This window comes from Bubalus bubalis, chromosome 3 (assembly GCF_019923935.1).
Source record: "Bubalus bubalis isolate 160015118507 breed Murrah chromosome 3, NDDB_SH_1, whole genome shotgun sequence".
Lineage (NCBI taxonomy): Eukaryota > Metazoa > Chordata > Mammalia > Artiodactyla > Bovidae > Bubalus > Bubalus bubalis.
Genome location: NC_059159.1, coordinates 19,274,738 through 19,345,218, shown reverse-complemented (window position 1 = coordinate 19,345,218; position 70,481 = coordinate 19,274,738). Strand labels below are relative to the sequence as shown.

The following is a 70,481-nucleotide window of genomic DNA, read 5'->3' as shown; positions in this document are numbered from 1 at the left end:
ACCAACAGTGTGGGAGGCTTCCCTTTACTCCACATCCTCTCCAGCATTTGTTATTTGTAGACTTTTTAATGATGGCCATTCTGACTGTCCCCTTCATGGATCACAGCCTTGTAATGGCAAAGGGGCTTGAATAACTCAATGAAGATATGAGCTATGGCATGCAGAGCCACCCAAGACAGATGGGTCAAAGGAGAGATAAGAAAGCCTTCTTAAGTGAACAATGCAAAGAAATAAAGGAAAACACTAGAATAGAAAAGACCAGAAATCTCTTCAAAAAAAACTGGAGTCATCATGGAAACATTTCTTGCAAGGATGGGCACAATGAAGGACAGAAACGGTAAGGATCTAACAGAAGCAGAAGAGATTAAAAAGAGGTGGCTAGAATATACAGAAGAACTATACAAAAAGGTCTTAATGATCCAGACAACCATGATGGTGTAGTCACTCACCTAGAACCAGACATCCTGGAGTGTGAAGTCAAGTGGGCCTTAGGAAACACTACTACAAACAAGGCTATTGTAGGTGATGGAATTCTAGCTGAATTATTTAAAATCCTAAAAGATGATGCTGTTAAAGTGCTGCACTCAATATGTCAGCAAATTTTGAAAACTCGCCAGTGGCCACAGGACTGGAAAAGACCAGTTTCCATTTCAATCCCAAAGAAGGGGAATGTCAAAGAATGTTCTAATTACCATACAGTTGAGCTCATTTTGCATGCTAGCAAGATTATGCTCAAAATCCTTCAAGCTAGTCTTCTGCAGAACCTGAACTGGGACCTTCTATATATACAAATTGGGTTTAGAAAAGGCAGAGAAAGCAGACATAAAATTGCCAACATTCGTTGGATCATAGAAAAAGCAAGGGAATTCCAGAAAAACATTTACTTCTCCTTCATTGACTACACTAAAGCTTTTGACTGCGTGGATCACAACAAACTATGGAACATTTTTAAAGAGATGGGAATACTAGACCCTTACCTGTCTCCTGAGAAACCTGTATGCAGGTCAAGAAGCAACAGTTAGAACAGGACATGGAACAACAGACTGGTTCAAAATTGGGAAAGAAATACATCAAGGCTGTATACAGTCACCTTGCTTATTTAACTTATATGTAGAGTACATCATTTGAAATGCTGGGCTGGATGAATCACAAGCTGGAATCAAAACTACCAGCAGAAATATCAACAACCTTAGATATGCATAAACCATTCTAAGGGCAGGAAGTGAAGAGAAACTAAAGAGCCTCTTGATGCAAGTGAAAGAGGAGAGTGAAAAAACTGGCTTAAAACTCAACATTCAAAAAACAAAGATCATGGCATGTGGTCTCATCACTTCGTGGCAAGCAGAAGGGGAAAAGTGAAAACAGTGACAGATTTTCTTTCCTTGGGCTTCAAAGTCACTGCAGATGGTGACTGCAGCTATGAAACTAAAAAACGCTTGCTTCTTGGAAGGAAAGCTATGACAAACCTAGACAGCGTATTAAAAAGCAGTGACATCACTTTCTGACAAAGGTCATATAGTCAAAGCTACGATTTTTCCAGGAGTCATGTATGGATGTGAGAGTTGGACCATAAAGAAGGCTGGGTGCTGAAAAATTGATGCTTTCAAATTGTGGTGCTGAAGAAGACTCTTGAGAGTCCTTTGGACAGCAAGGAGATTAAACCAAATAATCCTAAAGGAAACCAACCCTGAATATTCATTGGAAGGACTGAAGCTGAAGCTTCAATACTTTGGCCACCTGACTGGGAAGAGCCAACTCATTGGAAAAGACCCTGATGCTGGGAAAGATTGAAGGCAAGAGAAGGGAGCAGCAGAGGATGAGATGGTTAGATAGCATCACCGACTCAATGGACACGAATTAAGCAAATTCCAGGAGATAGTGAAGGACAGATAAGCCTGGCGTGCTGCAGTCCATGGGGTTGCAAAGAGTTGGACACAACTTAGAGACTGAATAATAACAAATTCTGACTAGTGAGAGGTGGTAGCTCATTATTTTGATTTGCATTTCTCCAATAATTAGTGGGGATGTCCCCGGTGACTCGGCAGTAGAGAATCCGCCTGCCAATGCAAGAGATGTGAGTTAGATCCCTGGGTTGGGAAGATCCCCTGGAGAAGGAAATTGCCTAGGAATTCCCATGAACAAAGGAGCCTAGTGAGCTACAGTCTACGAGATCACAAAAGAGTTGGATAGGACTTAGTGACTAAAACTACAACAAGAACAATAATTTGTGATGTTGAGCATCTTTTCATGCGCCTACTGGCCATGTATGTCTTCTGTGGAGAAATGTCTGTTAAGGTCTTCTGCCCACTTTTTGATTAGGTTATTTGTTTTTTTCATCGTTGAGTTGTATGAGCTGTTTGCATATTTTGGAGATTAAGCCCTTGTTAGACCAGGACCATTTAAAATTCAAGTTCAAAGCTTGAAGTTTCCTAGGACACTCAAAAGACAGGAAGCTGAGTGAAGTCCATGGTGGCTTGGTTTATTTGCAATTCATCCTTCTCCCAAAGTGCAACTCTTCTTGAGTGATAAAAATACACACATAACAGATTCCTCACCTTTAGAGGGCCCTACACTCTTAGCTCACTTCTAGATCAGTAAATGCTCCCAGAGACAAAGGCACCTTGCCTGCATAGCTCATCTTTCTGGGTTTTCTACTTGCAGACCTCAGCTTGGTAATCCCTCATGCTCTTGTTAGCTCTTCGCTGCCTGCCTTTTTTTTTTTTTTTTAACAAATAAACTTTACACTGGGGAATGATTTTAGATTTCAAAAACTTTGCAAAGTTAGTACAGAAAATCCCTGAATACCAGTCACTCTGTTTCCCCTAATGTGTGTTTCCCTATCTTACATAACCATGTACATTGGTCACATCTAAGAAATTAACATTAATATATTACTATTAATTAACCTTCAGACTTTAATAGTATTTCACTAGCTTTTCTAATGTTTCCTTGGTAGCTCAGTGGTAAAGAATCCACCTGCCAATCCAAGAGACGCGGGTTCAATCCCTGGGTTGGGAAGATCCCCTGGAGAAGGAAATGGCAACCCACTCCAGTACTCTTGCCTGGGAAATCCCATGGACAGAGGAGCCTGGCAGGCTCCCAACCATGGGGTCTTAAAAGAGTTGGACACAACTCAGCAACTAAACAACATGCAACAAGCTTTTCTAATATTCTTTCTCTGTTCTGGGATCCAATCCAAGATACCACATTGTAGTTAGCCTTCAATGTTTTTGAGAATATTTAAAAATATGTCTGTTGCATCCAGCTTCTGAGAGAGGATGGTCCTAATTACTTCCATCTTACATTGCTGCTCTCCCCCATCATTTCACTGGCATTCCTAGAAATGAAAAAGAAAATCCTTTAAACAGTCAACATAAGCAGTTTTCAGATTTGTACAGTGGAGGAAGTTGAACAATTGAGTTTGCCACTGGCTGGGGACAAGGGAGTGGTAAGTGGAGTAGAGGATGAAATGTATGTGAGAAAACAAAAAAACTTTGTGTTGGCTTAAGCTACACCCCAAGGGCTTCCCTGGTGCCTCAGATGGTGAAGAATCTGCCTGCAATGCAGGAGACTAGGATCCAATCCCTGGGTTTGGGAAGAACCCCTAGAGAAGGGAATGGCTACTCACTCCAGTATTCTTGCCTGGAGAATTCAGCGGACATGGGAGTCTTTCGGGCTACAGTCCATGGGGTCACAAAGAGTTGGACACGACTGAGCCACTAACACTTTGACACTTCACACACTCCAGAAACAAAAACTACAACTTCTTTAACCATGTAACGTGTGGCTAAACACATTAAAGTCTATCTTTTGCTCACACCAAGCCTGCTGCTGGCTTGGAAGAGCATCAGCTCTCTTCCAAGTGGTGACTCAGGGATCCAGGCTCTCTCCAGCCTCTGGCTCAGTCATCTTTGTTGGGTATAACACCTTTGATCTCTCTCCACACCTTCACTTATTTGACTGATGAATTGGAAGGAGGAACAAGGCATGTGTCAGCCAGCCCTCTTTCCTTTACTTTTTCCTTAGAGCTGGCTTGCCTGCAGAGAGTGTGTTCTGGGCTGCCTGTGACTCCTGTTTAGTCCCTTAGTTGTGTCGAACTCTTGCAACCCTATAGACTGTAGGCCTGACAGGCTCTGTCCATGGGACTTCCCAAGCAAGAATACTGGAGTGGGTTGCCATTTCCATCTCCTTTCTTCTGCCTGTGACTACAGTCTTCCTAATTCTGAGGTTCAGGATTAGAAAGCTCACTCTCCTACATCTAAAACCTGCTTACTGCACCTGTGTAAACACACTTCAGCTCTTTTTTTTTTTTTCCAAAGATTCATGCATCATCTAAGACAGTGGTTCTCAACCCAGAGTAATTTTGCCTCCCAGAGAGACATTTGAGAATGTCTAGAGAGTTTTTGATTGCCTATACTTGGGGGACATGGAGGAGACTGACAGCATCTAGTGAGTAGTGGCCAGAGATGCTGCTACACACAGGTTATTGACCCCCCACAACAAAGAATTATCTGCCGCCAAGTGCCAATTGCGCTGATCCTGAAAGCCCTGATCCAAGGGGAACAAATGACCAACAGAAGTGACTCAGTCCAAAGAAAGTCCAAACCAGAGGGAATGGATGGAGGTGACAAAGTGGCACGTGTCAAGCCAGGCCCTTCCGGGGCCAGATTTTGCCTGCCCTGCCGACAGGCTTTTTCTAAATCCTGCCTGGCAACTGGGATTTCCATTTCAATCTGGGTTTTCTCAGATGACTCAGGGTAAATTTGGTCTCTTTATTGTTTTCTCTGCTCCTTCCTTCCCCTTGTGTGTGTGTGTGCTGAGTTGATTCAGTCACGTCAGACTCTTTGCAACACTAAGGACTGTAGCCCGCCAGGCTCCTCTGTCCATGGGATTCTTCAGACAAGAATACTGCAGTGTGTTGCCATGCCCTCCTCCAGGGGATCTTCCCAACCCAAGGATCAAACCCGTGTCTGTTACTCTCTACCACATTGGCCAGTGGATTCTTTACCACTAGTACCACCCGGGAAGGGACTCTAAACCTGGAGGTCTTTACTTACCATCAGGGCCTAGAGCACTAGAGGACAGCCTTCCTCACTGTCTGCCCAGTGCTAGCATCCACTGGGCTCCCCAGTTTCTGATGGGCTGCACTGTGGTTGTTTCCTCCTCCCCATGGCAGCTGCCCTATCCCCTCACCCCAGCTATGGCACCAGCAGGCATGGCCAAACCATCTTTGGGCTTATGGATGTCGTGAGGATGTACTGAGGCTGCCATAAGCCCATTGGTCCAGGAACCCTTTTGCCCCCTGCTCTCCTATCCTGGGACGGGAGGGCACCTCCAAGTGCTCCAGGAAGGAAAGCAGGACACAAGTATCCTCTCCTCTCAGATCTCCAAACCTATTGTGTATGGGGGGGTTTGTATCTGTTGTCCACCCCTCATACTCCATAGGGCAGGATCAGGCGTAGGACCCAGACCAGTGCCTCACTCCAGCATCTTCTCCCTAGGATCTTTTTCTTTTTTGAAAGTAATTTATTTCTTTATTTTTGGCTGCACTGGGTCTTCGTTGCTTCGTGCAGGCTTTCTCTAGTTACAGCAAGTGGGGACTACTCTCTAGTTGCCGTGCTCAGGCTTCTCATGGTGGTGGCTTCTCTTGTTGAAGAGCACGGGCTCTAGGGTGTACGGGCTTCAGTGGTTGCAGCAGGCAGGCTCAGTACTTACACCCTGCAGGCTCTAGATCCCGGGCTCAGTAGTTTTGGTACACGGGCTTAGTTGCTCCATGGCATGTGGAATCTCCCCAGACCATGGATCGAACCCACGTGCCCTGCATTGGCAGGCAGATTCTTAACCACTGGGCCACCAGGGAAGTCCTGCAGGATCTATTTCTAACGGAGTTGTCAGACCTCCCTCTCTCCTGGCTAAGTGTGGAGATGGTGGGGTGGAGGGGAAGGACATCATAATACACATGAAGGGAATAGGGGGCACACAGTAGACGCCATTCCCTCTCCATAAAATAAAAATTTTGCCACACTGCCTTTACTCTCCCAAAATATCATAAATAACATGCTTTTTCACACACCTAATTTTAAAAAAATGACAGTATAATGCCTGGGCTGTAGTAGAAGGGGAAAAAAAAAATCAAAGGAAAACAATTTGTAACCATGTAACACATATTTCAAAGTGCTGAGTTCTCTGGTGGCTCAGATGGTAAAGCGTCTGTCTATAATGCAGGAGACCCGGGTTCAATCCCTGGGTCAGGAAGATCTCCTGGAGAAGGAAATGGCAACCCACTCCAGTATTCTTGCCTGGAAAATCCCATGGACAGAGGACTTTGGTGGGCTACAGTCCACGGGGTCACAAAGAGATGGACATGAATGAGCGACTTCACTTCACCTTTTTCAAAGTATTGATGCTGAGGCCCCATGACACTGGAATAACACAATCAAGTGTCAGACGCTTGCCCCTGCTTATAACAAATAAGTTAGGATTTAAGGAAAACAAGATCAGAAATTATTCTGTATAAGGACCACCCCCAAAAAAGAGCTGATACACTATTAACCACTAGAATTAAAATTATTTTGATCTGTGTTTTTAAAACTGTGATTACCTTTCGTAGTCTGAGACCATAACAGAATTCTTACCCTTTTGAACTCCTGTCCCTGCCCATTAAATGCCAGCAGCTCCCCCTACAATGTTGTGAAATTAAAACATATCTCCTAATTGACACAACACTGTAATTCAACTATTTTGTTGTTGCTTAGTCAATAAGTTGTGGTCCAACTCTTTTGAGAGCCCATGGACTATAGCCCACCAGGTTCCTCTGTCCATAGGATTTCCCAGGCAAGGGTACTGGAATGAGTTGCCATTTCCTTTTTCAGGGGATCTTCCCAAACCCAAGAACCCATTGGCAGGCAGATTCTTTACCACTGAGCCACCAGGGAAGACCCCAAATCAACTATACTTCAATGAAAAATAAAAGAAAATAAAACATAACTCCCACATCACCAGAATCACACACACACACAATCTCCCTTCCCAGAACCACTGAGTTAATTGATGCTTCAAATATTAGCCCAGCAAGTGGGTAAAAGTTCCACCTGTACATATGGAAATACATATGCCAAAACATTAACAGTGGTTTTCTAAGAAAAGAGGGGAATAACAAACACTCCCATTGTTCTCTCTCTCTCTTTTTTTTTTTTTTTAACATTTCTGCATTATGTAAAATTTTGCTTACAACATGTATGACTTTGGAGTCAGAAAAAAACAACCGACAGAGCTATTTTGGGAAAACGATATGCCAGGACTCCCTCCAGCGTGCATGTTTGTTTTGTTCCCTTTCAAGGATTTGGTTCCACCGTGGGAAACCTCTAGCTCACTTATAAGGCCAAGAGAACTCAGTGCGCCTGGGGAGCCCAGCCTTTCTGCGTGGCCTGCAGGTGGCTCCAAGCACCCGGCTCGGCCCAGCCGGACAGCTTCCCTCACCTCCGTCTGCACCGCCGCCTAGTGGCCAAGGGCAATACTGCGCCCTTCGGGAAGCGATGGGGACAAGGGGCAAGTTGGCACTGCCTCTGAGCCCCCTACCCTGTGTACCATGGACCATTGTTGAAGCTTATGCACCACGTCTGAGAATAATGGTCTTTTAAACGTATAAAACAGAATATACGTTTAGAAGAAAACCAATAATATTGAAGGGGTTATTAAAATACTTATAATTATGTAATGCTATAATAAATGTGCTTTTTCATTAGCACTTTATATAACTTACTGTAGTGGCAGATCTAATAACTAAGTGGGGGGGTGCACACACAGTATTTCACGCTATCGGTGACAAGTTGAAGGGCTAGTGTCATGATTTTTAATTGGTGACAGTCACCGAATCCCCGTGGACAGAGGAGCCTGGCGGGCTAGAGTCCATGGGGTCACAAAGAGCTGGACACGACTGAGTGACTAAGCACAGCACAGCACGGCAAACACGACTCCTAAGGAAAAAATAAATGTTACTTCAAGGTTAGTGAAAGTAAAGATGCACCATTTTCCCACCCGGATTCACGGTCTCCCTGAATTCTACACCCAGGCCCTCTGGAGTTAAGATCTCCTGCGGGAGTTTGGGAGAAGCGCTCCGTGGGCTTTCAGGGGTGGGGTCGGCGCGTGCTGAGGGGCAGTAGAGGGAACAGCGGAGGCGCCTCCTGCGTCCCCAGGACCCGCACGGCTCCTCCCCTCCCTTCCTGGTCTCCATCTGCCTCTGGAGGAAGTTAAAGCCCCGTGTAGCCAAGAGAGGAGCTCCCAGTTGCCCAGCCGTGTGCGCTCCCGAGCGGCCCGGCGCTCACCATGCGGCCCCTCCTCATGCTATGGGGCTGCCTCGTGCTCCCAGGTGAGATGGGGGCGAGGGTGGAGGGATGCGGGGCTCATCCCCAAGCTCGCCCCCTGGGTCTGCTAGAGGGACCTCCTGAAGCTACCTTCGCTATGGCTGTGACGCAACCCCCGCCGCCTAATCCTTCCAGGCTTCGCCCCACCCTACTCCTCGTCCTCCACCCTCAGAGGGGCCACTTGCTGTTCCTGGAACAGAGAGCCAGGTCTTCCCCCAGACCTGAGGGTCCTGGACTCCTCATGGCTGAGTGGCTGTGAGTGTAGCTTTGCCTCTTTTGTCTTCATTTCCTGACTCGGTGCCAACCAGGGAGCTGAGAAGACACCCCTTATACTAAACTCAGCAAATATTTCTTGAACTTCTGCTGTAGCGCTCACAACAACCCTGAGAGATGAAGAATTATTCCATTTCATCAATTCACAAGCCTGCTTTTCTTTTTCTTTTTTTTTAATTTTTTAACATAAAATTTAGGATGTATCTTATAACTGATGTCAGTTCCATTGACTTTTTTTTAATGTTATATGAAATCTTGGTAGCTCTTACATATGAAAACATCTTAATTCAGTGACATAGGACATATTTTCTATAGGTGAGAAAACTTAGAGAGGTCAAGCAGTTTTCCCAGATCACACAGCTACTAAGCAGCTGTGCTGGGATTCAAACTCTCGGCTGTCTGAATCTAGAGTTTCCCCATCACCAGCCTTCAATACATCAGGTTTAGGGAAACAGTAACAGCCCTGCCCCAAGGTCCCTCAGTGGCAGAGTGGAGTACCAGCTCTTACCAAGTTTGCCCCAAGAAGGGAGTGACCGAGGAAAACCTTCTGGTCTTGACCTTGGGACTTAAATCAGGGAATTCCAGCCTTCACATGTGCTGTGGTTTCAGGTTACGGATCGGTGGTGGACCCGAAGGAGATCAGTGGCTTCGAAGGTGACACCGTGTCCCTGCAATGCACCTATGAGGAGCAGCTAAAGAAGAACCAGAAGTACTGGTGCCGCGAGGCTGGGCTCTTCATCTCCCGCTGCACTGGGACTGTCTTCTCTGGAGAATACGGCCAGGAAGGAAGGGTGTCGGTCCACGACAACCCGCAGGAGAACAGGTTCACGGTCATCCTGAGGAACCTCACCCTGAAGGACATGGGGAAGTACTGGTGTGGGGTCAAAAGACTGGGCTTCGATAAGACTATGTCAGTCTCTCTGCTTGTCTTTCCAGGTAACAGACATCCCTCCTTCCCTGGGAGGGATTCAGGGTCATGGAGGTGGGGGCAGGGGAATTGCACCTCCCCATGACAGAGGACAGACTGCAACACAAAAGTGGGGTGTTCCTGAGGTGTGACCTGCTTGTTCAATACAGTTCTTGTCTTTCTTTTTTTTTGGCTGTGCTGGGTCTTCAGTGACATGCCCAGGCTTTCTCTAGTTGCAGTGAGCAAAGGCTACATTTTGTTGCAGTGCACGGGCTTCTGACCACACTTATTGCGGTGGCTTCCCTTGCTGTGGAGCACACGCGTGTGGGCCCAGTCGTTGTGGCTCAAGGGCTTAGCTGCTCCGAGGCATGTGGGATCTTTCCGGACCAGGGATCGAACCATGTCCCCTGCACTGACAGGCAGATTCTTAACCACTGGACCACCAGGGAAGTCCTCAAAACAATTTCATTGAGACCTCTGTTTGGGGTGCCCTGTAGCTGGGGAGGTTCTGAGAAATTAGTCCTAGGGAGACTAGGGCTCAGGGGTCAAGGGTCAGAGGTCTGAGGATGCTGGGAATCAAGGATCAGGGAAGGTGCCAAGGCATTGCTTTTGGACTTGTACCTTCTCCTGGTCTCCTCCTGACAGTCACCACAGCCAAGCTGGGGAAGACAGAGGCTGAGGCCTCTCCGCTCACAGGGACCTCCCTGTCCAAGCACACAGCAGCCTCTCCGTACGCAGGGACCTCTCTTCACCCAGCAACCTCTCCATTTGCAAGGATCTCTCCTCACCCAGCAACCTCTCCGTATGCAGGGACCTCTCTCCACTCAGCAGCTTCTCCACTTGCAAGGATCTCTCCTCACCCAGCAACCTCTCCGTATGCAGGGACCTCTCTCCACTCAGCAACCTCTCCATTTGCAAGGATCTCTCCTCACCCAGCAACCTCTCCGTATGCAGGGACCTCTCTCCACCCAGCAGCTTCTCCATTTGCAAGGATCTCTCCTCACCCAGCAACCTCTCCGTACGCAGGGACCTCTCTTCACTCAGCAACCTCTCCTCCTGCAGGGATCTCCCAGCCAGCCACACAACTGGACTCCACCTCAACACAGGACACCAGTTTTGTCCCCAGCAGCAGCTCCAAGTCCAGGTGAGCCCTAGGTGACCAAAGCCAGCTTTCAGGTCAGCACTAAACTATAAGGTGCCTCTGATCCAATAAGAACCCAGTACTCCTTCCTCTGGGTTGCAGCTGCTCACGAAGGGCAGATTCTGCACCGTCCCACCCCCTACCCGGCACTACAGGGGCCAGCAGCCCTGTTGCCTTGGATATGCAGGCCCCCATAGCTGCCAGTCCCCACCTCACTCCCTGCCCAGTTTTAGAGAAAGCCACCCTAGTCCAGCAGCTTTTGCCTGAACACTTTGCACTGGGCCCTATGCCAAGCATGAAAACATGGAACCAAACAAAATGATTTTTTCTTACCTAACTGGATTCCCAGGTGGAAGGACTGGCTCTTGGGGGGTTATATACAAACTACGCTTCTCAGGTGGCGTTAGTGGTAAAGAACCTGCCTGCCAGTGCAGGAGACATAAGAGATGTGGGTTCAATCCCTGGGTCGGGAAGTTCCCCTGGAGGAGGGCATGGCAACCCACTCCAGTATTCTTGCCTGGAGAATCCCATGGACAGAGGATCCTCACAGGCTACAGTCCATGGGGTCACAGAGAGTTGGACACAACTGAGTGACTGATCATGCATGCATACTCCATTACTGGTAGCCAGGCAACTGCTCACGGGTTCAGACCCTGCTGAAAGTGTCTCCTGGGGTTGGCGATGGGGTCTGAAGCCCCTTCCATTGGGACTAACAGGATGTTCTAGTCCCTGGTGCTCTCTGATCTCCTTGGGAGAGATGAGGGATGTGACCAGAACTCAGAATAAGAATGCCCAGTGTTTCACTGACATCTGGTGACAGCCACCAGGCTCCTTCCCTCTCGCTCACAGGGTGTCCATCCCACTGATCCGGATCTTGGCCCCAGTCCTGGTGCTGCTAGCCCTTCTGCTGGCCACAGGCCTGGCCGCCCTCGGCAACTACATGTTTCAACGGAGAGAAAAAGGTGAGCCATGTGGACGGGAGGGGTGAAGGGCTCTCAGCCAGGGGTCTCCCTGAGACCCACAATGCCCCCATGACCCCAGAGAGACCTTGTGGGGCTCAGTGTGTGCATCTCAGACATGGGTATCAGGAGCCCTGCTCCTCTTTTCTGAGGGACCCACGGGGCAGTCCACAAGCAATTCAAATGGGGAAGCAAGACACTGGGGGGCTCTCATCTTGCTTTGATCTGTCTGGTCAAGCTCATCAGCCACGTCGCTCCCTGTTGATCCCATGAACCCATCCATGTCCAGTCTCTGCAGGTTCTGACCTCGTGTGAGGACTGACTACAGGGTGGAGTGCGGGCCGGAGCACTTGAACAGGATGTACCTTGAGGCCCTACACCTACTGCTGTGTCTCTAGAGATGCTCAGCCCCTTTCAAGGCTTGGCTTCAAATTCCCAGCTCTGCCGTTTTTTAGCTGTGTGGCCTTGGGCAAGTCACCTAACTTCCTTGAGCCTCAGCTTCCCCAGATATATGGCCTACAGAAATAGAATACAAGTCACATGTGTGGTTTAAAATTCCCTGACTGAGTAGCATGGAAACATATACACTGCCATATGTAAAATAGATAGCCAGTGGGAATTCGCTGTATGACTCGGGGAATTCAAACCAGGGCTCTGTGACAACCTAGAGGAGTGGGATGGAGTGGGAGGTGGGAGCAAGGTTCAAGAGGGAGGGGACATATGTGTACCTGATTCATGTTGATGTATGACAGAAACCAACACAATATTGTATAGCAATTATCCTACAATTAGAAATAAATAAATTTTTTAAGATTTCCCTAATAGTCACACACAATAAAGAAGAAACTAGTGATGTTAATTCTAATAATAAACTTTATTTAACATGATACATCCAAAACTTTATCATTTCAACATGGAATCAATATAAAATACTAATTATATATATTCCACATTCAGTTTTTCATATAAAGTCTTTGAAACCCAGTATAATTCAAAGTAATCACATTTCCAGTGCTCAGTGGCCATATGTAGCTCCTGAGGTGGATGGGACAGATAAAGAAGGTTTAACTAAAATAACAGTACTGGGAGACGCCTTGTGCCAGGCACTGTGGTGTGGCTTATGTTGTTTTTATCTCCTTTAATCTCAATACTGTGGAGTTCGGAACTACTTATTGCAAAACCTGGGCTTCCCTGGTGGCTCAGCGGTAAAGAATCCGCCTGCAATGCAGGAGCTGCAGAAGACAAGAGTTTGATCCCTGGGTCGAGAATATCGCCTAGAGGAGGGCTTGGCAACCCACTGTAATATTCTTGCCTGGAGAATCCCATGGATAGAGGAGCCCGGTAGGCTACAGTCCATAGGGTAGCAAAGAGTCAAGATATGACTGAAGCAACTTAGCATGCACGCATGCATTACAATACCTACAAATACCCCATTTTATAGGGCAAGAAACTGAGGCACAGAGTGGTTAAGCAGTTTGCCCTTGGTATAGCTGGGAAGCAGTACAGCCAGGAAGCCAAATTTGCCAACTGGCAATGTTGTGCCAGTACAAGTGGCCGTGGTGGGAAACGATGGGCCTGCCACCCACCTCCTCTTTGTGTGGCCCCCAGGAAGAAATGTCAACTCTGCCCATGTCCCTAGATCCCCTCAGAGGAGTTGGGAGGATCCCACGGGGTGAAAACATTCCAATCACAACCTGAGAGCCTTGTAGTCCCTTGCCTCTCAAATTGCAGTCCCCAGCTGGCAGCAGCGACATCCCTGGGTAGCCTGTTAGAAATTCAGGCTTTAGGGCCCCAACCTCAACCTACTGAATTAGAATCTGCATTTTAATAAAATTTCCTATACACACATTGAGGTTTAAGAAACAATGACCTGAGCACACAGAATCACTTCCCTAGCCAGTTTCTGGCGCACACACTGGGATTTCCATGTAATGATCTCAAAAGTCAGGGTCACTGCCAAGGGGTTGGGCTTCTCTGCCAAATCTTCTTGCCTGGGAAGCCCCAGGTGCAAGGGGCCGTCCATCTCTGTGGGAGCAGCTCCCGGCTTCAAGGTGCTCCTTCCTGTCTCTTTCAGCTCAACTGGCCTCGGAGACACAGAAGAAGGACAAGATCCATCTCTCCCACTTGGTAAGGAAGGAGGCAGGCCCAAGCTCAGATGCCCCTGAGGCCAGAAGTCAAGATTCACCCTGACTTCCCATCAGGTGCCAGCAGGTCTCTGCTTCTGGCCTAGGGCCCCATTCTCATTCCTGTCCTTGTAGCATCAGAGAACATTGGAGCTGGATCCACAGCGGGTCTTTGCGATCATCTAACCCAGCCTTTCTCTAAGTTTGGTACAAACTCCCTTTCAAAACACCTGGGGGTAGGGGTGGGGGTGGGGGTGGGGGCCTATTAGAAACATTCTCTTCTACACCAGTCCCAACCAAACCCTCTAGGGGTGGGGCTGCTGCTGCTAAGTTGCTTCAGTCGTGTCCGACTCTGTGCGACCCCATAGATGGCAGCCCACCAGGCTCCCTCGTCCCTGGGATTCTCCAGGCAAGAACACTGGAGTGGGTTGCCATTTCCTTCTCCAATGCATGAAAGTGAAGTCACTCAGTCGTGTCCAACTCTTCGAGACCCCATGGACTGCAGCCTATCAGGGTCCTCCGTTCGTGGGATTTTCCAGGCAAGAGTACTGGAGTGGGGTGCCATTGCCTTCTCCGAGGGGTGGGGCTAGGAACCTGAATTTTAAACACAGCCTTGGGGGATTCCGACAGCACACTGGAATATGACTACCAATAGATGCTAGTCTGCTTTTGCAGAAGAGAGCACTGAGGCCCAGAGAGGGAAAACGTCTTGCCCAGGGTCACACAGCAGGCGGTGGGTGGCTCCAGAGGTCTTGACCTTCATTTCTTCTCTTTCCAGAGCACCCTTCTCTGAGCTTTCCTTGGTTCTGAGACCAAGGCGGTATGCTACCCTGACGTTCGGACTGAGGGGGCAGGGGGCAGGAAGAATGGGGGGGGTCCCTGTGCCCATTTTCCTGGAGAGAGGCTACCTGCTGCCAGGCCCCTCTCTTACCCCTGCAAGGAGAGACCCCCGGTTTCCATATCAGCACCCTACAGAGAAGGTCACCCCTTAGAAGAGAGCAGCCCCATGTGCCTCCCCCCACCCACCCAACCTGATCTCTCCTTTCTCAGCTGTTTACTGAGATGCCTCCACTCTGATTCCCTTAAACACTAGAGCAGGAAAGGGGGACTGCCATTGCCTTCTTTCCTGGCGCCAGCAAGGACAAAAGACTTAGGCCGGATCCCCCCAGGGAGAGCCTGCGGTGGGATGGGGTACTGGGCCGTCCTTCGCTTAGGAAGCAGCTGTTGTTGTCTCAGGAAGCTCAACGAGACCAACGGGGTGGATGGGAGTGAGGGAGAGGTCATGGAGACAGATGCAGGGGCTGACATGGCCACCGCCAGGACCCTCCTCCTGGCTCTACATCCTGGGGCTCACCCCTCCCCAACTCAGAAAGAGAGGCTGGGCTGGAGAGAGAATCTTGATGCTGCCTCACCTACCTGTTTTTCTAGAAGCTTCCCAGGTGGCGCTAGTGGGAAAGAATCTGCCTGCCAATATAGGAGACATAATAGATGTGAGTTCAATCCCTGGGTCAGGAAGATCCCCTGGAGGAGGACACAGCAACCCACTCCAGTATTCTTGCCTGGAAAATCCCATGGACAGAGGAGACTGACAGGCTATTATAATCCATAGGGTTGCATAGAGTTGGGCACAACTGAAGAGACTTAGCACACATGCAGAAATAGAGGCTCATATAGATCTTGTATAATACAATCCAGAAAATGCCTCCACGCTTGCTGGAACAGCCCAGGGTCCACTGCGTGGGCAGAGGGACCATTGAGAGATGCAGATGCTCCTGGGGCAGAGGGCAGTGGTCCTGGCCACAGCCTACATATGTGGTTTGGTCTCTGCCCCCCTGAAGCTCTTTCCTCAAATTCGGTCACCCCTGAGTAGGTGACATTTCTGCAGCTGTTGATGGCCAGTGTCAGCAGTGGCTGGGTTTTGACCAAATCCCAAGGCTGTCGGTATGGGATTCATGGGAAATGGAAGTGACCTTGGGAGATCTCTGATCCAGCCCAGCTCTGCCATGTCCTTGCCACAGGCAGGGCTGGGGTGGGCAAGGGCCATGAGTGACAGCATTTGTGACATCCTTCCGCCTCCCCCATGCCTTCAGGCCCTCATTCCCCCAGTCATATCTCACCTGAGAAACTCTGTTCTGACTCTTACCTTGTCCCCATCAGCCTGCAGGTGTCGCTAGAGGTGGCTCACACGTTCACCTCTACCCCACCCCCCACAGCTAGGGTATTGCTCAAAGCCGGGGCCAGTTAGTAGACAAGAGACACTGTCACTAAGAAAAGTGTGCATGAGGCCCTGCCAGGATGGCAGAATAGCATAGGAAAGAGCTTGGATCTGAGGTCAGATAGTCACAGGTTCAAGGCCCGGCTCAGCCACTCATCTGCTGTGTGACGTCTGGTGAGTGACATCACCTCTCTGAGCCTCGGTTTTCCCATCTCTCGGGACTGTGGTTAGAACAAGTGAGATGAGCCATCTCGTAGTTATCCAGGAAGTGGGAGCTTCTTTCCTTGGTTTCAGTGCCCATCAGACTGTGGGATCTGCTGGGCAGCTGTACCCTTAGGAGAAGTGGCTGGGGGCCTCTGCCAGCTCCAGCCTCTGCTCTGCCCAGCTGCTGGGCAAGAGAGTGAGAGGTAGAGGGGCCCAGCACTCAGACCTGAGGACCCGTGAGAGCAGCTGAGTGTCAGGAGATGGGCTGCCTCACTTGTTCTAGACTACCTGTCTTTCCTCCCTGGGCCTCGGTTTTCTCATCTGATCAAGGAGGGGTTGCTCAGATGGACGATTCCTAAGGAATCTTTCCTGTGCTGTTTGTTATTCGGTGAGTCTTTGACGTGTCCAACTTTGCTGTCTCCGGCCTATGACAAAAAGCCTGCAGCCTGCAGTCTTCCTGCTTCAAGGAGATAAATAACAATCATGGAAACAAATTAATCACTCCAGGAGTTCCCAGTTGTTGAGTGTGATAAAACATTATCAGAAATGTTTATTATTTTCCTAAGGGGAATATTTCACTCCCCGTTTTATAGCTTGGGAAATTGGGCCCCAGAGAAGTTAGGTGGCTCACCCAAGGTCACACTGAGACGTAGTAAATTGACCGTAAGGACTCTGACTCCACAGCCCACCCGCTGCCTGTCCCTCCTGCTTCTCCGGCTTGCAGCCCATCCCTGCGGCTGCCGAGAACAGGCTGTTCTGACTGAATCTGTGTTTCAGGCGCTGGGGAACAGCTGGGTCCCGGAGTCCGCTGTGATCAAGCTTGCAGAGCCCACTGGGCCTCCTGCCAGCCCCGAGCCCTCCGCCAGCTCCAACACGGAGATCTGGTGCCTGAGCCAGGTGTGGACAGAGGGCTCTGGGAGCCTGGAGCCGCCTAGCTTGGCTCCACTCTGACAATGCAGGGAAGTGGGGGAGGGCCCTACTCTCAGCGTCCACCCACCACCCCCATCATAACCAGAGTCTTGGCCATTTCACCTGGGAAGTCAGGGCTCCTGACTTCACATCCTCTTTTTTTCCTGACCCAGAAAAATTCTTGAGTAGCATGGTGGGAGTGACAGCTTAAAGAGTTCTGGGCTGGCAGGATTCCCATGTCTGCAGTCAGAACCAGGCCTGAGGCCATAAGGATGCTCCCCCAGGGAATGGGGAAATGGGGGTTATGAAACAAAGCCTCGGGGGTCCTGGGAGAAGGAGTGGTTAGTCCTACATCTCTTAGATGGACAGAGGCCCAGAGCTTGTGGGAAAGTCCAGAGTGGACCCGATAGCTGCCTGGAGATCCCCCAGCTGGGCTCCGATTTTTACCCCATACTGTTGTCTTTACAGACTTCAGAAGATGACGAAGCCTCTTGGCGGGACCCTAAGGGAGACATGACCCCAGCCTCTACCCTCCCCATGTCGGGGGACGAGCCGGGCTTTTCAAAGTTCAGCTCAGTCTAGCCACCAAACGCCCTCCTTGAATCTCTGGGAGGGCTGAACTTGCACTAACTTGGACAAGCTTTCTGCTATGACTTCAGAATCCTCCTGCCAGAGTCCAGGTCTCTCCCCCACCCTTCCCAAGCTTTCCTCCTGCCCATCTCAGCTGACCCTGAAGGCTTCGTCAGCCCTGGAGCCTGATGCGGTGGCCTCACAGTTCCAGCTGGAAACTGGGACCTCTCCAAGATGGTCACATCCTTGGGCAAAGCATACAGCCGCTGGACCTTCGAGGGGTCAGGCAGGGCTCAGAGGGTCTTCTCGAAGTTTGTATCTGCTATGGGAGGGTCCCCTGGGCCTGGGTGCCCAGTCACAGGTCCCTCTTAATTCCCCTTCCAGATGCCACTTTCTCCTCCCTTCCTTCCATCCTCAGACTCAGGGCTAAGTTCTCCCACATAAGCTGGTGAGGAGGAGGGAGCCTGTGGGGTTAGCCTGGATCCTGATTTCTCAAAGCCAATTGTGAACCACCTGCATCCCAGTCCTTCAGGAAGCTGGTTAAAAAGATGATTCTGGGACCCCATCAAGACCTTCCCAAACCAGGATTTCACTGGTGGTCCAGTAATTAGGACTCCATGCTTCCAATGCAAGGGGCACTGGCATGGTACTGCCGAAAAAAAGAAGAAAATAAACTACCAAAACCATCTCTGAGGCTGGGCCTGGGACTATGCATTTCTTCCAAGTGCACCAGTGATTCTAACACTGGTATTTGAGTACCAGTGGGCTGGTTGAGCTCTCAGGTCCCTCCAGCTTAGAGAGTTGACATTTGGTGTGTGGAGTCTCCCCCTTCCCCCTATAGGGCCTGCTCTGCCCACCACACCATGGCCCAGCTGGAGGCTTTCCTGGACCTGCCTGAGTCCAGACTCAGGTCAAGTGCACATCGGAAAGGCCAAGCCCAAGACTGGCTAGGAGTGGTTGTCTATCCGATCTTGAGGTAGGAGAAAGATGGGCTCCAGGCTAGGCATTTACAACTGGCTTCTTCCTATTTAGATTTCTTGGGGACGAGAAAAAAATGGGCTTCAGGCAGGACACTTTCAACAAGCTTCCTGTTTGTATTTCCTGAGACAGGAGAGAGGTGGGCTCCAGGTTAGGCATTTATAGTCAGACTCCTGTTTGTGCTCTGAAATGGAAGTAACAACAGAAACAGGGTAAATAGCCAGGATTTGTCTCATGTGGACACTTTAAGATAGCAGTCTTGGCAAGAACAAAGAGGGACTAAACCTTGAAGCAAAAGATCAAGAGATCCCATATTCCCCCTCCTTTAACCTCAGATACGCAGATGACACCACCCTTATGACAGAAAGCTAAGAACTAAAGAGCCTCTTGATAAAAGTGAAAGAGGAGAGTGAAAAAGTTGGCTTAAAACTCAACATTCAGAAAACGAAGATCATGGCATCTGGTCCCATCACTTCATGGAAAATAGATGGGAAACAATGGAAACAGTGACAGACTTTATTTTGGGGGGCTCCAAAATCACTGCAGATGGTAACTGCAGCCATGAAATTAAAAGACGCTTACTCCTTGGAATAAAAGCTATGACCAACCTAGACAGCATATTAAAAAGCAGAGACATTACTTTGCCAACAAAGGTCTGTCTAGTCAAAGCTATCGTTTTTCCAACAGTCATGTATGCATGTGAGAGTTGGACTATAAAGAAAGCTGAGCACCGAAGAATTGATGTTTTTGAACTGTGGTGTTAGAGAAGACTCTTGAGAGTCCCTTGGACTGCAAGGAGACCCAACCAGTCCATCCTAAAGGAAATCAGTCCTGAATATTCATTGGAAGGACTGATGCTGAAGCTGAAACTCCAATACTTTGGCCACCTGATGCAAAGAACTAACTCATTGGAAAAGACCCTGATTCTGGGCAAGATTGAAGGCAGAAGAAGGGGACAGACAGAGGATGAGATGGTTGGATGGCGTCACCGACTTGATGGACATGAGTTTGAGCAAGCTCTGGGAGTTGGTGATGGACAGGGAAGCCTGGCTAACTGCGGTCCATGGGGTCGTGAAGAGTCGCTCACAATTGAGTAACTGAACTGAATCTGAATCTGAATGGGGCAAGGGAGGCAAAAGGAAGGGAGGTCACCCCATAGGCCTCTGGGCTGGAATCCATCTTGGCTGAGGGGTGTGTGCTCACCTAGGGGAGGGTCCTGAGACAAATTAGCCAGGGGGACAAACAAGACAGTTGGCCAGAGAGAAGACAAAGACCTGGATAACTGCCTCTTTATAAAGGATTTAAACTTCCCAAAGGCATGGCTCTCAAGACTCTTGGAGTTTGCCCATGCTTCTTTCTGCATGTACTCTGCTTTTCCAATAAACGTTTACTTTTCTCTTTACCTTCTGCCTCCTCTTCAGATTTCTTTCTTGTCAAGGCAGGCAAGGACTGGGGATTTAGGGCTAGTGGTCTAGCAGTTAGGACTCCTGGTCAGGGAACTAAGCCAGCTGCTGCTGGCTGCTGCTTACTGCAAGCTACTGTTCACTGTTGCATGAGTCCAGAATCAGTCTTCCTACTCAGCGTGCAATCCAGGCTTTGGAAGGAGGATGGAAAGAATCTTGGCTCCTTCCTTTTCAAGAAAGGATTGATTGCCTGTGGGTTCTGGCAGCTGGGAGGTAGGTAGAAAGACACAGAGCGCAGATGGAGGTGGATATCTAACAGGGAGGAGGGGGACTTCCCTGGTGGTCCAGTGACTAAGGGTCTGTGTTCCCAATGCTCACGGCCCAGGTTCGATCCCCAGTCAGGGAACTAGATACCAATTGTCCCAACTAAGATCCAGCGCAGCCTAATTAATTAATTAAAATATCTAAAATAAATAAGTAAATAAAAGCAAGGGAGGGGATAGGACAGGACCCTAAGGGGAACATGAAAGTGACCCTGAATTTGGTCCCCTGGAATGAGGGAAGGAGAGGTAAAGTAACAGAACTACTATTTTTTTTTCCTTTTTCTATTTTCTCTGAAAAATGAACCAGGAGCTGCTCAGTATACAAAACCTAGAAATATGGAGGGATAAAAAGGGAAAAACATATCACTCATTGTCTCATGGCTACCCAGAGACCATCGTTACTGCATTTTGTTGTTTCTTTCCAGTTTTTTTTCTCCACATCACTTGCCGATGTGTTTTTACAAATTATTTTGTCATACAATTTTATATCCTGTTTTTCACACTTAATTATTATATCATTAAGCATTCATGTTTTGCATAAGGTTTTTACAAACATTTTCTAAATTAAAGTTTATCGGCTGCATAATATTTCATGTCAATTTATTTTAATTCTCTCTCACTAGATACTTGTTTCTATTTTTGCTATTATACATAATATCGTGGTGAATCTTTGCACACTGCTTTGTCTGCATTTGGAGATTTCTTTCAGAAGGATTTGCTTATATGGATGTGCCAGGTCAGAGGGCATAAATATTTTTTAAATTACTGATACTCATCGCTGAACAGCTTTCAGAAATAGTAGAACCCATTTCAATCCCACCAGGGCCTGTCAGTCAGCATTTCTCAAAGTCCTCAACAGCCTCCACCCCTGCCCCTGTGGCTGTAGGAGGAGAAACCACTTATAATGCCCCAGAAGTGAGGGCCTAGGGGGCTGGGCAAGGTGGAGCCAATCTTATGATGCTAAGGAAACTCACCAGAAAGTGGTAGCTAGTGCAGGGTGGGAGTGGTGGGTGTCACATGGGGAGCACATCTTACCTTTTCCAAGTGGAAAGGGACCCCCAGGTCTGAGCTCTGGGGACTCTGCCCAGGATCCTGGTACAGTGTGTGCCCAAATATTGGGGGAGATAGGAAGCAGTAAGCTACAGATGGTCTCAGAGAGACCTCAAAAGTTCCTCCAAAGTAGGCTCCCCCCATGATCAATCCCTCAGCTAGAGGCTGGTGAGAACGGGGGCTTCTCAGGAGGGAAAGAACCTTCCTGTCCTCTCAACCTGTCACCTACAGCAGCCAGAGCTTTGGTGGGGACTCAGCCAAGTCATCCCAGGCCCACCCCTTGCCCATTTTCAGGCAATGTTTCCCCTAAAGAGATTTTATGTCTTTTAAAACATATATTTATTTATTTATTTGGCTGCACTGGGTTTTAGTTGTGGCAGCAAACTCTCAGTTGAGGCATGTGGGATCTAGTTCCCCGACCAAGAATCAAACCTGGGCTTCCTGCATTGGGAGCTCAGAGTCTTAGCCATCGGACTGCCAGGGAAGTCCCAGACTTTATGTCTTTCAGAGGTAAAACTCTCTCCAAGGTAGCCTAGGATTGACATCCTCAAGATGCCAAGTTTCTATGGATTTATTAGAAACTTGAGCAGCCTTCACAGACCCCGCCACACTGACCTAGCTCCCAGCACTGTCACAGAGCCAGCCTGGGCAGGGGAGGAAGTCCAGCTCCTCACCGGCTGTCACTCTGCAGTCCCTCATCTTGATATACCTTGGTTTTATATTTGTACACCCAAATCTTCAGCTGTGTGAGCTACGAGAGGCCTTTGAACAAAAGAATTGCAACCAGCCACTGTTCACCCATCCTGAGAGGAAGAGTTTCCAGCCTGGGAACCTGCTGTGAGGTAAAAATTAGGGAAACATCAACATGGCTCATGTTCTGTTTTGTCAAATTGGGACATTAACTATAATAATAAACTATCCTTTATCATCTCATTTGATTCTTTCAGAGAAATATTTTAACACCAAAAAGAGTATTGATGGTGAAAATAAATGATTTAAGATTTAGGTCCTTCCCTAAACTACCCTTCTACAAAGATTTAGATGCTGTGATCCTAATCCATTGAAGCCTACTGAAGAGATTTTTTTTAATCTCTCTGTTACAAAAGGGGAGGGGTGAGGAGAGATAAATTAGGAATTTGGGATTAACAGATAAACACTACTATATAGAAAAGAGATAACAGGGAACTATGCAGCGTTCAATATCTTGTAATAATCTAGAATGGAAAAGAATCTGAAAAGAACACATATAATATATATGCTTTTCATAGAGGCCCTTTATTGGATTGAGAAAATCCCCTTCTAGCCCTAGCTTACTGAGGTTTTTTTTGTTTGTTTGTTTGTTTAAATCAGAAATTGATGTTATGCAGGGAATCCAAACACTTTCTTCCAACAACACAAGAGAAGACTCTACACACAGATATCACCAGATGGTTGACACCGAAATCAGATTGATTATATTCTTTAATACAGTCAGCAAAAACAAGACCAGGAGCTGACTGTGGCTTGGATCATGACCTCCTTATTGCCAAATTCAGACTGAAACTGAAGAAAGTGGAGAAAACCACTAGACCATTCAGGTATGACCTAAATCAAATCCCTTATGACTACACAGTGGAAGTGAGAAATAGATTTAAGGGACTAGATCTGGTAGACAGAGTGCCTGATGAATTATGATTGGAGGTTCATGACATTGTACAGGAGACAGGAATCAAGACCATCCCCAAGAAAAACAAATGCAAAAAAGCAAAATGGCTGTCTGAGGAGGCCTTACAAATAGCTGTGAAAAGAAGAGACATGAAAAGCAAAGGAGAAATGGAAAGATATACCCATTTGAATGCAGAGTTCCAAAGAACAGCAAGAAGAGATAAAGCCTTCCTCAGCAATCAATGCAAAGAAATAGAGGAAAACAACAGAATGGGAAAGACTAGAGATCTCTTCAAGAAAATTAGAGATACCAAGGGAACATTTCATGCAAAGATGGGCTCAATAAAGGACAGAAATGGTATGGACCTAACAGAAGCAGAAGATATAAAGAAGAGGTGGCAAGAATACACAGAAGAACTATACAAAAAAGATCTTCAAGACCAAGATAATCACGATGGTGTGATCACTCACCCAGAGCCAGACATCCTGGCATGTGGAGTCAAGTGGGCCTTAGAAAGCTTCACTATGAACAAAGCTACTGGAGGTGATGGAATTTCAGTTGAGCTATTTCAAATCCTGAAAGATGATGCTGTGAAAGTGCTGCACTCAATATGCCAGCAAATTTGGAAAACTCAGCAGTGGCCACAGGACTGGAAAAGGTCCGTTTTCATTCCAATCCCAAAGAAAGGCAATGCCAAAGAATGCTCAAAGTACCGCACAATTGCACTCATCTCACACACTAGTAAAGTAATGCTTAAAATTCTCCAAGCCAGGCTTCAGCAATACATGACCCATGAACTTCCAGATGTTCAAGCTGGTTTTAGAAAAGGCAGAGGAACCAGAGATCAAATTGCCAATATCTGCTGGGTCATCGAAAAAGCAAGAGAGTTCCAGAAAAACATCTATTTCTGCTTTATTGACTATGCCAAAGCCTTTGACTGTGTGGATCACAATAAACTGTGGAAAATTCTGAAAGAAATGGGAATACCAGACCACCTGACCTGCCTCTTGAGAAACCTGTATGCAGGTCAGGAAGCAACAGTTAGAACTGGACATGGAACAACAGACTGGTTCCAAATAGGAAAAGGAGTACATCAAGGCTGTATATTGTCACCCTGCTTATTTAACTTATATGCAGAGTACATCATGAGGAACACTGGGCTGGAAGAAGCACAAGCTGGAATCAAGATTGCCGGGAGAAATATCAATAACCTCAGATATGCAGATGACACCACCCTTATGGCAGAAAGTGAAGAAGAACTAAAGAGCCTCTTAATGAAAATGAAAGAGGAGAGTAAAAAAGTTGGCTAAAAGCTCAATATTCGGAAAACTAAGATCATGGCATCCAGTCCCATCACTTCATGGCAAATAGATGGGGAAACAGTGTAAACAGTGGCTGACTTGATTTTTCTGGGCTCCAAAATCACTGCAGATGGTGATTGCAGCCATGAAATTAAAAGATGCTTACTCCTTGGAAGGAAAGTTATCACCAACCTAGATAGCGTATTAAAAAGCAGAGACATTACTTTGCCAACAAAGGTCCGTCTAGTCAAGGCTATGGTTTTTCCAGTGGTCATGTATGGATGGCAGAGTTGGACTATAAAGAAAGCTGAGCGCCAAAGAATTGATGCTTTTGAACTGTGGTGTTGGAGAAGACTCTTGAGAGTCCCTTGGACTGCAAGGAGATCCAACCAGTCCATCCTAAAGGAAATCAGTCCTGGATGTTCATTGGTAGGGCTGATGTTGAAGCTGAAACCCCAGTACTTTGGCTACCTGATGCGAAGAGCTGACTCATTTGAAAAGACCCTGATGCTGGGAAAGATTGAGGGCAGGAGGAGAAGGGGACAGACAGAGGATGAGATGGTTGGATGGTATCACTGACTCGATGGACATGGGTTTGGGTGGACATGGGTTTGAGTTGGTGATGGACAGGGAGGCCTGGCATGGTGCGGTTCATGGGGTCGCAAAGAGTCAGACGTGACTGAGTGACTGAACTGAACTGATGCTGAGAAGTGGTCCCTCATCTTCAATTTTCTGGAAGAGTTTATGTATAATTGGTAAATGTTTTATGTGTTTGGTAGAAATCATCAGTGAAGACATCTGGGCCTAGAATTTTCTTTGTGGGAAGGTACAAACTAGACATTATTGCTCATTGCTATTTTACATAGACAACATTAACTTGGATTCTTACATATTAGCTTTTCTTTTTAAAACATCATGTAAATGGTAAAGTCTGTCAGTTTTTATCTGAAAAACTCTACTTTATCAAAATTCTTGGAAGGATTTTGTTGGGTGTACAATCCTAGGTTTACAGCCATTTTCTCTCAGCATTCTGGAAATACTATGTTTTGTTTTCTAGCTGTTAAGTGTTGCTGGTGTCAGACTAAGTAATGCGGTGTTTTTTTTCTCAGATTGCTTTTCTATTTCTTTTGGTGTCCTGAAGTTTTACTCCTGGCCGCAAACTTCAAATTTTAAAAATATGTATATTTACGTATTTATTTGGCTGAGCTGGGTCTTAGTTGCAGCACCTGGGATCTTTCTTGTGGTATGTGGGATCTTTTTAGTTGTGGCATGTGGGATCTAGTTCCCTGACCAGGGATTGAACCCAGGCCCCCTGCATTGGGAGCTCAGAGCCTTAGCCAGGGACCACCAGGGAAGTCCCCAAATTTTTCTTGTTTGGTACAAATCCTTATATCTGTGGGTTCATATATTTCATCTGTTCTGGAAAAATATTTATCTTCAAATATTTTCTGTACTTCATTCTTTTTAAAAATGTCTCCATTGATTAAGATAAAAAATTTTTAGACCTTACCTTTATACCTGCTTTTACCTTCTCATATTTCCCTTCTTCTCTGTTATTCATTCTGTCTTATTTTTTCAGCTCTATCTTCTAGTTTAGTACTTCTTAAACTTGAAAATGCCTATTAATTACCAAGGAATCTTGTTAAACTACAAAATCCTTAAAAAAATATATTTGTTTGGCAACACTGGGTCTCAGCTGCAGCACTCAGTTCCTTCAATCTTCATTGGGGCACACAGAATTTTAAGTTGCGGCATGTGAGCTCTTAGCTGTGGCACGTGGAATCTAGTTCCCTGTCCAGGGATCGAATCTGGGACCCCTGCATTGGGAGTGTGGAGTCTTAGCTACTGGACCAGTAGGGAAGTCCCTAAAATTCAAATTTGATTCGGTAGTTTTGGATAGGGCCTGAGAGTCTGCATTTCTAACAAGTTCCCAGGGTGATGATGCTGTTAATCCAAGGACCATACTTAAGGGAGCAGCTTTTTACTCATTCATCTCTTTTCAGTTGTGTTTGATTTGCTGTTAGCTCCCTCCAATTAGCTTTTGTTTTAATCATTGTATTTTCTTTTATTTCTATAAGTTCTGGATGGTTCTCCTTCAAAACTGACCATTCTAGGGTCTTGTTGCTTGTTAATTTTTATAATGCCATCTTTTATTTCATTAAACATTTACACACATGTGGTTAGTTTACATTTTGTGGCTAATATCAGAAGTCCTTGGACCTATAAATATATGTTTATGTTGACTGTTGCTCGTGGTGGTCTGTTTCTCTGTGTTTTGTGATCTCACGTCGTGAGCTTGTGTTTGGATGAATCTATGGAAAATCTGGAGGCTGAAATTGAGGATACTTTCTTCCAGAAACAATCTGCATTTGCTTCTGTCCAGAGGGGTCCAGAATAGGATAGCAACTTGGGACCAGGTCCCTAATATACCATAATCTTAGGTTGCCTTACCTTGACCCTGGGTTAATATCTAACTTACCAAATGTGATGCTAATATTGGCATTTGCCTTTAGCACAACTCCACCTTTCCTGTCCATTCGCCATGCCTAAGAGGACTGTTTTGTTTTTTGGCCTCTTTGAGATTTCCCTTCCCACAAATCCCAGAAATGCAATAAAAATTGTTTCACATTGGATCTCATTGTTTAAAAGCACAAGGTTCCCCTGAGTTTTGATGTCATAGTGATTTAGTGCATAGAAGCTTAATTCATATTTTGAATCAGATCCCTAAAACCTTGTCTGCATTTTCAAAACAACTGAGGATTTGTAGATATGAAGATACATGCATGAGTGTACATGATCAGTCGTGTCTGACTCTTTGTGACCCCTTGGACTGTAGCCTGCCAGGCTCTTCTGTCAATGGGATTTCCCAGGCAAGAATACTGGAATGAGTTGCCATTTCCTCCTCCAGGGGATCTTCCCAACCCAGAAGTCAAACCTGCCTCTTCTGCATTGCCGGCAGGTTCTTGACCACTGAGCCACTGGGAAAGCCTGTGAAGATACATAGGGACCGGTCTATGGCAGCAAGTACAAAGGGAAAGAAGAGCAGCTGGAGAGTGAGAGAAGGTTGTTTTTTGTTTGTTGTGCTGGGTCTTCATTGTAGCATGTGGGCTTAGTTGCCCCGAGGCATGTGGGATCTTAGTTCTTAGTTCCCGTACCGGGGATTGAACCCATGTCCAATGCATTAGAAGGGGGGATTCTGTACCGCTGGACCACCAGGGAAGTCCCAAGGGAATTTGTTTTGCAGATAACTTCTAACAGATGCTTGTGAATGTGCCTTAGCTATGCCCTCTAAGTGTCAAAATAAAGAGCATTCTAAAATTTAAAAATTATATAAATAAATAAAAGCACTAGGTACCTTGTTCACTCCACCTGAACTAAAACCCTGACTCTCATTTTCCAGGCACCATGTAAGGTCCTTTAATTTTTGTGCAACTCTAGGAAAATGAAGAAACTCTCCAAAATAGGGTTGAGATCTCATTTCTTTCCACTCTGATGAGCAGGGGTTCAGGGAAAGATTTTATTCAGGTTAGAAAAACAATGGGGTGTTTCTTAACATCAGTGTGTGATGAAATAAAATTCATAATCACCACATCACAGTAAAGGATTGTCGGGAGCCGCGTTAGGCATTACTGACAAAATGGAGGCACGGCCCTAAACCCCCTCCCTTTGTTCCGGAATGAAGGAGTTAGGCTTTGTGATTCTGACTTGTTTTTTCCTTTCCTCTGCTGAGTTGACTGAAAAGAATATTAAGGTGCTTATTGTTTTTGAGAAGAGCATGAGAAGGCACAAAGCCTTCTGCAGCTGTGCTCAGAGAATAATTCATAAAGTTAATCACTGACATTTGTTCAAGGACTTTTGGAAAAGACTGTTCCAGGGTGAGTACGCAGGCTGCAGCTTGAGGCCATGGGAGGGATTGCTATCTGAAGCCCATTTGTGAGAAAAGTGTTTATGGCAAAGGAGTTTGCTGAATTTAGGGCTTAGGAATAATTAAAATAGTTAGAAGCTAAAGATTCAAGGATTGCTGTAATGTTAGCATATTCTACTGTAGCTTATAGAAATTAGGGGCTTTAGAGATATTATTAGCTAGAAGCCCTTTCTTAGAAATAGTGAGCTTAGGATACTAGGGGCAAACAGAACTTAGATAAGAATTAAACTGAGGAATATGGTATGCAGCCCAGACATTAGCATGAGTTACAGTGTATTCACAAGGACACATGAGAAGAAGTAGATAAGAGAATCGCTGAGGAAGGAACTCCTTTTGAGGGGCAACAATGATTTTTGGAGAAAAATAAATCTGGGTCAATGGGAACTAAAAATGTCCAACCTCTGACCTAATGCTTTTGTAAAAGTATAAAAGAGAATCATAAGTTTGTAATAAACAGGCAGTCCAAGAAAACTGAGAGGCTGCCTCAGTTTCTCGCCAACACTGCTCACCCCTTCAGGTTGAATCCCTGGCTGCTGGAGCTGGACTCTGGCAAAGGATAATCCTTAAAAGTAGATACATTCAGCTTAGTGATAAACTTTCCTTTTGTTCTTAATTTTCTCCTCTTGCTGCCAGTGAAATGGTCCACAGACCAACACTTGAGTACTAATACTACAGAGCATGAGGGCAGGTTTACGGGAAACAGCAGAGAGAAAGGAAGATCTCTTTCTGGAAGGGAAACCAAGCCCTGATAAAAATAAAATTGGGTGGGAGCAGGCTGAAACACTCAGATTATTTGTGAAATTGTCAGTCACTGTGCCAAGACTTGCACGCATGAAATAACAGAGGAGACAAATATAAACACCCAGACACTGCCTACTCCTTGGTTGGGGACGGCGGTCAGAGGTGTACACTCATGCCTCACACCTGGCATATTTGGTTCCCACAGTGCACTGCGGCTCCAGGATGGCATTTTTCGAGGACATTCCGCTGCTCCCGAGAGCTGGACTCCTGCCAACTGAAAGATGTCCTAGGTTAAGTGGGTTCAATGAACCCTCTTAATCATCAGCTCCATCTTTAGGCAACTGTCCATACACTTTCCCTCAGGGCTCACATCCTGATAGCTTTTCTGCTTGATTCCTTAGCCTAGAATAATTTTTCTAATTTACTCATGGCTGAAGTCCTGAAAATGGCTATTGTTATTCATAACTATTACAGTCATTACTGAAATGAACAAGTAGATTGAAACCTCTCTCTAGTGGACTGGACCCCTCCCAGGTGTGGGGATGTAGCTGGGAGTGTTTGTATGTGCCTTTAAAGTTTACGTGATTGGGGCCAAGTTTACCTTTATCCTTTTGTGTTGTCCCAGAAAGGTCATACTTCAAGGTGTTTCTAAGTCCTTCTTCATGAATTTATGCTGAAGTTTTATTAAGTTATATGGTAATAAAAAGAATGAAGACTCTGTTCCTAACCAGTTTCAGAATTCAGAACTTACACACCCCGGGTCTACTTCCTCCCTGTAAAAGAGAGACATCACACTGCATGTTATGAAACCCTTTCCTGTTCAAAAGGACAAAGATCATTGCCCAACCCATAAATATTTAAGGGAAGAAAATGTCTACAGATGTCAGCTGATTGTTTTTATTTGTTCAAAGAAATGGTTTCACTTGATTATAATTGTATATACTAAGGTTTTGTGCCAAAGGACAAGAAAGCTTGGCCTCTGCCCTCTAGGAACTCTTAGTTATGGGGAGGCCAGAAACCATATAAACAATGACCACAGAGTCCAGATGGAGTTGTTGGGGTTCTTGGAGGGTCACAGAGAAAGTGAACAGCAGGCACTTGAAACTGTGGCTTTGGGTCTTGGAAATTTTCAAAGGGACTTAGCAATTCTAAAGTTCTTCTAGGGACTTTCCTGGAGGTCTGGTGGTCAAGACTCCACACTCTCAATGCAGGGGGCATGAGTACAATCCCTGGTTGAGGAAGTAAGATCCTACATGCCATGCGACACAGCCAACAACAACAACAAAAAAAGAAGTTCATGTACGTGGAGATATGTCTCATGAGCAGTTGCAGATAGGGTTTGGGAGTCTTAAAGTATAACTGAAGAACACAAGCTAACTGAGGCTGTGGATCCACTGGCCCAGAGGCCAGTGTAGCAGAGAAGAAAAGAGAGCTGAAGGCAGTATAACATTTCAGAGGTTGGCTATGGGTAGTCTCATTTCTTCCCACTGTGTCTCTCTTAGAAGAACACAGCTTTATGTTCTGCATTAAGTAAGTATATGGAGACACACCTTAACCCCGACTGGCAGTAAGAGGGGCAGTATCTTAATCCAGGAAGTCTGGGTGTCTTAAGTCTGGCCCCAAACCAGGGCGGGCTGACAAACTGAGGGGAGGGACACTCCCTAACAGGGACATTTGTGACTGGAAGGTAGAGGGGAATCAGTGACCTGTGCCTTAAGCAAAAACTCCATGACCACCACCCTCCCCTCACATATGTGCATACACACTCGGAGCCAGGATTCTGGAGTAGAAGAAATTCAATATCAAAAATACCAAAATACTTATCCTTTTCCAGGGTACAACAAGCATTCATTCATTCATTCACTTAGTAAACATCCCCATATGTTTAAGAGTTCACTCCAGCATCAGCACCTCTTGGAAATGCTTTCTGATGCCCCCATGGGTTGATTGAGTAGCCATTTCTTGGTGCTCCCATAACAGCTTCTCATTACAGAGTGCTAATCAGGACCTTCTTCCTATCTATTGCCTTAGACTCTGGGCCTCTGGATGTAGGGACCCTGCCTTGATCAATGGTGCTCAGTAGATGGTTGCTGAATGAGTACACCCACTCCAGCCTTATCCATGGTTTTGATCACCTGTGGTTAACCGTGGTCCAAAAATATTAAATGGGAAGCTCCAGAAATAAACAATCTTCAAGTTTTCAATTGCATGCCATTTTGAGAAGAGTGATGATGCCTGTCCCAGAGTATCTTAGCTGATAGTCATTAAGTAGCCTTCTAAATTAGATCGACTGTCTTGCTACCACATTGCTTGTGTTTATTTTTCTCAAAATCACCCCAAAGCACCAGAGAAGTGATGCTGGTTATTCAGGCTTGCCACAGAGAAGCTGTAAAACATTAATACTTCCTTTAAGTGAAAAGGTGAATGTGCTCAACTTTAAAAGGAAAGAAAAAAATCAAACACTGTGGTTGCTAAGATCTACAGTAAGAATGAACCTTCTATCCCAGAGATGGTGAAGAAGGAAAAAGAAATTTGTTCCAGCTTTGCTCTTGCACCTCAAAGTGCAAAAGTTATGGCCACACTGCGTGATAAGTGCTCAGTTAAGATGGAAAGGGCATTAAATTCATACAATAAGATATTTTGTGCATATGAGAGATCACATTCACATAACTTTTATTACAGTTGCTATTGTTTAGTCACTAAGTTGTATCCAACTCTTTTGCAACTCCATGGACGATAGCCCTCTGTCCATGGGATTTCCCAGGCAAGAATACTGGAGTGGGCTGCCATTTCCTTCTCTGGGGGATCTTCCCAAACCAGGAATCAAATCTGTGTCTCCGGCATTGGCAGGCAGGTTCTTTACCGCTGAGCCACCTGGGAGGCCCATTAGGATGAGTACTTAAAACCACCTCCAAAGTGGTTTTTAACATGCAACTGAGTTTGAGCCCTCTGCTTTGAACACTTGCTAATTCACATGTGTTCCATGAAGAACAGCACACGGGCATGACCAGGAACTGTTTAGATATGCAAAATCTCTGGTCCCACCCAAGATCTACAGAATCAGAATGGACATTTATTACAGTATACTGTTAAAATCATTTTACTTTATTATCATTGTTGTTGATCTCTTACTGTGCCTAATTTATAACTTGAATTTTACCATAGGTAAGTATATATAGGAAAAAACAGTATATATAGGGTTCAATACTATCATAGTTGCAGGCATCCACTGGGGGTCTTGGAACGTATCCCCCACAGATAATGGGTGACCACTGGACTTAAAGTTCATGCTATAATTTTTAAGGAAATGGATAATTTATTAGAAGCTATAATAGGGGGAAAAATCTTGCACAATAGCAACTCCAGTGCAAAATACTCAACAAAACGCAGGACACCTATATAACTAAACCTAGAAAGGGATCTAATTCAAACTTTGAGATTTCACAGATCAGCAAAACTTCCAAAATATACGTTCTCAACTTAAGCATTCAGAAATAAGAAAATAATTCTAGGGACTTTCCTGGTGGATGAACTTCTAAAAAAAAATTCTAATGTCAGAGCCCTTTTATAAAAGGAAGACCATTTTAACCCCAAAGAGTAGGGAAAGGAGAGAGAATCTTGGGACAAAGGGCAGTTGTTGTTGTTTCTCTGGACACACAGTGAGGCTGGTGGGAACTTAATTCTCCCACCAGTGGTTGAGCTCAGACCCTGGGCAGTGAGCCCACCGAGTCCTAACCACTGGACAACCAGTGAAGTGTTAGTTGCCCAGTCATGCTCGACTCTTTGCGACCCCACGAACTGCAGCCCACCAGGCTCCTCTGTCCATGGGATTTTCCAGGCAAGGATACTAGGATGGGTTGCCATTTCCTTCTCCAGGGGATCTTCGCAACCCAGGGATTGAACCTGGGTCTCCTGCACTGCAGGCAGATTCTCCAGACAACCAGAGAATTCCCAAAATGGCAGTTCTTTGAGAGGAATGAATTTTCTTTAATAAGAAAGTCACTGGGTTGTCCTTTTTATCACATTGCCACTGCCTGGAAATATGCCAATCTAAACAGCATTGCCTAGCAGACAGGCCGCTGGGGACCCTGGGCTAGAGGGAGGCCTGAATATGTGGAGAGGCAGAACACAGTCCTGGATGGCAAGACTAAAGAGCCCTAATTCCTCCTAGATTGTTGCTCAGTCACTAACTTATGTCTGGCTCTTTGACACCCCGTGGGATGCAGCACGCCAGGTCCCTCTGTCCTCTACCGTCTCCCGGAGTTTGCTCAAATTCATGTCCATTGAGTCAGTGATGCTATCTAATCATCTCTTCCTCTGCCACCCCCTTCTTTTGCCTTACATCTTTCCCAGCACCAAGGTCTTTTCCAATGAATCGGCTCTTTACATCAGGTGGCCAAAGTATTGAAGCTTCAGCTTCAGCACCAGTCCTTCCAATGAATATTCAGAGTTGATTTCTTTAGGATTGACTGGTTTGATCTCCTTGTTGTCCAAGGGATCCTCAAGAGTCTTCTCCAGCACCACAATTTGAAAGCATCAATTCTTCGGCACTCAGCCTTCTTTATGGTCCACCTCTCACATCCGTACATGACTACTGGAAAAACTATAGCTTTGACTATACAGGCTTTTGTCAGTAAAGTCACATCTCTGCTTTTTAATACGCTGTCTAGGTTTGTCACTGTGGATTGTTTTAATGCAATTCCAGTTAAGATCCCACTTGGAAGAGGGAATACTCTGACAAAATGAACCTGGAGCTCCCCCTTCTAGAATAAACAAACAAGACTAAGAAAAAAAATAAGAGAGTAACTTTAAATGTTCCTTACTATTATGTTGGTGCAAAAATAATTGTGGATTTGCATTGCTGAACTTTGATGTTTGATATTGAAATGCATTCTTGAATAAATGTGGTTATGTTATACATCATTTTAATGTGCATTTCTCATTTTATGGGTCTTTTTTTTTTTTTTTTTTTTTTGCTAATGACATTACTTGCTGTTTATTTTACATTTGTTTTAGGCTAGGGGAATGATGTTAGACAAAAAACAAATTCAGGACATTTTCTTATTGGAGGTCAAACTGGGTCATAAAGCTTCAGAGACAACATGCAACATCAACAAAGCACTTGAGCCAGGAACTGCAAATGAATATACAGTTCAGTGATGGTTCAAGAAGTTTAGCAAAGGAGACAAGAGCCTTGAAGATGAAGATCAGAAGTTGACAACAACCAATTGAGAAGATCATCGAAGCTGATCCTCTTACAACTACACGAGAAGTTGTCAAAGAATTCAATGTTGACTGTTCTGTGGTCGTTTGGCATTTGAAGCAAATTGAAAAGGTGAAAAAGCTCCATAAGTGGATGCCTCATGAGGTGACTAAAAATCAAAAAAATGGTCATTTTGAAGCGTCGTCTTCTCTTATTCTTTGCAACAAACCATTTCTCAATTGGATTGTGACGTGCAATGAAAAGTGGATTTTATATGATAACTAATCATGACCAGCTCAGTGGCTGGACTGAGAAACAGCTCCAAAGCACTTCCCAAAGCCAAACTTGTACCAAAAAAGTCATGGTCACCGTTTCGTGGTCTGCTGCCTATCTGATCCACTACAGCTTCTGAATCTCGGTGAAACCATTACATCTGGGAAGTACGCTCAGCAAATCAATGAGATGCACTGAAAACTTCAATGCCTGCGGCTGGCCTTGATCAACAGAATGGGCCCAATTCTCCACAACACCATCTGACCACACATTGCATAACCAACACTTCAAGAGTTGAACTAATTGGGCTACGAAGTTTTGTCTCATTCGCCATACTCACCTGACTTCTCGCCAACCGACTATCACTTCTTCAAGCATTTGGACAACTTTTTGCCGGGAAAACATTTCCACAACCAGCAGGAGGCAGAAAATACTTTCCAAGAGTTCACTGAATCCTGAAGCAGGGAGTTTTATGCAACAGGAATAAATAAACTTATTTCTCATTGGCAAAAATGTGTTGGATGTAATGGTTCCTATGTTGATTAATGAAGATGTGTTTGAGCCTAGTTATAATGATTATGAATTTCCCAGGTGGTGCTGGTGGTAAAGAATCCACCTGCCAATGCAGGAGACACAAGAGATACCGGTTCAATCCCTGGGTCAGGAAGATCCACTGTAGTAGGCAATGGCAACCCAATCCAGTATTTTTGCCTGGAAAATCCCATGGAGAGAGGAGCCTGGAAGGTTACAGTCTGTGGGGTTGCAAAGAGTTGAATACCTGAACAACTGAGCATAGCACACGATGATAAGAATCCTTTCTGCCCGTCAAAGCACAGGCTACTGTGCCAAGAGGGGAAAAGGGTTTAAAAAAAAAACAAAACTGGCAGCAGAATTCCCTTTAGAAATTCAACTGTCAGGCTTCCCTTGTGGTTCAGCTGGTAGAGAATCCGCCTGCAATGTGGGAGACCTGGGTTTGATCTCTGGGTTGGGAAGTTCCCCTGGAGAACAAAAAGGCTACCCACTCCAGTATTCTGGCCTAGAGAATTCCATGGACTATACAGTCCACAGGGCTGCAAAGAGTCGACATGACTGAGCAACTTAAAAAAAAGAAAGAAAGAAATTCAACTGTCTTTATTAGGAAAATACTTTGGTGCCAATTTGGAGCTAAAAGGAAATTCCCTCCATCTGAAGGGTATGGGCAAAATAGACAGGCAGTGGCTGGCAGATTTGGCTACACATTAGAATCACTATATGGCAACCCACTCTAGTATTCTTGCCTGGAAAATCCCATGGACAGAGAGGAGCCTGATGGACTACAATCCATGGGGTTGCAAAGAGTCGGACACATCTGGGCAGCTAACACTTTCACTTAGAATCACTTGGGGCACTTTAAAACATACTGCATCCCAGGTTCCACTCTCAGCCTCAGAGAGGCTGGTTAGACCCTGTTTCCTCTTCCGGAGCACTGAGAAAGACTACATTTCCCAGCTTCCCTTGTAATAACCCAGGAGAGTAGATCCCTGAATCATCGTTAGGAGTGCCACCCCATCTCCATCAGACGTGATGTGAACAAGAAATGAATAATAAAGTTGTTAAACTATTAAGCTGTGATGTTCTGATTGTTAGTTACAGCTGATAGACTTTCTTGAATTTCTGATTTAATTGCTCTGAACTGGCATCCAAACAATTGTTGTTTGTTTGTTTTATTTAATTCTCCAGGCAATTTTAATGGGTAGCCAGTGTTGAGAACCACTGAGGTGGACAGAAATACAAGTGCAGAGTTGCTGGTATAGTAAAGAAAGACTCAGTTTCCAGGGGTGCCCCCAGGAGATGGGAAGAAGTTTGTCCACAATGAGAGAAAGAAGCAGGAGAGGGACCAGTGACATGAAGGGAGGACCCAAGGAGGAAAAGTTGGCTAAGAAAACATTCCCTGAGCTGGGAATGGTCAAGGGACATTTTGGAATTGGAGTGTTTACTATTCGGTTCTCAATTCTTGTCAGAGCTGTTAGGTGGGTGAAATGAGGCCCCATGGCTGCCTCCAAATCACCAGTCAAGCTGTCCCCACACTAGTCCCTGTGTGAGTGGATGCTTTGGAGAAATCAAAGGAAGGGAGCCAGTTCAACATTTGGTTGTCATAGAAGGGAACAGCCAAAGCCCTTCTTGAGAATGTTCAGTGAGCATCCTGGGATCCCCTGAGGAACTCAGGTGGGAAGGAAGCTGACCCCTCAACCACACACCCATGGAGACATTGGGGTGATATTTCAACCACTCTCTATGGCCCATGCTGCTGAGCACCTAGAACCAATCCTAGCATTACCCCGGGAGAAGCCATGACACCTTACAGAGGATGAACCTGAGGTCCAGAGAAGGAGAAGAACCTGCCTAAGACCACACAGCAAGTTCTGGGTAAAGTTGAGTGGATTAGCTATGGGTTCCCTGAGTTCCCTGGCCCTCATGGATGCTCGTAGACTCCTGGATACAAGCCTTTAACAAGAGCATCTTCTGGGGCTGGGGAGTGTGGAACAGTGGGACATCAGAGAACACAAGACATGTCACTCCAGCTTCCATTCCAGAATCATCTATGCTGTGCTGCCCCCACTCTAAACCTTTCCCGAAGCCATCCACTCGATCCCAACAAAAGACAAACAGAGCCTAGAACCTTTGCTTTCACATTTAATCAAAGGAAAGAAAACCAGTCAGAGAGAAAGCTTGGGGATTAGATGGCTGAGGGATGGGATGGGGGAAGGACAGCTGGGCTGGGACTGGGTGTGGACAGGGTCCTCATTATCTCAAGGTTCCTCAATACAAGCGTCCACAGTGGGAGGGGGCAGGATGAGCACACACACCTGTTCCAACCCAGCCCTGGTCCCTTGAGCAGGGCTGAGGTAGGGGAGGAAGGAAGCTGTTCAGAGAGGGATGGAGACAGCAAAGGAGGGGCCCAGCCATGACCCTCAAGCATCACCAGAGGTGAAGATGGAGATTCACCCTGAAGAACCAGGTACCAACTCCTCAGCATGATGTCCAGCGCCCATTCCCATCCAAGAGGATGGTCTTCTAATCAGGGCACTCTGGAGCATTACCAAAGGGAAGGGGGTGGCTGCCTCTATTCCCAAGTCTTCTGGATGAGGTGGGGATGGATGGACAAAGGGTGCCATGGCCCCGGGCCAGCAGGAGAACACCCATTTTCCTCCCACTCCCAGTCTCCTTGGGCTAAGGGTGAGGGGGAAGCAAGGGAGAGCTGAATGAAGGATAAATTAAAAGAACGTTGACTAAAGGGAAAAGAGGAAAGCAGAGGTGCATAGTGGATGCAGAGCTATGCAAATGAGATGGGAGCAGGCTTGACTGTCACATCTCACCTGTATACCTAGGCAAATGCAAATGAGATCCCTAATATAATAAATATATTTCTAACTTTGTAATAAATATTCTGTTTCTTCTCCCTCCCCTTCCCTAAGAAATGGGCACACAGTGGTTCAGGGGCCAGCTTGGGCTGACACTGCAGCGAAGACAGACTAGACACTCGGAAGAACTGGGGAGCACAAAGGCTGGGGGTAGGGGTAGTGGGGGAGGTCCCCTACAAGGACAGGCTCACCCCCAGGAAAGGTCACAGAGAAGAATGAGGGATGAGATGCCGGGGGAAGTCGAGGACAGCATTCTTTTCTTAACAGGGATTCTCCTATTTTACACAGTCGCCCTCCCCAAGGACTGGAGGGCAGGCATTTAGGATCTGGAGACAATAGGAGAGTTGGAAGAAGATATCCGGGGAGGGCCAAGCCTCTGGAATCTGGGATAAGGGTCTCATAAGAAATGGGAGCTGATGGTGAGCCCCAAAAAGGGGGGCCCCCAGAGAGTAACCTCCAAAGCAAAACTACCTTTTGCTTCTCCTTCTCCCAAAACGAAGCCTGACACACACACATCAGTGGCAGAAACAGACCAGGCACCGCTGCAAGGCGAAACAGAAACTGTGCCGACTACAGGGTGAATGGCGTCCCCTGGAGTCATGCAGGGAGCCTGCTGGGGCACAAATGTGCTCCGAGCCCACACCTCATGGCCCGGCCCTCACCCTGCCTCAGCCCTCAGGCAGCCCTCATGCCACCTGGACCAGGCCAGAGACACCAAAATGGACAACAACTACAGACAGGGAGCTCAGACATACCCCTGCCACGGGCCACGGGGGGCCGGGAGTTCTCCCGTCAGAAGTTGCAGGCTCCTCTCCTCACAGGGCTTGGCCTCCAACCCACCCCAGCCTGGGCTGAGTCCACGGCCCCTGCCAGCCTTGCCCTGCAGGGAGCAAGAGCTGCCCTGTCAGGGTCACCTTGGAGAAGTCCGTGGAGAGACTTCGGCAGTGAAAAGCTGTGGATGAGGGAAGGACAGGGACCCAGCCCCGTTCCGAAGGGGCTGAGAGCTGCACGGGTCCCTGGCTGTGGCAACTAGCTGGTGCTTTGGCTCCTCCAACCTTTGGGATGGCACCAGGCTGGCACCCCCACCTGGGCCTGCCTGGTTGCCAGGGAGTCATGTACCCACCCTGGTCACAGGGAGCCAGCCTAAGGCCGGCTCCTAGGCTGCAGGGGTGAGAAGTAGGAGGAGCCTAGGAATGGGGAGGGCGTGGGGCCAGTCCAGAGGAGGAAAAGTGATTGGAGAGGGGACTGGCGGGAGGGGGGCAGGCAGTGTACCTACGACCACGTGGTCTCAAAGCAGCTTTTCTCTCCTCTGGACTGAGCATTACGGAGGTGACTCTGACACCCTCCTGGGCACGGTCTGGCCCCCAGAGAGGGACATCTGGTGGCCAATGGATGTAGGGAGTGGGCAGCACCTGGGCACAGGGGTACCCCACTAACACCCACCTCCCTGGCAGTACACGCCTCTGCGCTAAAGCCAGATGAAGGGCCGAGACCCAGGAAGAGCCATAGCGCCAGGGACGGGAGCTGAGGATGGGGGCTGGGGGTCACGGGTGGGAAGGGGACGGATTGAGGGTTTGGTTATGACTCAGAGAGCCGAGGTCCAGGTGAACAGGCTCAGTACACCCAGCTGACAGGCACCCACTGGGGCTCCGTGCGCAGCTTCTCCATGGCGGCCTGGAGCTCACGGAAGGTCCTCTCCAGGTTGCTGTTGACCAGGCAGAGGTCGAAGTAGTGCCCGTAGCCCCTCTGGATGCGGCTGCTCTCCTCCACTGTCCGCCTCAGGTCCGCCTCCTGCCGGCACAAGGGGGCCTACCACCCGTCAGTGTCTCCCAGACACCCCCCAACCCCGCCCCACCCCAAGTAGGGGACCCAGAGCCTGCATCATCTAGGCCCTTCCCCAGAGCCCAAAGTACCAACCATGGCGGCTCAGAGCCCCTGGCTTGGGAGGCAGCAGCCCCTCCCTGCATGCCCCATGGCTGTTCTCCTGTAACCATGGACAGACCCGTGGGTAGAAGGAAGGAAGGAAATAACCTTTAGGAAGTGACAAGCGCAACACTGAACACTTCACTACAGCTCTGTAGTAATCTTCAATACAGCTCTGCAAGTAGGACTAATTGTTCCCATTTACAACAGAGAAAACTCAGACACACAGAGGCTACACAGACAGCCAGTGGCTGCATAGGGTCTGCCTGACTCCAAAACCAGTCCTCCCTTCAGTCTGACTAGGCCCCCTTACCTAGGCAGCCTGAGGGGCACATCCCTTGTGTGGCCCAGGACAAACCTGGTCCCAGACCCAATCCAAGTTGGCGGGGCAGAGGTGGGAGGAGAACTTGAATACTGACTTAAATAACCCCAGGCAGGAGCTCAAGGACTGGCCCAGCTTTGTCTGAGGGGCTCCAGTAGGCCCTGCTTGTGTCCGGGGGCAGGGGGCTGGGTGGGAGGGGCTGTAGTCGGGCGGGGGGTGGGGGGTGGGAGGGGCTGTAGCCGGGCAGGGTCTTGGTGCCACAGCCCTGGGGAGCCCAGCCCAGACCTTGTTCCTGGGCCTGCACAGGGCTCCAAACTGAGCCTGGGAGCTGCAGTACCAGATGTGGCCAGCAGAGGGACACCTGGGTTCAACTCTCTGCAAACCCTGCACCTGCAGAGGAAGACTGTTCCCAGGGGTCCCTGGGAGCTAAGGGGTGCCCTGGAGTCGTGCAACACCTGACTTGAAGCCTCTCCTCCACGCACTGCCTCCTCCCTGATGCTACCTGGTCCCTCCAGCCAGCCTTCCAGTCTCTAGCTTCCTCCCTCCCTTCAGCCTTTTCCCCAGCTGTCAACAGCCCACCTCTGCCCTCCAGCCCTCTGGGCTCCCTAGAGTCAGCCCTCTGTTCCCACAGAGTGGACTGGGCAGGGCCTGGCAGAAGCTCCCGTGCCCCGGACTAGCTGCGTCCCTTCATTTCCTTGCTCAGACCTCCATGTCCACACCTATAAAGTGAGAATTGTTAGTCCTGCCTCACTGGGTGGGTGCCTTGGGTGGGCGCCTCTCCCCTTGCGGACACCATCTCCTTCTCTTTCTCAGCTCTGGCTGGCCCCTACCCCCAGGCAGCTGCTAGGCCCCTCCCACCATACCTCAGAGGCCCTCACCGTGAGCTGCTTGGTGGACACCCCGCTCTCCAGCGCCGCCCGGTTCATGGCCCGCAGGGTCTCAAAGTCAGGGGCCTCGATGAACACCACATAAGGGACAAACTCAGCTGTTCTCAGCACCTTCACTGCCTGCAGAAGAGGAGGACCGGGGGTATATCCCCATGTACATCTGGGGTGATGGGGTGAGGACAGGTACCTAGGAACAGAGGAGAATGAGGTACCTGGGCTTCTAGAACATGAAACCTGGGAGTGAATGGCGGAACAGCTGGCTGGTGGCTGGGATGGGGTGAACTGGAGGAAGCTAGAAGAGTGGGGGTGCAGGAGGCTGTGAAAGGGGTTCTGGGTGGGCTGTGGCCGTAGCAGTAATTGAGGGGTTATACTGGGATGTGTGGAAATATATGGGGAAATACTGGGGGCAAGCAGAGTACCCAGAGAGGTACTGAGCAGGCTGGGAAGGAGAGGGCCAGCAGTACCTGGGGGTTGACATCCAGCACACACACCCGGCCAGCAGCCACCACGCCCCGGATGGAGTCGATACGTGTGCCGTACAGGTTGCCCTCGTATTCACCATGTTCCAGGTATCGCCCAGCACGGATGTCGGCCTCCATTTCCGCACGGGACACAAAGCTGTAACCCTGGCCTTCCCGTTCTGAGTCCTTGGGCCTCCGGGATGTGTCTAGGGGGAAGGAGGGGCCGATGGGCACAGGCAGGATGCATCACCTCAGACATAAGGGCTCGTGTTCTCTGAGAGCCAAGAAGCCCTGTGCCCTCCTGCACACCTGCCCCTCGCCCTCAGCACTGGCACCCACAGACTCAAGATGTCCATATTGAGAGGACCTGCAGAGATCACTGCTCTAACCCAGTGTTCATAGAGGCAGGGGTGAAGCCCAGAGAGGGCAATATGCAACCCAAAGCCACACAGCAAGGCCAAGCACACCTGGGGTCAGCACTCAGGTTCCTGCCTCTAGGAACCAGAAGCTTTCATACCCCAGCTGCCTCTGTCACCAAGAAGCCCTGTCTTATACAAGCCCAAGCGCAGCTCATAGCTCTGTTTCACTATGGGCTTTCAGCAAGTGAAACGTGAGGGAAGAGGCAAGGCTAGCATCGCCCACCTGGCCAATGGGTCCTGAGACAGCTCTCTGCGCCCTCCCAGCCTGCAGTTCCCAAGCTCACCCATAGAGGGCGCACACCTTACACCTCTCGCCCTAAGGTATCATTTCACCTGGGGCAGATGCCCGTTTAGAGGACCAGCCCTGGCCCCCAGGGCTGCCCCTGCTCCCTCGCCCCAAAGCCCCCACCCAGCAGGACCCGGCTCCCACTCACAGGGCACTGTGGTGCCGTAGCGATCTGGATCCCACATGATGAGTTTGTTCTTCAGGCTGCGGCGGCCCACGCCCTGAGCCCCAATCAGCACCAGGGTTTTCCGGCGGAAGGGGGGCATGCGGGCCACCTCCTCATAAATGAGCAGCTCATGGCGGTCAAACTCTGGACACAGGGAGATGGCACTGCTCATCAGGTGGAGGGGGTGCGGCTGGGCTCTCAGGGAGGCCGAGGGTAAGAGGGCTGGGGCCAAGGGCAGCAGGGAGAAACCAAGCAGGGCTTAGAGACAGGACTGGCAGCCTCAGAACCAAGAGATGCACCAGTTATTAGTGGGGAAAAGGGGGCATTAGAGGAGGACAGGGGGAAAGGGGCACCCAACACCCACCTGCATTCTTGGTGGTCAAATACATCATTCGCTTCTTTTTCTTTCCTGAAAGGCTGCCACACAGGGTCCCTGGCCATAAGGAGATGGACCAGTGAGGCCAGGCAGGGCCACGTCAGGTCTCAGATTTGGGGTCTTGGGGAAAGACTGTACCTGAGGTGGGTGTCAGTTCCAGGTCCCGCTTGACAAAGGCTTTCCGCTTCTCCTCCAGCAGCTGGCTGGGGATGAGCCCTGCACTGCCCCCTTCCACATGGCATGCCTAAAATGACCATGGACAGAGATCTGCCTAAGTGAGCCCTCACCTCCCTGACACGCTATGCCTGGGGAGACTACATGGGCGACCAGTACTCACCTGCCACCAGTTGGCATCGTCCTGGTTTACAATCTGAAGCAGGTCCCCAGCACTGAAGCGCAGGCCTGCCTCCTTGCAGGGGATCAGGCTGTCTCGGGTTGGGTCATAGTCAAAATGGCATTTCACAAATACCTGGCCAGGGATTTGCCGAGAAGAGTTAAGGGCAGAAGCAGGGGAAAGCTAGAGGGGTCGGAGCCCTGTCCCATTGCCATCCCCTATGCCCAGAGTGGGAGCTGGGAGTATCACACAGTCCCCCTCTTTTCACAAAGATGAGAGCCTGGCACTGCCCATCTAAAGGCATGATGCCTGAAGGCCTGCACAGCCACCTCCCTAGTACCTCCCTTTGCATCCAGAACAAAAGGACTCAGAAGCACAGGGGATCTGCTCAGGCCTGGGGTATGCGTGACCCTAATGTAGGATCCTTCTGTCTCCCCTACAACTACACCTTCCCCTTCCCCAGAGGAGAGGGCTTTGACAAAAAGCCAGACAAGCAGTAGAAGAGATGGGCAGAGCAGCGAGACCTCCACAATCCACCAGCCAGGAGGCAGCTGTATGGGACACGGGACCACCCGACGCTGAGCACCTTCGCATACACATAGGCACATAGTGGGCTGCAGGCGATGCAGGAATTCACTTGTACACTTGGGTACCCCAGGCTTTAGATGTGCGCATGTCCCTTGCACATGCGCATGAGTGCTCAAGACTAGGGCAAGTATGCAAGCGTGTTCACAAGGTGCCCAGGCCTGCAGGTGGCTGGATCTGCCAGGTCCCGCCCCACTCTTGCTCTGAGCACACTGATTGGAGAGGAGCCGCTCCTACCCTGAGGCCGGTGACCCTGGCAGCTGGGAGGCTCAGCCACCCCCTGGGCCTAGTGCTGGGGGTAGAGCTTGGTGCAGGGGCCCACCTGGCGGGGCAGATGGGGTTCCTGGTAGCTGGGCAAGATCTTGAGGATGACGCTGCCGCTGGCGCTGCGCAGGAGCTCCTGCAGTGCACGAGGGTCGCTGCCTACCGGCTGCCCGTTCACCTCCTTGATGATGTCGCCCACGTGTAGGAGTCCTTGTTGGGCCACCATGCCCCCATGCAGAATGCGCGCGATCACCAACTCGCCACCCTCCACGCGGAATGTCACGCCCTGGGAGACGGAGGGCAGGTAGGTATGTGAAGCCCCAACTGCTCCAGGTCAGAATCTTCAAATGCGTGTCCTAAGAGCCCCTCCATTCTACCCTTCCTTCCACCCCCACCCTTACGGCCACTTTCTCTGCCATACTCTCCCCAACTCATCACCTCCAGGAGCACTAAAGAACCAAAACTGGGCAGAACAGAGATGTGTGCGCCCGATCCTGGACAAAGCTGACCTTGTCTTCAGGCCTCCCCTGACCCGACTTGATCCCGCTGCTTACTCTCAACACCCTCCCCCCCCCCCAAGATTCCCCCTCTGGCGCGGTGGGGCATCCTCACCAGATGCTCTCCAGCTGTCTTGCGGATGCCCACCATGCGTACGGCGTCAGGAGGCACAGGCTGGTTGCTGAATGTGGGGTCCAGGCCAGGGCTAGGGGGTGGTGTCTCATAGGTCTTTGAGGCCACAGAGTCGTGAGTCTCCAGGAGGGACTGGAGAGGTGGGAGGAAGGAGAGGAACCATGGGGAAGTGCCCTGAGGTCCCTACCCATCCCAGTCCTAACTTCCTGCCGGCCCCACCCCAGGAACCTGGAGGAGGACCAAACCTGGAAGTGGGGCTCCTGGAGGATGCGGGCCAGCTCGGCCGCGGTGCTGCTCTGCTCTGCCAGCTGCGCCAGGTCCCGCAGGATTTCCTGCACCAGCTCCAGGTTGTTGTCCCGCACTGCCTCCAGCTTCGTCTCCTCCAGCCGCTCATGGGCCTGAGGGTAGGGGCGGAACAGGTGAGGTCTGATGCCTCCCCAAGGGCCCAAGGGTACCAAACCGTGCCCCATCCTCCATTCTCAGGCATCTTCCCACCCCTAGATCCAGACTTTAGACCCTACCCACAGCGCTGCTCGTGGTATTAGCCTCAGAGCCTCACTCACTGAGATATAAGCACACTCACAAATATGCACATGTGCCCTGCTATCTCCTTTCTCCCCCAAGAGCGATTGGGACCCAGTTTAGGGAAGAGAGAATCCAAAAGATAACACCTCATTTCCATCTCTTGCCACAGAGAGCCATTAAAGTCATCAAACTGTCCCCAGCCGCCAGAACCCCATAAGTATCTGAGTTCAAGGACAGCTTCTCCCACCCAACATCATGGTAGGGTGGGGTCTTGGACACCCCATGGTCTAGGATAAGGAAGCCAGGGAAGTGAAGTAGCTTGTCCAAGGTCACAGGGACTCACACTTGGGTCTCCAAGCCTTAAGCTCAGTGTTCCCAGTGAGGAAGGGGACAAGATGTCAGGACATGGCACCAGGAGAGGGCTCTGAACCTACTTGTTGCTCTACTGAGTCTGGGCTCCATGAGAAAAGGGAAAAGGAAGTCTCTGCCAGTGACCAGCCCAGCAGGGAGAGTTATGTCAAGTATGAAGAAGAGAGTCCCTTTCAAGGATATATATGGAGACTTTCTTTGCCCTCTCAGTCATTTGGAAGATAGTTGCAGAGACAAAGTACTTCACCCCAAAGTACTTCAGCACGCATCTCCTAAGGACAAACAGGAGATCTGGTACATAAACTACAATACCATTATCACAGGTGAGAAACTCAACATTTGCACACCAATATAATATTATCTAATAGATAGTCCATGTTCATGTCACTATTGCCTTAAAAATATTCTATAGGGCTTTATTTTTCTGATCCACAGTCTAATCAAGATCAGATGTTAACTTTGGTTGTCACATCCTCTTAATTTCCTTTAACCTAGAACAGACCCTTTAGAACATTTTTAAAGAGTCCAGGTCAGTAGTTTGTGGAGTGCCCCACAGCTGGATTTATCTGTTGTTTCTACATGTTTAGACTCAAGTTAATCTTTGTGGCAAGAGTTCTATATAAGTGATCTTAAGGTTTCCCCACACTTTGAGACCATGTGACTATTCGGTTCCCCATTAATCATTCACTAATGGATTTAGTCTCCATTTATGGTTTTTGCCTGAATCAACTGTTATTATGTTGGGGTTGCAAAATAGTCATTATCTAACCCCATTATTCCTTCCACATGCATTAGCTGGCACTCTATTATAAGAAAGAGCTTTTCCTTTCCCCTCCCACTCCTCCTCCTTCTCTCTCGTTCTGCATCACTATGAACTTTTTTATTCAGTGTGTTCTAATCCATCATCATTGGTATCTCCATGGTCTCAGTTTACCCCAAATTTGTCCAGGGGAGCCTGCAGCGTGCCTTTTGACTTGTTCCCATTATGAGCGCCTTCTTCCTTCCATCACCAGCTCACCTTGTACTTTCCCTACTCCAGATGTGGAATCAGCGATTTCCCCAAGGAAACCTGATTCCTTTTGCTGGGGAATGGTATTCAGAAACCAAGATCTGGGCACTCAATGCTCACTGATTCTGGGTATCATTACTTCAGTAGACATTAGCTAATACTGACTGTTCTAATTAAAATCAAACTCTACACGATTTTCCTTGCCTTCTCCCATTCCATATTTGTATCTCCTTTCTCCTTTGGTGAGAATTTTCTCCAAAGAACTTTAATATATTTACTTATTTATTCTGTCCTTCAATGTTCAGAAAGTTTCAGAATTGCTAAACTATTACTACTACCTATCACCTTAGTTATCACCTTCTGTATATTTTATCCAAGTAAAAATCAAGATTTATCTGCACTCTTTTTGTCCCCAGAATAGTTTTAAAAAACTTACAATGTTAATGTAAATATTCTATATCTGGGCTGTCTATTGTGGTAGCAACTAGCCACACGTGGCTGTTGAGAAATATGACTAGTACAACTAAGAAACTGAATTTTTAATTTTATATCAGCATTTTAGCTTAAGTATTTTAATTTAAGTAAAGTATTTAAATAAGTACCCACATGGGGCTGGCTAGTGGCTACTAATATTAAATAGTACAGGCTTAGTAAACATCCCACTTAAGGCATATAGTCAGAATTTTGTGAAGTTACTTAATTCCTTTTTCTGTTCTGCTAACAATTTGATATATGAATAGATTCACTTATCTGCACTTAATTTCAGGGTTAGATTTTTTTCATTCTTTTGAAATCTAATCTTATTTTTAATATGTACAACATTCACATGGCTGCTATCTTAAATCTATATAAAAAGTAAACTCGAAAAGTCTTATTTCCATCTTCATCCCTTCTACCCCATTCATACCAACACTCTAAAAGGCATCATTTTCATTAGTTTCTAGTTTATTCAGTCTGCATTTTTTCTACAAAAATAAATAAATATTTCCCTTTGTCTCTTATATAAAAGGTATGTGTATTCTTTGATACTTTGGGGGTTTTTGTCTGTTTAAGTGGTTTGGTTTGCTGTTTGGGATTCTTTTTGTTTTTTGTTCTTGTTTTTTGGCTGTACCACAAGCATGCAGGATCTTAGCTCCTCAACCAGGGATCAAACCCATGCAATGGAAACAAGGTTTCTTAACCACTAGACCACCAGGGAAGTCCCTGTTTTTTTATTTAACAATATGCTCTGGAATCACTCTGTGCTGCTCCATGGAGATCTTCCTTTATTATTGTTATCTTTTAATCACTGCATTTGTGTGATTTCATGACTGGAGTACCATAATTTATTCAACTACTCTCCATAGGTATGGAGGTTGTTTCTAATATCTTACTATTGCAAATAAAACTGCAGTGAATAGCCTTGGCATAGCCATTCTATATTCATGGAGTAGATAGTTCATGTAAATTCCTAGAAGTCTTGCTGGGTCAAGCAGTAAATAAATATGCGGTTTTGTTAGATATTGACAAACTCCCCTCCATGGGGCTTGTGCCACTTTGTCTTCCCACCAGCATTAGAAGAGAAACTTTCCTGAAGCCTTGCCACCAGAGCGTGTGATCAAACCCTTGAATGTCTGCCAACCACATAGATGAGAAGCCATCTCTCAGTGGGGCTTAATTTGCATTTTGCTTATTATGAGTGAAGCTGAGCATCTCTTCATATGTTTAAAGGCCATCTGTATATCTTTTTCTGTGATCTGTCTGTTCACGTCTCCTGCCAATTTTTCCATCAGATCTTGTTTTTTCTTTTTCTCACTTCTTAAAACATTCTCTATATTAGGAAGATATGCCCTTTATCTGTAATACCTCTTGCAAATATTTTCCCCCAGTTTGTCATTTATCTTTTGACTCAGCTTATGTTTTTTTGTCACTGCAAAAACTATGTATTTAATTTAGTTAAATTTATTAATATTTTATGCATCCAAATTTCAAGGCATAGTTTTAAAAAAAGGCTTTCCTTTACACACAGATCCATGTTTTCTTCTAGGATGTATATAGTTTGTTTTTTCGATCTCTGACTGCTTGGAAGTTTATTCTGATGAATGGTGTGAAGTATGGATCTGCTTTGATATCTTTCCAAATGACTGTCCAGGTATTACAACACCATTTAATAAAAATCTGTAAGAAAATTATTGCTTAATTTTCTACATGTAATAATGGTAGTGCAAATATTTTTTAAGAACTTTTAACTACAAATATTGAAATACTTACAGATAAAATTATGTCTGAAACTTGCTTCAGAATAATTCAGGAGAGAGAGAAGGAGGTGGAGGTATGGATGAAACAAGATTATTTTTGAGTTGTTCAAAGTTGAAGTAGGGCAATGGATAATGGGGGTTCTGGAAACAGTTTTGAAAATTTCCATAACAGAAAGTTTTTCAAGCCCATGAGATGAGGAAATTTTAACAACATCTCATAAGGATACTCTGAGGATTTGATGAGATGGACACAGTGCCTGGCACACAGCAGTTGCTCAATAAAGGCTAGCTCCTTTTCTGTCTTCTCTACCCGAAACAGGCCAGGGAAACAGCTTCCCATTTAGGGGGGCCCCCTAAATCATCCTCCCCTGGGAGGGCAGCCTTTCAGACTGACTCCCACAGCCCGGCTGGACAGAGCGTTCCTGCTGGGGAAACAGACAACTGAAGAGGCAAAGAAGTACTCGGAGACCGTTATGCCTTGATGATCCTCAGAAGCCAGAGGGCAGAGAAATGCCCCAGAAGTTCCTACCAAACGCTGTGTGATCTTCAGTCATTAACTCAGCACAACCCACGGAGGCCCTGGCTCTGTTACCAGTGTCTAGACAATGCTAAGAGCCCAGGGCCCCAGGAACTGTGTTTCAGGAATAAACGAAGGCACTTAGACCTGCAGCCCCTTCACCATGGCGACTCCAGCCAGGCTCCTTCCAGTTAATGGGGGCTAGCTCTGGCCCAGGTGACATGAGCAGCCTAGAGATTGTCCATTTTAGCTTTAGCATCTTCTGCTCTATGGATGCAGGCATCAAGTTTCCCGAGGAGCCCTCACCTAACCAAGCAGGAAGACAGTGTGTCTTCCAAGTCATTACCTCCCATCTTTTACTTAATGACCGCCCCCCACCCCACCCCAGGCTGATCCACTCCCACCCCTGTGGCTGGCCCTGGAGATCTTCCCCATAGACAGAACACAACTCTCCAAGCTCAACCTTCATGGGCCAGAGGAAACTTGAAACATTTAATCATTCCTATACAAAAGAAATACTACCAGCAGGCTGATTGGCCAATACTGAGAACACCCAACATATATCACAATTTGCAACACTCTTTTCTGGGACTTTCAGAACTCAGAATTGGATTAATCATATCCTTTGCTCATATGTTCTCATTCTTGGTTCCTCCATGACTTCTTTTTAGTTAGCTGCTATTAAACTGGGTTCCAGAAAAACATCTATTTCTGCTTTATTGACTATGCCAAAGCCTTTGACTGTGTGGATCACAATAAACTGTGGAAAATTCTGAAAGAAATGGGAATACCAGAGCACCTGACCTGCCTCTTGAGAAACCTGTGTGCAGGTCAGGAAGCAACAGTTAGAACTGGACATGGAACAACAGACTGGTTCCAAATAGGAAAAGGAGTACATAAAGGCTGTATATTGTCATGCTGCTTATTCAAGTTATATGCAGAGTACATCATGAGAAACTCTGAGCTGGAAGAAGCACAAGCTGGAATCAAGATTGCTGGGAGAAATATCAATAACCTCAGATATGCAGATGACACCACCCTTATGGCAGAAAGTGAAGAGGAACTAAAAAGCCTTTTGATGAAAGTAAAGAGGAGAGTGAAAAAGTTGGCTTAAAGCTCAACATTCAGAAAACGAAGATCATGGCATCTGGTCCCATCAGATCAGATCAGATCAGTCGCTCAGTCGTGTCCGACTCTTTGCGACCCCATGAATCACAGCACGCCAGGCCTCCCTGTCCATCACCAACTCCCCGAGTTCACTCAAACTCACGTCCATCGAGTCAGTGATGCCATCCGGCCATCTCATCCTCTGTCGTCCCCTTCTCCTCTTGCCCCCAATCCCTCCCAGCATCAGAGTCTTTTCCAATGAGTCAACTCTTCGAATGAGGTGGCCAAAGTACTGGAGTTTCAGCTTTAGCATCATTCCTTCCAAAGAAATCCCAGGGCTGATCTCCTTCAGAATGGACTGGTTGGATCTCCGACTGGTCCCATCACTTCATGGGAAATGGATGGGGAAATAGTGGAAACAGTATCAGACTTTATTTTTGGTGGCTCCAAAATCACTACAGATGGTGATTGCAGCCATGAAATTAAAAGATGCTTACTCCTTGGAAGGAAGGTTATGACCAACCTAGATAGCATATTAAAAAGCAGAGACATTACTTTGCCAACAAAAGTCCATCTAGTCAAGGCTATGGTTTTTCCAGTAGTCACGTATGGCTGTGAGAGTTGGACTGTGAGAAAGGCTGAGTGCCAAAGAATTGATGCTTTTGAACTGTGGTGTTGGAGAAGACTCTTGAGAGTCCCTTGGACTGCAAGGAGATCCAACCAGTCTATTCTGAAGGAGATCAGCCCTGGGATTTCTTTGGAAGGACTGATGCTAAAGCTGAAACTCCAGTACTTTGGCCACCTCATTCGAAGAGTTGACTCATTGGAAAAGACTCTGATGCTGGGAGGGATTGGGGGCAGGAGGAGAAGGGGACGACAGAGGATGAGATGGCCGGATGGCATCACTGACTCGATGGACGTGAGTTTGAGTGAACTCGGGGAGTTGGTGATGGACAGGGAGGCCTGGCGTGCTGCGATTCATGGGGTCTCAAAGAGTCGGACACGACTGAGCGACTGAACTGAACTGAAACTGGGTACTTTTGTACTAACATAACAAGGATGCAAGAACCCAGCACTTAAACCATAAATAAGGATCTTGACACTATCCTACGTCTAAGCACATGCCCCCCACACCCATCCACCCACTTCCCCCACTCAGAAACCACATCTTGATTCCCTGTGTTCATCATGCCCTGGCTTCTCATTTTATATAGTTTTATTGTATCTATACATATTCAATATATTCCTAAAATAAGTACTGTTTTTAGTTATTTTTACCTTTAAAAAAAGGGAATTGTGCTATATATAATTCCCAAATGCCTGATTTTTTTAACTTATTAAGTAAAAAATTATTTCACTTACTATTTTTTGCAAAGATTTGTTCTTATTTTTCATATTAAGTGAAAACATATTCACTTAATATTATATTCCTGGAGAAGGCAATGGCAATCCACTCCAGTACTCTTGCCTGGAAACTCCCATAGATGGAGGAGCCTGGTAAGCTGCAGTCCATGGGGTCTCGAAGAGTCAGACACGACTGAGCGACTTCACTTTCACTTTTCACTTTCATGCACTGGAGAAGGAAATGGCAGCCCACTCCAGTGTTCTTGCCTGGAGAATCCCAGGGACAGCGGAGCCTGGTGGGCTGCTGTCTGTGGGGTCGCACAGAGTCGGACACGAGTGAAGTGACTTACCAGCATATTATTTTTCATTTAATGTTATTTTGCTATGATCCATTCTTTTTTCCCATATCCCAATAGTTTGTTCATTTTAACGGCTATATTATATTCCACCATGTGACTATGCCATATTTGATTCATCTCCTCTCTCTCTGGGTCATTTCAGGTTTTTACCATTCCAAATGGCAATGAACAAAACTACTATGAACACTCTGGTCTCTGTCTCCTATTGCACATGTGAGAGTTTTTCCCAGAACCAGAATTGCTGAGCCATAGGAAGTACTGAGGGCTCAGTCGTGTCCGACTCTTTGCAACCCCATGGACTGTAGCCCACCCAGCTCCTCTGTCCATGGAATTCTCCAGGCAAGAATACTGGAGTGGGTAGCCATTTCCTTCTCCAATGTATGAAAGTGAAAAGTGAAAATGAAGTTACTCAGTCATGTCTGACTCTTCGCAACCCCATGGACTGCAGCTTACCAGGCTCCTCCATCTATGGGAGTTTCCAGGCAAGAGTACTGGAGTGGATTGCCATTGCCTTCTCCACACATGGAATAGTCCCCAAAACAGACAATGTTTGGGATCATAAAACAAATCTCAAATGACTCCATTTCTTAAATATTTAGTCATATCTAATATGTTCTCTGACATATGGAGTTAAATTAGTAACCAGTGTTTACAATAGCCAAGACATAGAAGCAACGTAAGGGTCCATCAACAGATGAATGGATAAACATGTGATACATATAAACAACAGAATATTACTCAGCCATAAAAAAACAAAACTGCCATTTGCAGCAACATGGATGAATCTAGAGGTTATCACACTAAGTGAAGTTAGACAAAGACAAATATTAGATGATGTCACTTATATGTGGAATCTTAAAAAATTCTATAAATGAACTGATTTACAAAACAGAAACAGACTCACAGACACAGAAAACAACCTTATGGTTGCTGGAGGGGAAGGGGAGCAGGGAGAAATTGGGAATTATGGGATTAACAGACACACACTACCATGCAAAAAATAAAGAACAAGGATTTACTGCACAGCAAAGGGAACTATGTTCAATATCTTGTAATGAATAACTATAATGAAAAATAATAAAAAAGAATTAGAGACATATCAAGTGAGATAGATAAAACTGAATCACTTTGCTATACACCTAGAACTAAGACAATATTGTAAATCAATTATACTTCAATAGACATCTCATTTAAATGTCAAAATGATGGTAAGATTAACAGTATAAAGGCCATTTTCCCAATAAAGAATCTGAGGCTCTAGCAGGTAAAATGAATTTCTTTTCACAACTCCTGGGTATACAGCAGAGATGCAAGTCAAAGTTTCCTGAGCACCCCCATAGCTGTGGTGTCACTATCTGGGTGCCGGTTTTTAGAAAGTGTTCTCTTGCACAGCACTATAATATTAGGAGCACGAGGGCCCACAACCAGGAAAGCAGTTTTTAATTTCTGTGGTAACCATTTGCTTAATTCTGCTCTGAAAAATCACCCTCAGCACAGCACACCCTCAAGCTCCTTACAGACCAGAAAGGTGGGCCAGGTTCACACCCGGAAGAGCTGGTTCTTAATCCCAAATCTGCCAGCTCCCCATGCAGAGCCAGATGTAAACTGCAAATGCAGAAACACGCCACAGCCTTTCTTTGGAAAACTTTTCCCTCCACCTTTCCACTCCAACTTCTCTGATTAGGAGACGGAATTCCCACTTGAAGCCCAGGCTCATAATTAAGTAATTCAAAATCTGAAAGTAATTCAAAATCTGAAAGCATGGTGAGCCAGAAGGTAAAGGGACTCTTCCACCTGAATTTGGCCACGTGACTTGCTTTGGCCAATGACCCAATTCAAGCAGAGGCTTGAAAAGGGTCTAGGACTGGAGGCTGGTCTTTCATTACAGCTGAGACCACCATGTGAAGCAATCTGGGCCACCCTCCTAGAGGATGAGATACCACACTGTCCCAGACAGTGCAGCCTTCCCGGGTGCGTCACCAGTCACATGACTGAGGCTGTCCTACCCCATCCCAACTGAGCAAGCCCAGACCAGAAAACCACCCAGTCAATCCACAAAATCATGAGACACAAGTCACGCCACTATGCTGTGGGGTAGTTTGTTACACAGCAAAAGCTAACTGAGGCACTGGGCTCCCCACCATGTCCCCTGGTCAGAGTTTCCATCTTGGTGACCCTCCTGGCCCCTCATTCTTTTAAGACCCTGCCTTTCTTTGCCAGCTGTCTCACCTTCCCACCACCACCACAGGACTGGGACTTCCCTCTGAATTCCAGTCCAATGGCCAAACACTTCCACATCCATGACCTCCCCCTCTCCTGACCACAACTCTGAGAGGTAAGTATTGTTATCCCCATTTCTCAGAAGTAATGGCTGAAGCTCGGAGAGGTTGTCAGCCCTACTAAGGTCACACAGCCGGTCAATGAATCGGACTTCAAATGCTGTTTATTTTCTTCTTCATCTCATGTGGATTAGTTCACAGGCCTCCCAACTGGCAGCTGTCCCCACTGATAACAGTTTGCCTAAATTTCTGAATGTCATCTGCCTTTGATTCCTCACCATGGCCCTGCCTGTTGTTGGAACACCTGCTACTGGGTCCACGTCAGCTCCCAGACATCACCCACCTGCCAGGACCGCCACCTGCTCTCCATAGCCAACCCTCTGGATTTCCGATCTGCCTGCCAGATTTGACTTCCTTCAGCGCCTGTTAACTCTCTGGGCTCGTCCCCTCAGGGCCTGCTCCTCCCTGGTTCCAGATCTACCCAAGGCAGCCCCTCCCGCATTGTCTGGCACCTCCCCAGAGAGGACAGTCAAGTCCGTGTCATCAGGAAAAGGGAAGGAGGTGAATAACTACCACGTCGGTTTCTACTTGGGCTCTACTCCTGTGGGTTTATGGGCTTCTAAGATTTTGCTGCTATATCTTTGATAAAGTACTTTGTCTAATAGGTTAGAAATTGATCTGTGTATATGTAATCATTATATGTATGAGAAGGAGTAAGATGTAGGTCTGGTAGATCAAAGCAAGTCATGTGGTCAAGCCCAGATTGAAGAGTGGAGAAAGTTTACCTTTTGATGAGAGGACTGGCAAAGTTGTATTGCAAAGGGTCACATATATAGGGGTCAGAGGGATTTTTCCTGAGCTGACTCTTTGCAACCCCATGGACCATAGTCCACCAGGCTCCTCTATCCATTGGGACTCTCCAGGCAAGAATACTGGAGTGGGCTGCCATGCCTTCCTCCAGGGGATCTTCCCAAACCAGAGATCAAAACCAAGTCTGCCACATTACAGGCAGATTCTTTACTGTCTGAGCCACCAAGGAAGTCCTTACTGAGCTCAGATGCTCCCTTATGGAGATTCATTTCCTGTTTGTTTCACAGCTAGATGGAGAGAACATTCCTGGAGAAGGAAGTTTACTTATGTAAACTGACAGTACATTGGTAACTTTTCCATCAGGCTGTGGTCCCAGGACTAGGACATTGCTGAGCTCAGTGAGAAATTGACAGACTCCGGGCTCCCTCAGGAGAAGAATAAACTATCTGACGTTTCATTGCCACCGCCCTAGCACTGCGCCTGGCCTTGGTGAGCATGCAAGAGATATCTGTTGAATAGAGGACGGATGACGGAATGACCAAGTGAATGACAGAGCCATCCAGCCACCAATCTCACCTTTGGAGAGCTGTCAGATGGGTTCTAAGAGGCCACTAGAGAGGAACGCTATGGAGGTGGGGATGGGGTGGGGGCGCGTCCCACTCTGGCTAAAGGGTTCTGGCTAAAGAACCTTCTAACTCTGAGGTTCTGCATCCCGAGAGAGCCTCCTTATTTCACTGGCTGTCACGCTGTAGAAGCAATAGCTAGCGTGACTCAGAGATGGTGTGATTTAATAAATCCAACTGTGAAGTCAGCTTTGGAAGGTTATAGATGTTGAGGTTCAAATGCAGGTCCTCAGCAATTCCACTGCCAAGTGTCCACCCTAGAGAAACTGTAACTCACGTGTAGAAGCAGAGGGATGTAAGGATGTTCACTGCCACACTGTGCTTAACAGCAACAAGTCAGCAACAGTGTACCTGTCTCTCAGTAGGGGAACCAGAAAACGAATACACTGGGCTCTGTTCACATATTGGAGCACTACACAACAGTCCAAATGAATCTATATCTCTATGCATGTCAGTAACTATATTACTTATATGAACTAGAAATCTCAAAAACCATAGCTGCTTCCACTATCATTCCATTATGTAAAGTTTAAAAACACATATAACAGGGGCATGTAGTTTACATTTAAATACATATGTAGTCAAGATGGGCAAATATTCAGGGGCATGGTATCATCAACTCCAGCCACGGGTCACCTGTGGGCAGGGACAGCAGTGGAAATGAGGAAAAGGGGAGAGGCATTTACTGGACACACTTTTTATTTCTTAAAAAGAAAGAGCCAGAACTAAAGCAAATGTGATCAGCATTCACATCCTGGAGGTGGGTACTACGTGCTTTTTCTGCACACTTTCTTGTATTCATTCATTCAACAAACATTCAGTGAGGACCTGTTATGTGCCAGGCACCGTTCTAGGCTCTGGGGACACAGTAGTAAACAAAGCCGACATCGCTGTCCTCAAGGAGCTCATATTCTCTCTGTTTGAAACATGCATAACTCCTCATTTTGATTTTTAATACATAAGTCCAGTCCTTAACCACTGACTGAGAGGCAACCTACCTTTTTCCAATCTCCTCCAATCTGCTCGGTTTTCTCTTCCCCAGAACCTCCCACTAGCATCTGGTCCCCTTCCAAGCCCCATGTCAGGAAAGGCCACAGATGTCCTGTGACAGAGTCTCCACCTCACCCTGTGGAAGACCCACCACCTAGCTGTACTGCCCCACCCCCCACTATCATCCAACTTCCTCGTCACACCCACCACCATTTACCGGAGACCCTGGGGCTGCCTCCAGTGTCTCCCCACTCTCATGCCTGTGTTGACACCCCATCCCACACCCAACCCATCCATTCCTAGAATTCTTTAACACTGATGGCCTCTTTGCCCCCCATAGCCACATTCAAAATGTTATCCCTAGAACTGTCCTCCTTGGAAACCTTTCACTTCCCACCTCCCTCTCTGACCTTGGCCTTTTCCTCCTGCAGCTGTACACTCTCTCCCCAGACACTTACCCCAGAGAGCCCCCAGGCCTTTGCCTCCACGTTCTCCCTGCCCTTCTGTTTCTTCCTGGCCACTCTCCCCTCCCCTCCCAGCCTCAGCCCCAGAGGTGATGCTCTGAGCCACTCTCACCTCTCCCTGCACCTCAGCCTCCTACAGCCCCCATCGGGCACAAGCCCTGGACCAAAGCCACCCTCAGTGTCTCTGGACTGAATCACCCCCACCCTGGATTGATGATCTGGGGCCCTGTTGATCCTGCTCCCTGACTTTTGGTGGGGTCCCTCTCTCCCCTTTAGTAATTAATTATTAGTTGAACCTTCACTTCCAAATCCCACCCTCCACCCCCACTCCACTCAATCCCTGATCCTTAATTCTCAGCTGAAGACCGCCCACCCCACTGAGAAATCTGAGCAATTAACACGATTCCCTGCAACTCCCAGCCTTGCCTCCAACACAGCTATTGGCATCATTCTCACCTCCTCTCCTCCTCCCCAGCAAAGGGGTCGCCCCCTCCCCTGTTCCATCCTTGCTTGTTGTCACAGTTGAAGGTGGCACCAGCCCTTCCCCAGTACAGAATCTCAGGTGCCTGGCTACCCCCACGCCTGACCGTCCACACCCAAGCATCAAGTACTGCCGATTTATTTCCTAAATATTTCTTTTATCAAGAAATAAATCAAGAACTCTCTCAAGACTGTTACCACAGGTCTAATTCAGGATGATCACCGACTCCGGTCTCTCAACTCCAGTCATGACCCTCCAGCCGTCCTCCCTGTGGCCACCAGAGGGATGCTCCCAAACATCCATGTGCTATCATCGCATGCCTGCTTAAAATCCACAAAAGGCTCCAAGTTGCTCACAGGGCATCACAGGACGATGCCTAAGCCCCAGGCACAGCTCCTAGGGCCCTTCATCAGCTGCCAACAGCTGCCAACATCTCCACAGCTCACACTCCCTGTCTCACACCTAAAGCTCCAGCCTCAACACTTACAGCCCCTGTACATCTCTAGCTCTCAACACTTACAGCCCCTGTATGTTTCTAGCTCTCTCACCTCTGTTCCTGTTGAAGTTCTTCTTGTGGCCTGGAATGCACTGCCCCTCCTCCTCAATCTTCAAGACTCAACACAAGTGACCCTTCCTCCAGGGTAGCTTCCCTGCCCACCCTGGGTTGGGTCAGGCGTCCTTTACCCTCCCCAAACACCTAGTGCATATGCCTCTATCAAAGTCATTACCAAAGTGGTTTATAACTTTCTCTTTCAGTGAGTCTCTCCCCTGCCTGGTATGTAGCAGGTGACCTTAGAAAGATGTCTGCACAAAATGTCCAGAGGCAGAAAGATAAGCAGGCTGAACCTCAGAGATTCTACAGCACAGGCATGCTCATTCCCAACCAAGCATACCCTCCATAAGCTGGCAGTCACCAAACATCTATCCACATGGGCACGTCTCCGGACTCAACAGTCAGGAATGGAGGTGGGCCCCCACCACCTGCAGTGGTTCAGATTGATCACCCGGGCATGGATGTCCATGCATACCCTCCTCCCAGGGTCTCGGGTGCCACCTGTCCCATTCCCAGGGCTCCCTGTGGCTAACATCCCACCCCCTGCTATGCCTTCCCAGGCATAGCACCCTTGTGTCCACCTCCCTGGAGCACACTACCTTGGCCAGGGATCTCACTATAGGACTTTCCATAATGCCTCGAAGGAAGATCAGGTCCAGTTCAGCTGCTCCCGTGGCATTGGGGAGAGATCCCAGGTTGTCCAGGACTTGCTGCATGGCTGGAGGGAAGGAGCAGACAGTGAGAAACACAGGCGCCAGCTGAGCACAGGGGACCCAAACACACCATAGAAACCCCATCCCTCTTACCCTCCATCCCACAGAAGACAGCCCCTCCCCGCAGCACATCCTTCCCCGCCTGGCACTCCAAGCCCTAGAATGCCTGCGGCAGAGGCCCTAAGAGGGGAAGGGCAATTTCCTTGGCCTGTTCTCTAGGCCCTAGGTAATACTAGCCTGGGCAGGTAGAAGGCTCCCAGCACCAGGAAGTGGACTTTGAGGTGGGGGCAGGGGAGAAATGGAAGCAGATGTCAGGTTCCAGTTTCTGCCCTAAACCAGAGAACCACATCATTCAATCTCTGGATGGGCTGAAGCCACAGGACTCAGCCACCTGCATGTGGCAGGCTCAGGGGTGAGAGAGACGGCGCTTGGAACACGTCCCTGGAGTGTGAGCCTGGAGTCAGCAGACAGCCATGCAGGAGGTCAGGGCCTACCCGCCATCCACTACCAACTGTGCCACTAATTCAGGGTGATTTGCACAAGTCACTGTCCGTCACAGGCCTCAGTCTTTCCTTCCTGTAAAATGGGTGGATTAAACTGGATGGTATCTACAGGCCCTTCAGCTCTGAAAGACAATGACCTGGAAATTAATATAGATCATAGGAAGCCAAGGCTGAGGCCCAGGACACTGGTAGAAGCTGGGGGAAATAGGCACTCTGGGGCTTGGGATGACTGTGGACACCCAGGGGCAAAGGTCAGACCAAGTCATCCTAGGGATCAGCAAACCCTCAGCCGGGGATGGGACATCAGCAAGGGGAGAACACCTGAAGCTGGGCCACTGCTGAGGGGCTCAGCCTCAGGTAGGGGCTGTCTTCCCCCACCAGCAGAGGCGGAAGCTACTGGCTGTGGCAGGCTCTGGGGGAAGGGAGGCAGAAGCAGAGTGTGCCCAGCTGGGGGCAGAGATGGGCAGGGGGTATCATTACTCTGCCACCCTGCCACCCACGCCTACATCTGCATAACAGCACCCAAGCTGGGAAGGAGGAGGGTGGGTACAGTCCCTGGCACCTCTCACTGTTCTCAGCCATGCCCCCTCCTCCAGGAAGGGATGGGGGTGGGCTGCAGGAGGCTCTGAGATTGGAAGCTGGCAGCCACTGGTCAGGGACCCTTGGCCTTCCACACTCTTCCCTCTCATTCTCCCCACCTTTTCCACAAATGACATTCATACCTGCCCTCCAGACCCCTCCTGCTCATGTCTGGGCTTGGCATCGGTCAGAACCTGCCAGGTCCTTAGTGGACTCAGAAAGAGGCCAGGACAGGAACCCTTCCCACTCTGCCAGGATATCCTGGGACCCTTCCTCTCCCGTCATCTTCACACACAGATTCCCCAGCCTGCCAGCTATGGGAGGGGATTGAGCCAAGGGAGTTGGTGCCCTCAGTACAGGTCAGCTCTCCTGGGGGACCGCGCCCGGAGACCCTTAGGCTTCGGAGAGCCCGCTCCTAGGGTACCCTCTCCAGATGCCCTAAACCCCTGAAGACCAGACCCCAGCCTCGCCACTCCACCTTTCCCTACCTTCCCTCCGGAGCTCAGCTTCCTCAGAGGAGCCCAGGGATATACCCTCCAAAGAGGCCCCGCTCCCTGGGCTGCCGGCCATGGCTGACTCCCTCCGGGACCTGGGCTGTGGAGTAGCCTCCACGCCGCCGCAGCCTTCCCAGCCAGAAGTGGGCAGCGCTGGAGGAGGTGGGACTCAGGGAGCGCCCTCTGCAGGATCAGCCAATTGTAAGGCTCAGCCGCCTGACCGCCTTGTTGATTGGCCAAAGCCCAGACAGGGAGCAGACAGGCGGGAGGGGGCTGTGAAAGAGCTGGGAGGGGGCCATGGAAAGGTCCTCGTCCCACGGTGGCCAGATTCCCCTGTTTGAATACCTATCACTAAAAGGTGAGGAGGCAGCTGAGGAAAGGTTTCCGGCCGTGGCGTGGGGGGTGGGGGTGTTTTTAAGTTTGCCCCCCATCAAGACTGGAGCGGTGCTCAGAGATCCTCCCCTCCCAGAAACCCAAGGTGGATGGGGACTTGGCCCCATCTTATTCCAGTCCCTCTCTTCTAGAAGTCCCTCCTCAATTACACCGCCTGCCACCTCCTCCTGGAGACTTCTGACCGCTCCTCTCGGTCCCCTCACCAAGCCCAGTTTTCTTTACAGTGACCCCCTCAGGGTCAAAGGAAGCCCCCAAGAACAACTCTAATGAGGCAGTGGCACGGCCCTCAGACCCCATATCTCAGGAGTAGCTTCTCCATCCCCATCTCCAAGTGTGCCCCCCCCCCACTTGCTTCAGGGGGCGATGGCTGTGGACAAGTCAGGCATCTTGGGACTGGGGTACTGGGGACTTGGGAAAAGGTGAGGGAGTATTCATTCAGAAGAGACTAGCGTGGGCAGGAAGGGAGGGGTTTTGAAAGTTACCCCAGCCCAGAGCCACCATTCCTTCCTCTGAGACCCTGCACCCTTGAGGCCACCACTAGGCACTGCTCCTGCCACCAGACTGCCATTCCCTGAGGAGTGGCACAGGGTCACAGCACACCCTGGTTGCCATGGCAGCAAGCAGGATTACACACTAGAACATTAACCCAGAGATTTAAAGGGACAGCTCCACCTGAAAGCCCCACATCCCAGCCTTAATTCAAAGAAAGGAGGGAACCCGGTACAGAGGCAGAGCTTCAGGTCTGGAGTCCAGGAGCAAGGACTCTCACCCATGCCAACACCCATGCATCTCCAACCCTCAGGGAAAGAGCTCCTCCACCTTACTAGAAATGGAGTTAGGGTCTCTCTGCAAGAGGAAAACACCCGCACCATCTCGCTCCCTTCATGATGATAGTGGCCATATTGATATGTGGATCAGGGTAGAAGGACCCTGCTAGCTTCAATCTCTGCAGAAGCCAAGGCAAGGATCTCTGGGGCAAGGTAAAGGAGAAGGGGGTGGGGGGCGGTGAACTTGACCTTAGAGGCAAGGGTACAGCTGTCTATCAGACCCGTGGGAAGTGTAATGACCACCAAGTGAGAAGGGGCAGAAGCCACCATTAGAGTTTTGAGGCCAGGAGCCTGTCCAACCCTGGGGCAGGCACAGAGGGCCACCTGAGGGAAAGACAAAGCTTCTGGCTTTTGAGTCGCCCATCGCCTCTTTTCAGAGGAAGAAACGCAGCCTCCAAGTGGTTAAGCAATTTGCTTTGCTTAAGTTGCTTTAAGCAACTTTCTTCCTTTGGATACAGAAAGCCCGTGACACAATACCCAGGGGAGCAGGTGCCCCAGGAGTCCTCAGAGGAAGCAGACCCTCGCACCTATCTCCTGAACTCCACTCCCTACCCTGTCCCCCACCCCACCAGGGCCCATCAAGTGGCCTGTAGCAGGGAACCAAAGCGCTGGGCCTTCCCCTCCCTCTACACCCCTGGCAGGCACCATTAATGGGTTTACTGGACAGCCCCAGATTGACAGGCCTTTAATCACAGGCTCAGGGATGGGCTTAATTAACCCCTAAGCAGCTTACAGAGGGGCCCAGGCAGGCTGGAGCAGTGGAGAATGCACTGAACCCTCCAAGGCTGCAGCAGCTAGGGGACATTGGGACAGTCTGGCCACTGCATGGAGAAGAGGCCTTTCCTGGGGGACAAGGGTGTCACAGTTCAGTTCTGGCCCCTCACAGCAGCCTTCACTTTCCTGCTTCAGTTTTTCAGAGGGGAGGGCACAGAGAAGTCAATCTAACTGAACTGGGAGGCCTGGAACATCTTGCAGAAGCAATAGCAGTGCCTAGAGAAAAGGAAGGGGCTACAAGGTCAGGAGGCACCCAAGCGGGGATCAGTCAGAGAAAAACAAGAACGGTTCATAACTGTCAGGGCCCTCTGAGAGCCTGAGTACAGGGCACTTCACCTGGTGGGTCTCTGCATACACTCAGGGTGCGATCCCTGAACCCCTGGAGTGGAATGCAGACTTCATGCATAGAGGCCTTTGTCTATGATGAAGGCCCTCGGTTTGCATCAGATTCTCAATAGGATCCAGGACCAATATAAGTTAAAAACACTGATCTTGTCTTATCACCTCATTCTACAGAGGGGGAAACCTAGGTCCTCAAAGCGAGGTGACTGACTCAGGGTCACAGGTTAAAGAGGTAACAACTCAGCAGCACAGCATAATAACTGTGAATACCCCTAATGGTGACATGCTTTCCCTATTATAGCCTTTGAGTTTCACATCACCTCTTGACAGAAGAAGAGACACAGCCTCCAAGAATCTAAGCAGATTGTTCCTGAGGCTTCCTAGCTTGTCTGGGTGGCCCACAACCTTGCCCTAAAACTTCCTACAGAACTAAGCCAAGGCTTCCTGACCTGGCATTCTCCACAGCCCAGCACACACACACTCCCATGTGTTGGTCCACTTTACCTATCTGGGGGGCACTGCACTGTGGATGTCTCCAGAGCATGCATCCCCCTCCATGGAGGTGAGTTGTGCTCTGTCTCCAGCCCCACCCTGGGGCTGGTGCAGCAGGGTGATAGAAGTTGCCCGGCGGAATGGCTGAGCAGCTGGATGGAGCAGCTGCAGCAGGGGTCAGTTTGTTCTTACAGGGAGCTGTGGCAGTGCCTGACTGTGCTCCCCAACCTGCCTGGAATCCCCTGAACCACTGATATAACTGACATCCCTACCCCCACTTCTTACCAGTCTCGGAGTTGGTGGCTGCAACCGGCATGGTGAAATCAGCAAGGGCTCCTGGAGGAAGGGAGAGAGGAGGTTGAGAAGGCAGAAGGGCAAAATAATGGGGAAGGAATTAGGAAGGACCTCCCCCTCAGGAGCCAGTGGGGTAGGGAAGAGGGCACTGCCCTGACTCCAAACTATCCCATAGTTCTGGGAGGCAAGAAGGGCAGACATGATACACCCATCTCTCCAAGGAGGAGGAGACAGAGGATCAGAGAGGTTAGTTGATTTGTCCAAGGTCACAAAGCTAATAAAGAGAGCTATGGGGACTTCCCTGGTGGTCCAATGGCTAAGATTTTGGGTTCCCAATGCTAGGGGCCTGGGTTCGATCCCTGGCCAGGGAACTAAAACCCACATGCCAAAACTAAAAATCCCACATGCACAACTAAGATTCGGTGCAGCCAAATAAATGAATAAAAATATTTTTTTAAAGAAAAGGAGAGCTACAATGAAACTCCAGGTTTTGTGAGTCCAAAAAAAAAAAAATATTTCTGCCTACCATCTGTCTTTTTTATTTTATTTATTTATTTTGAGAGAGAGAGAGGATGGGGGAAAGTCCAATGTGAGTAAAAAGGTAAAAAGTAAGAAAATGGGTGTTCCCTGACTTTAAGCTCCATGGGTCAAGAATCACATCTGTTTTATTTTGCCTCTGGATCCTAGACCCAGCACAGTGAAGATGCTCTACAAACATCTGTTCATCTGTCTGGCAGAAATGATGTCATACCTCACTAGGGCCTCTCTTGCTTCCTCTTTCTCCCTCTACCCCTTCTTAGCCCAGTGCTGGGACAAGGAGAGCAGGGGGCTCTGGGCAAAACCCATCACGGAATTTACAGACCCAGTTTCCATCCCAGGTCCTCCTGGAATGGCGTTGGATCCTTTATTCTCCAAGGAAGGGTGCAGGTGGGTAACCCACCATCCTTCATCCCTTTGCCTTTCTGGGCTTGTGCCGGTGGAGAAAACCCTAATTCCCAGTTGCCATGACAACAGGAGGCGCGGTGGCTCCCAGCAGGGGTGGGGGAGTGGAAGGAAGCATCTGGCAGTGCCCACTTTAGGTCTGAATGCTACTGGGCCCTGGGGGTGGGGGAGCCACGATTTCACCTCCTCCCCCTAAAAAGGTCCCTAGAGGGACCACTACCTGATTTTAATGAAATCCTCTCTCTTCCTATCACCTTCCCAGGCCTGAGCAGGTCATCTGTGCTCCCTGCTACTTGTAATTTCAAGTAGCAGAAATTACAAAAGTGGAAGGATGACTCCCCTTCCTCCTGGATCTGCCCAGAGGACAAGGAAGAAAGGAGCTTTCGGGGAAAGGAAGGACATCTCCTATCAGGCTAGCACCCAGACTAGGAGCAATGCCCAGGATCCACTGTGCCAGCTAGTGCCCTGGGCACAACTCCTGCCACCCCTATTCCTAGAGAGCATTAGAGAGGGATCCCTTTCTCCCCACCCCCCAACCCCACCCCTGGCCCGTCCCGGGTCCTGAGGACCAGGAACCTGCAGCTCTCTCCAGCTGGCACTACTCTCCCAAGTCCTCCTTCCCCAGAGGGTGGAGGGTGGGAAGAGGCAGGGAGGATCCGGTCCCCAGAAGTCTTGCCCAGCCTGCCTGGGTTTTCTCCCTGAGGAGTCGGTTCCCACGGGCATCGGCTAGCTCTGCCCTACCCCCACCCAAGACTCTGGGAGGGCGGGGCCGGCTGTGCCCACAGGAGAACAGCAGTGCCAGGCAAGCCAGCCTGGCTCCGAGTCAAGGTCCGGAGCCCAGGCATCTGAGAACTCGCACCTCAGCTTCCAAAACCCTGGGCCCACGTGCCCTCTCACCCCTATCTCCAGGCTATCCACACCACCCAGGGTCGGTAGCCGATGTGGGCCCACCGAGAAAGGGGGAGGTTTCCTCCAAGCTCTGTTAATACACGTACAAAGAGATATAGAGGAGAAAGGTCTGACAAAGGAGCTTTGAAGATCTACAGGTCGTGGAGAGGGGTAGACAGACTGCAGGATGGGGTCTAGTGGCCAGGCGGGCCTGCACGCACCGATGATCAAAGCGCCCCCGCCCCAAGAGCCCAGCCCTAAACCGCTGGGCGCTAGGACCTGGGAGGAGGGGGGTGTGTTGCGAGCCATCAAAGAAGACTCTCTGCGTGCGCGCCCGGCGGAGACTAGGGGATGAGGTCACTGAATGGCTGCACACCCCCCCAACCCCCGCCCGCGTCCTCACGCTCCCCGCTCTGAGTTGACCTAACTTTCTGGCCCTGACTCCTCGCTCCTGTCACCGACCCCTTCCCAGGTCTCCAGATCCTAGTCCTGGCCTCCGACCCAGACCCGCCCCCTCTACAACCTGGGAGGCGAAGAAGCAGCACACCCCCTTTGCATGACCCCCTCCCAGGAGAGATTGAGGTGTTGGCCTCCCAAGGTGGCAGGGGAGCCAAGGGGACCCACACAACCTCCGTCTTGCGCCCCCACCCCCGGAAGAGCTAATAACGCGGTTCTTACGTAATGCCCGGCTCCGAAGTCCCCAGAATCCGCACAGTCCCCGGAGAAGCCGCACGGACACTCGGGCCCCCGCACAGCTCACCAGGCTCTGTGCCTGACGTCACTTAGGAGCCCTCACCGCAGGGGCGGGGGACCAGTGTCCACGGGCCGCGAGGTCTGATCTCTCCCTAGGAGCCCCGAGAAAAGGGGAGTGGGGGCGGGAGGGTGAGAGGGAGAGAAGGGGCGGGAGGGTGAGAGTGAGGGGAGGGGCCAGAGAAAAGGCCAGGAGAGGTGTAACGCAGAGAAAGGGCCCCAAGTGCCGTGCCAGGACCAAGAGGGCCCTCGGGTGGGTGCTGGCCCGGGGGCCGGGGGGCGCCTACCTGCCCCCGGAGAGGCCCCTAGCTCCGGGTGGCTCCGGCGCAGCCGGGCGCTCCGCGTTTATTGCTTGTCAATCGCTACTCCGGCTCTTAAAGCGGCGAGGCCTCCTCCGCGCGAAGGGGCGGAGACCGAGAGCGGAGGGGAGAGGGAGAGGGATACGGACGCCGCGGGACCACCCGCAGGAAAGCACCCTTTACGAGCAGCTAGTGGGTAGGCGGGGAGGTGGTGACTTAGGAGACACTACACAGCCCACGATTCCCCGACCCGCAGCTGGCTTCCTACCCAGGGAAGAAAGGACTGGGACCTGTACCCACTAGTCCCTCGGCGCCCAGCGATTCCCTTAAAAGGGCGATGGTAAGAGACCCGCCCCCTTCTCTCAGCTTTAGACCCGCGTTCCAGTTCAAGACTTGCCTCACCTTTCCTCATTATCCTGCTTCTCAACTGGGTAAGGGAGCAGGAGGAGTTTAGGGAGACCCCTCAAGGAGCAGGAGACCCATCCCCATAGGACCTCAAACTCAGGAGCAGCTTTTAAGGATTCATTGGTGGATACCTGGATCCCAGACTCGCTAGGCGAATTTGCAAAAAAAAAAAAAAAAAAAAGGTGGGGGGCGCTGAGACCCTATTTCAAGCCTGAACCGGAGAGCTGGTCAATACCCCAGTCTACGGAATACAGAACAAGGTGACTCGCCATCCTTCTTCGTAGTTCCATCTCAAGAAATAAAGACAAACCCAGTTGCCCGCCTTCACCCCAGCTTCTGGCTCCACTGTAGACCTGCACTTAGTTCTAGCCGTGGAATACTGAAAGCTCAGCGGGAAGACTACGCTTCGCCAAGTGCGCCGTGCTTTCGGGGTCAGCCGAGGTACTACTCTGGCCGCGGTATTCCCCACCTTGCACCCTCTCCAACTGCTTTCTAGATTATGCAGGTCTCCTAAGATCAGAAATGCACTGCATTCTGGAAACTTGCTTGGAAAGCTCAGAAATGGATTTGACTTGGAAATTGATCCTGGAAGCAGGGGGGACTGGTCCCCTTGTTGCAGGAGACTCAGCTTGCCCTGGGCTCCGGCGATCATACGTTTCAGTACTGTTGTTGTTTTGTCACTAAGTCTTGTCCGACTCCTTTGCGAACCCGTGGACTGTAGTCCGACCGGCTCCTCTATCTATGGGATTTCCCAGGGAAGAACACTGGAGTGGGTTGCCATTTCCTTCTTCAGGAAATCTTCCCAACCCAGGGATCAAACTTGCGTCTCCTGCATTGCAGGCGGATTCTTTACCACTGAGCCATCGGGAAAAGCCAGGTTTGAGTATAGGTAAAGAGTTTGCCTGAGGTGCAGGAGATCTCGGTTCGATCCCTGGGTCAGGAAGATCTCCGGAAGGAGGAAATGGCAACCCACTCCAGTATTCTTGCCTGGGAAATCCCATGGACAGAGGAGCCTGGCGGGTTACAATCCATGGGGGTCACAAAGAGTCGGACACGACTGAGCGACTAACACAAGCACACAAACACAAGCCACAAAACCACTACCAAGCTACAAAACCAGTGCCAAGCTCTACAGAAAGTCCTGATGTTTTTCGGTGGTCTCCTCCCTTATTACTGAGCAAGGAAAGGAAAGTTAGTTAGCGATCCCAGATGGCAGGGACTGGAATTACAGGCTTCCGTCTCCAACCGAAGAACTTGCCGGAGCAAAACGCTTTCTGCCCTCTCTTCTGCCTTCAAGCCAAAAGATCTTCCTAATTCAATTTAGGAAGAAGTCCCTGGGAGTTCCCTGGTGGTCCAGTGGCTAGGACTCTGCGTCCCCAATGCTGGGGGCCCTGGGTTTGACCCCTGCTCGGGGAAATGGATCCCACATGCTGCAACAAAGAACAGGCGTAGCCAAATAAAATTTTTTAAAAAGAAAAGAAGTCCCCTTCCCATCATGAAAGCTACCCTCCACTCTAGCCTGTCCACCTGGCTATTTGGTGGTGGGGAAGTAGAAGCATCTTGAATCTCTCCATAGTATTAATTACTTCTCAGTCAGGCAACTATTACCCCATAGCAACATACAGCAAACTTTTAGTTTCATTCAAGATCCCCAGAACAAGGATCCCTGATTTTGGCCCTCTAGGAAATGGAGCCCAACTCATTACTCTTACCAGCTGCCTCCTCGCACTCCCTCCCCCCACCCCCATTAGTCAGTCAGCAAGCATCTCTCTTATAAGGGCCTTATAGAATGCCAGCTCCTCACATCTGTTCAAGACCTTACAATTGATAAATTGTTTAATTCTCACAACAGCCCCATGAGGTTACAGAGAGAGGAGAAACATTGATACAGAGTAGGATGCTCTTATTCTGGTCCAGATAGGGTGCCAGCCTCACTGATACTGTCAGATACCAGCTACAGGGCCAGCATCAGTGATTCCTGAAGGTGGAGGTCCGGAAGGGGGAATGTCAGACACAGAAATCACTTTCTAGCGGTACAACTGAATGTCATAATAGACGTGCTGTGTTCTAAGCAGGGCCCCAAAGGAATGAGGGTGTTACTGATGGGATATAGTGTAGCTGGGGTAGGAAGCAGGTTTGAGGGGTCCACAGTGCATTCCATGGCAGTTAGAGGCTGCCCCCTCTGCCGGTGGGATGGAGGAAAGTGGAGAGTAAGGAGAAATGAGGCGTGGGGGTGGGGAGGAGGCAGGTGGAAAAGTGAGAGGAATGAGTCCTCTTCCTCTGAGGTCTGTCTTCTTCCCTGCCTGCGCCACAACGGTGCCGGCAGTGTCTCTGCTTACCCTCAAATCGAGATAGTCCTCTGGTGGATATTCATTCCAAGGCTTTGGGATTCAACGCACAGAAAGAGAGAAAACTCGGAGCAGCTGTTATAAATTTTCAGCAGAAGTGAAGTGAAGTGAAATAAGTCCCTTCGTCGTGTCCGACTCTAGTCCATGGAATTCTCCAGGCGAGAATACTGGAGAGGGTAGCCTTTCCCGTCTCCAGGGGATCTTCCCAATCCAGGGATCGAAGCCAGGTCTTCCACATTGCAGGCGGATTCTTTACCGGCTGAGCTATTAGGGAAGCCCTAAAAGAGCCCGTTCTATAATTGAGTGATGTTGCACTTCCGGTGATGACCAGCAGGGGCCGCCAACAGTTACCCCGCGTCTCTGTTTCTACGCCCACCGGCTCCGATCCCTTAGCCCACTACCTCAGCAATTCACCAGTTTTATTCTAGAAGACTTTTCTACCGTCTGTATCTCTCAGTAAAAACAAAAAAGTTTGGAGCCATCACTGTAAGTATACTTATATTTATATATTATTATATGAAGTGAAGTGAAGTCGCTCAGTCATGTCTGACTCTTTGCGACCCCATGGACTCTAGCCTACCAGGCTCCTTCCTCCATGGGATTTTCCAGGCAAGAGTGCTGGAGTAGGTTGCCATTTCCTTCCCCAGGGGATCTTTCCAACCCTGGGATCGAAACCGGGTCTCCTGCATCGCAGGTAGACGCTTTACCGTCTGAGCCACCAGGAAGCCATATTACTATATGTATGCTACTAAATAATCATTAGAATTTTTGAATGTGATTTTTAATATACATAGTTACTATTAATATGTATATTAAAAATCACATTCACAAATTCTAATGATTATTTTTAAACTATAAATAGAAGTTCCAGTATTTTCTTACCATGCCCTAAAGGATCATCTGATGCACCCCTAGGTGCATTCCCCACTTTGAAAACCAAATTTCTATGAAAAAGGATGCTCTTATTCTGTTCCAGATAGGGTGCCAGCTTCACTGGTACTGAGTCAGATACCAGCTTCAGCACTAGCATAACCCAAGCCTCAACAGGGCATCTGGACAGCTAGCTGTACCCCACCCCCACCTGTCCAGGATCAAACCAAATTCTCCCTGGAGAACCAAATGTTCTGGGCCCTGACTCCCATCACAACCTCAGACAGCCTGAAACCCCCTCCACCATCATCATCACCCGCCAGCCACACACCAACCGGCCC

The 70,481-nt window shown here is 48.6% G+C and overlaps 2 protein-coding genes across 21 annotated transcripts; one reads left to right on the top strand and one right to left on the bottom strand.

The window, feature by feature from the left end:
- The first annotated feature begins 8,210 nt into the window (after positions 1-8,210).
- Positions 8,211-19,095, top strand: CD300LG (CD300 molecule like family member g). 17 transcript variants are annotated; one of them, XM_006046851.4, is made up of 7 exons: positions 8,211-8,368; positions 9,246-9,572; positions 10,606-10,687; positions 11,534-11,646; positions 13,718-13,770; positions 16,963-17,082; positions 17,563-19,095. In XM_006046851.4, exons 1-7 carry the CDS (start codon positions 8,326-8,328, stop codon positions 17,674-17,676), a joined length of 852 nt encoding a protein of 283 aa, XP_006046913.1. In that variant the 5' UTR covers positions 8,211-8,325; the 3' UTR covers positions 17,677-19,095. The 17 variants fall into 17 exon arrangements, with proteins under 17 accessions (XP_006046913.1, XP_025135836.1, XP_006046912.1 ...); XM_025280051.3 differs by having other exon boundaries at positions 11,512-11,646; XM_006046850.4 differs by having other exon boundaries at positions 10,570-10,687.
- An 18,071-nt stretch (positions 19,096-37,166) lies between these two features.
- Positions 37,167-69,427, bottom strand: MPP2 (MAGUK p55 scaffold protein 2). Of its 4 annotated transcripts, XM_044938903.2 has the most exons (14): positions 66,506-66,827; positions 66,147-66,313; positions 63,630-63,680; positions 58,827-58,945; positions 44,806-44,958; positions 44,543-44,692; positions 43,989-44,216; positions 43,085-43,216; positions 42,886-42,991; positions 42,736-42,804; positions 42,354-42,515; positions 41,504-41,706; positions 41,031-41,159; positions 37,167-39,698 (listed from the first exon to the last, which is right to left on the bottom strand). In XM_044938903.2, the coding sequence occupies exons 3-14, from the start codon at positions 63,658-63,660 to the stop codon at positions 39,522-39,524; spliced, it is 1,659 nt and encodes a 552-aa protein (XP_044794838.1). In that variant the 5' UTR covers positions 63,661-63,680; positions 66,147-66,313; positions 66,506-66,827; the 3' UTR covers positions 37,167-39,521. The 4 variants fall into 4 exon arrangements, with proteins under 4 accessions (XP_044794838.1, XP_025135825.1, XP_025135824.1 ...); XM_025280040.3 differs by lacking the exons at positions 66,147-66,313; positions 66,506-66,827 and adding an exon at positions 69,262-69,427; XM_025280039.3 differs by lacking the exon at positions 66,147-66,313.
- Between the last annotated feature and the right edge of the window lie 1,054 nt (positions 69,428-70,481).

Bases quoted from the DNA above. Each gene is read 5' to 3' on its own strand.
- CD300LG (XM_006046848.4), top strand. From the start codon at position 8,326: ATGCGGCCCCTCCTCATGCTATGGGGCTGCCTCGTGCTCCCAG. The intron at 8,369-9,245 runs GTGAGATGGGGG...CTGTGGTTTCAG, and splicing joins GGGCTGCCTCGTGCTCCCAG to GTTACGGATCGGTGGTGGAC. The intron at 13,771-16,962 runs GTAAGGAAGGAG...TCTGTGTTTCAG, and splicing joins AGATCCATCTCTCCCACTTG to GCGCTGGGGAACAGCTGGGT.
- MPP2 (XM_006046853.4), bottom strand. From the start codon at position 60,592: ATGGCCGGCAGCCCAGGGAGCGGGGCCTCTTTGGAGGGTATATCCCTG. The intron at 42,805-42,885 runs GTACAGTCTTTC...CCTTATGGCCAG, and splicing joins GGAACTGACACCCACCTCAG to GGACCCTGTGTGGCAGCCTT. The intron at 39,699-41,030 runs GTGAGGGCCTCT...TTGTGCCGGCAG, and splicing joins TGTCCACCAAGCAGCTCACG to GAGGCGGACCTGAGGCGGAC.